At 54.5% G+C, this 57,351-nt stretch overlaps 2 protein-coding genes across 5 annotated transcripts; both read right to left on the minus strand.

Annotated features, from left to right (window-relative positions):
• Positions 1 to 959: 959 nt before the first annotated feature.
• Positions 960 to 17,873, minus strand: SSTR3 (somatostatin receptor 3). Of its 4 annotated transcripts, XM_036237455.1 has the most exons (5): positions 12,399 to 13,654; positions 11,819 to 12,161; positions 9,439 to 11,618; positions 9,091 to 9,253; positions 960 to 4,880 (listed from the first exon to the last, which is right to left on the minus strand). In XM_036237455.1, the coding sequence occupies exon 5, from the start codon at positions 4,842 to 4,844 to the stop codon at positions 3,570 to 3,572; it is 1,275 nt and encodes a 424-aa protein (XP_036093348.1). In that variant the 5' UTR covers positions 4,845 to 4,880; positions 9,091 to 9,253; positions 9,439 to 11,618; positions 11,819 to 12,161; positions 12,399 to 13,654; the 3' UTR covers positions 960 to 3,569. The 4 variants fall into 4 exon arrangements, with proteins under 4 accessions (XP_036093348.1, XP_016017256.1, XP_016017254.1 ...); XM_016161770.2 differs by lacking the exons at positions 11,819 to 12,161; positions 12,399 to 13,654 and adding an exon at positions 15,742 to 17,873 and having other exon boundaries at positions 11,528 to 11,618; XM_016161768.2 differs by having other exon boundaries at positions 11,528 to 11,618; positions 11,819 to 13,654.
• A 128-nt stretch (positions 17,874 to 18,001) lies between these two features.
• RAC2 (Rac family small GTPase 2) lies at positions 18,002 to 32,286 on the minus strand. The gene is made up of 7 exons (XM_016161772.2): positions 32,108 to 32,286; positions 29,930 to 30,001; positions 23,353 to 23,470; positions 22,573 to 22,635; positions 22,036 to 22,195; positions 19,327 to 19,459; positions 18,002 to 18,758 (listed from the first exon to the last, which is right to left on the minus strand). Exons 1-6 carry the CDS (start codon positions 32,140 to 32,142, stop codon positions 19,329 to 19,331), a joined length of 579 nt encoding a protein of 192 aa, XP_016017258.1. The 5' UTR covers positions 32,143 to 32,286; the 3' UTR covers positions 18,002 to 18,758; positions 19,327 to 19,328.
• Positions 32,287 to 57,351: the final 25,065 nt, after the last annotated feature.

Consider the following 57,351-nt stretch of genomic DNA (forward strand, 5'->3'; position numbering starts at 1 on the left):
TGCACGACTCCAGGGAGAGCCCCTCACATTGCAGCCTGGGGTGCTTTTCACCTTTAGGGTGTTTTCTTCTGTATCTGGAGTCCTATGGAGCCCAGGCTGTCACTTCCCCCATGATGGAGGCCTCTTTGTAGATGAGGAGGGCCTCAAGCCCTGGGGCCTTGGCCGCCCCTACCCCAGGCCCTGTGGACTCTTAGTTCCTCTCCTCTGATACTGACACTGATACATGAAGTCCTGGTCTAGAGCCTGGTGGCCCTGGGCTGTTGCTTGGCAACCACCTCTTTGAGATAAGTTCAAGGGAAGGTCTTGAGTCTGAGCAACTTGGACGTCTGGAGAGGAGTCAGGCAGGGAGGGTCATCTCCACCCCTTCCTGCATGCTCTGCCTCACGACCTCAGAGGCTCCCCTCACCCTACAGCCTCTGAGGCTCCCAAAACCCACGGATTCCAGCCCCAAACTCCCGTACAGTTTAAAAATTGCCCCCTGGAGTTGTGAAATGGAATTCTCCTCATTCATTCATTTATTCCAGATACACACATGAAGGGCCCATGTGCTGCCTGGAAACAGAGATGAATCAGACACGGTGCCCGCCTGGAGGCACAAGGCTAGCAGGACACCCACACACACGCGTACACGTGAGCACGCACAGGCAGTGACATATGGTTGCTGAGGGCTGTGGGATCCAGCGAGGTGGGGGAGCCTTGGCCCAGGCGCCACTCGGCCGCCCGCGGTCCTCTGCTCCCACCCCCATGCACACCGGCCACCTGCACAGCAGGCCGTTGGTCTTAACACCACAATGCAAGTGCAGTCGTGGATATGCCCGAGATGTCCTGAGCACCTACTATGCACCCTGCACTAAGTTTACAACCCATTTGCCCCCTGGCTCAACCTGCTGTTGCTGCTGCCTGGCTTGCCTCCCTTTGCAGTTGTAGTCTGACCCCCCCCCCACCCCATTGTTCAGACCAGACTATCCATCACAGTGTCCCACCTTCTCTCTGGCCGGAAGGGTGGTCACATGACCCACACCTGGCCAATCATGGCCATCTATCACCTTGTCTTTGGTGATTGGCCCGAGGAGCCACCATGTGACCTAGTTAGAGCCAATCAGCTTTCTTCCATGAGACAATATTTGGACATGGGAAGAGCGTTTATCTATCACTTTTGGATCAACAGCTGTAAGATCGTAGGCTGAGTCTTGTCAGGGGCATCTTGCCTGTTCCCTGGAATGCCAGGACTCTGGGAAGCCTGGGTGCACAGACCTGAGAGATGGATAGAGGCAGCATCCTGATAGAGATAGACACCTATCCACATGCCCACTCATGCACACTGCCCTGGACACACAGCACCTGGCAAAGGAATTGGCCCAGGCCATGGCTGTTGTCATCTGTCACCACCTTTATTGACAAAAGCTAGGGGTAGAAGCAGCAAAGAATTTTCCTAAGCGGCCTCCCAGCCACCCTCGCAGAACAGGCTCACCTGCTCCAGGAATCAGGAATCAGGGTCAGCCAGAGAATGCTGGGATGCTAGGGGGCCCTCTTCCTTCAGACCTCCAGATCCTTCCCAGAGGAACCCCAGACTGAGCGCCGGCCCTTGCGCCCCCAGCCTCCACACAAAGTCTGATGTTGTGAACTTTCGTCTCTCTGAGGGGGTCTTACATTCTCCTAAGTTCTGCCTCTCTGATCCTTGGCATCTGACCTCCAACTCTCCCTTTGTCATGTCATGAAGTATCTTCGCCCCCAAGGGCTGGATACAGAGCAGTCCCTAGGTAAAGGGGAAGTGGGTAAAGGTCAGGCAGACCACCTCCACTTTACAATCTGACATAACCCACTCCCACTCACTGTAGAGCCTATGGCAGTTTACCCAGCGTGGCCCATTTTCCTTCTCAAGTTCCAGGAGGCAGGCAAGCTGGGACAACCATCTCCATTTTATGATGGGGAAACTGAGGCCCAGAGAGGTCAAGGCTAGCCAGGATGCAGAGGTCAGTTAAAGATGTAGGTTTCCCAAGCTGTGGCTTGTGTGATTTCCCTGAGGACCCTCTGCCCTTAGCAGGGTGGAAGGTTGGAGCACTCAGCCAGAGGTACGACCCTCCCTGGGGCCAGTCTTGCTGTGGCTCTGGGAGGGAGTCCAGGCCTGTCCAGGCCCAGCCTTGGACAATGGCCTCTCTCTAGGGTCCCACTCCAGCCTCCTTTTGTCTTGTCTTCCCTGGGCCTTCTGGATCCTGTAGCCCTGAGGAATTTAGAGGATGGGAGGCCTGCTCCCTACCTGCCAGGCCCTGCTTCTCAGCTCTGCCCTCCAGCTGCCATCAAGGCCCAGCCCTTCCTGCCAGGCTGATAGGCCCTGAGGGCGGCTGGCCCTGCACCTCTCTCAGCTTTTGCTTTTCCACCCTGACGGCATCCTTTCCTTCAGACCGGTTGGGCCATACATCGGCAGCCCAGTTTCATCGATGCAGCATCTGAGCTCAGCCCAGAGGGGCCAAGGAAAGCTCAAGGTCATGGAGCCAATCTGTCCTCCATCCTCCTCCTCTTTGTGCTCCTCCTTCTCCTTCCTCTCCATCTTCTTCCTCCTCTGCTTCTTTCTCCTCTCAGCAAGTCGAGACCCTCTGCTTTTCCGTGCCAGTCTGTCTGGGCAAGTCCCTGCCTTTGTCGCTGGGAGGGGAAGAACAGGGATGGTTTCTTCTCTGAGGAGGCTCCTGGAGCACTCGAAGACCCAGAGACCACCAGCCACAGGACACAAAGTGAGCTGCTCTGGGGGATTGGGCAGCTGCCCTCAGCAGGGGCCGAGCCGGGCTTTGGGCAGCCTAAGCTTACGTAATTTGGAGTCTCCGTTTAAGAAAAGCAATATAAAATTACAGGTACAAAATTAGACTCAGGGCCTTGGAAGGGGCAGTAAGGGACCCCGCAGCTGGACTTAATGAGCTTCCTGGAAAAGCCGCCTCTTCTCCTGTCCGGGAGTGTAGGAGTCCTGGCCTGACTGTCTGGGCCAAGAAAGCCTGGAGGTTATTGGGCTGCTCAGCAGGAGAGGCCTACGGCCCAGAGAAGGAGCTGCTTCGAGGCCTCACAGCAAGTGGGAAAGAGCTGATGAGGGGCCCAAGCAGTCTCACATCCCCTCTCCCCACGGGTAAGACTTTCTTCTGTTTGGGGCCCTGGTCTAGCTCCCCATGAACCTGGGCCCCAGTCCCTCTCCTGGGAACCTGCCCCTGCGGCCAGGATTCCTGGGCCTTGGTTTATCCCTCTGACGGCCGAGATTCAGGACAATTCATCAGGATGCTCTGTCTCTGAAGGGGTTGGCCAATCTGCACCTGTCACCTCAACCTGGTCTTGCTCAAGAAGGTCGGCCCAGCGCTGCTGCCCCTCCAGGCTTCTCATCTGGCAGAGCTTGTCTAGGCCAATTATTCCCACCCGAGTCATGGAGGAGAACATGAGGCCCCAGAGAAGGCAAGCGACTTATTCGAGGTCACACAGCGAGTCTCAGCAGCAGTGGGATCTGAGAGCCCTGTCATGGGCCTCTGGCACTGCGGGCAACATGCCCCACGTGCATCCACAGCCTCTGCCCTGTCCTCGAGTTGCCCTGGCCCCTACAGACAGCTGATGTGCAGTGTGCCTGACTTCTGTCCAGCTGAGGGCTCTTGGGGCAGGAACTGCTTCTCCTTGCCAGCCAGGCGGCGGGGTGGCTGCTCCTGCCTGCTGGTGCCAGGCTGTGTGATCTGGCTGACCCGGCCGTTCGTCCCCTCTCCTTCTCCCTGCTTCCCGTTCCCTTCCTCCACACCCTCCTCCCCATCCTCTTCCTCCTCCTCTTCCTCCTCCGTCTTCTCCGGTGGCCCCGTGGGGGGCTCCTGGCTTCGCACACGGCGGGAAGGCCGCAGCAGGACCCGGCGGAAGCCCTGCTTGAAGCGGTAGGACAGGAAGCCATAGAGGATGGGGTTGGCACAGCTGTTGGCGTAGGGCAGCGCCACCACCAGAAAGTAGAGGCCAAAGAAGGCCGGCTCCTCGGGCAGCGGGCACACCACGTTGATGATGTTGAGCACGTAGAAGGGCATCCAGCAGAGGACGAAGAGCGCCACCACGGCCACCACCATGCGCGTGACCCTGCGCTCGGAGCGCCGCCGCCGCTGGCACGAGGGCGCCCACACCCGCCGCCCCGCCGAGCGCACCTTGACCACGATGAGCAGGTAGCAGAGGCAGATAACCAGCAGCGGCCCGAAGAAACCCAGCGCAGCCGTGTAGATGATGAAGCCGGCTCGCCAGGCCGCCGCCGGCTCGGGCCACTGCATGTGGCAGGTGCTCATGCCCCGGGGCACGCCCGAGAAGACCACCACGGGCAGCACCACGACCGCCGAGGCCACCCAGACAGCCGCGCTGACCACGCGGGCCACGGGCGCCGTGCGCCAGCGGGCGGAGCGGGTGGGATGCACCACCGCCAGGTAGCGGTCCACACTCATGACGGTGAGGCAGAAGATGCTGGTGAACTGGTTGATGCCATCCACGGCCATGACCAGGCGGCACATGAGGGAGCCGAAGGGCCAGTAGGACAGGGCATTCTGGGCAGCCAGGAAGGGCAGCCCCAGCATGAAGAGCTCATCGGCCAGCGCCAGGTTGAGGATATAGACGTTGGTGACCGACGGGCTGGCCGTATGCCGCAGGACCACGTAGATGACCAGCGAGTTGCCCAGCAGGCCCAACACACACACCACCAGGTAGACCAGGGGGATCAGGACACCCCTGACGGCCAGCCCGGCTGCGCTCGGGGCTACGGACACGTTTCCCAGGGCGGCATCCAGGGGCCAGGCTGAGGAGGTGTTCCCGGGTTCCCAGGTTGTGGGCATTGATGAAGGATAGCCAGGGGTGTCCATGGCTGAAGGAAGGGTGGTCAGCAGTCAGCTATTAGCCTGGAGGAGGGAGGACACAGTATCAGAGTATCTCTTTCTCTCTGCGGCTCCCGCCCCCCGACACACTCAGCGTGGAGACCCTTACTGTGCACCCGGCCGGAGTGTGCCACGCACCAGCTCATCCGCTCTGCACAGGCCGGCACGGCAGCCCCATTGCTCGGATGGGGAGGCTGAGCGTCAGAGAGCTGGAGTGACCGCCCTGTGTCACCCAGCTAGGGTGTGGCGTGGGACGCAGGCTCCCCTGTCCCCGAAGGGCGGGGGCTGGCCCTGGCCCGTGCACCACTGTGTCCCTTCGCCTGTGCACGGGCCGAGTGCTCCACAAAGTTCCCATAAGGAGTGAGCGAACCATTCAACCGGCCGATGACGACATAGGCCCTTTCCGCCATACCAGTGCTTTTCAAACATTTTTTGACACCAGCGCATTTCACATGGCAACCCAACAAAGTCATACTGTTTCACAAAACGACACTTGCCCTTTCTGCCTATGATGGGCCCAGCTGGCAGAGCCGCGAGCGGACCGCCCACTGCTGTTGGTTGAATGTGTCCCTCCGCCAAAGTCACTCGTCGAAATCCTAACCCCCAGCCTGATGGCATTAAAGAGGCGCGACCTTTGGGAGGTGATTAGGTCATAAGGGTGGAGCCTTCGTGAATGGGATTAGTGCCCTTATAAAGGAGGCCCTCAGAGAGCTCCCTTGCTCCTTCTGCCACGTGGGGACACAGTGCGAAGATGACCCTCTATGAACCAAGAAGTGGACCCTCACCAGACACCAAATCAGCCAGCACCTTGATCTTGGACTTCCAGCCTCTAGGACTGTGAGAAATAAATCTCTGCTGTTTTTAAATCACCCAGTCTCTGGCGAGCTGGTGTAGCAGCCTGAACGGACTAAGACGCCCACCACGAGGTCTCGTCCCCCACATTGGAAAACACTGCTGCATGTCACACGACCTTAACCTTGAACCTAGATCTCTAGAGGAACGTCAGAGCACCCATGACCCCCTAAAACTCCGGTGAAAGTTGATGTGTTCGTCTCTTTTCTGGGCAGAATCCACAGCTTTCATCAGGTTAAGAACCACAGGCTCAGGGGTACCCCCTCCTCTGGGAGCCAGAGCCTTTGGGGGCCCTCTCAGCCAAGCCCATCCCGCTGCACACTCGCAAAGGCCCTACCCAGGATGACTGGCTGTAAACCTGGGGCGGGAGGTGAGTGGCTGGGGTCCTGTCTCCCCGCAGAGGGAGACTTAACGATGGAGAAACTCACGGCACACTGGAGGCAGGCACGAGAAAGCCACCTCCCCCTGCCCTGGCAGGACAGGCTTCCCTAGGAGGGGACATTTCAGATGGGTCGTGGAGCGCGAGTAAGAGCATGCCCAGGGGCACAGTGGGAACCAGCATCTCCACCGACTCGGTCGGGCGCCTTTCTCGTCACACTTCCTGTGCGTGAGGAGGAGCTGGGCCTCCTTCTGCCCCTCCCCCACCCGCCCCGCTGCTAGACTCGATTCTCCTGGAGTGCGGAGATGCTATTATTCAGCTTTGAACCTTTCTCCGTCTCCCACTTGTCCCTTTCACACAAGCACAAACTCTTCTTCATCAGGGTGTGTGCGGCATCGCGTGAATCAGAGGAACCAGAGTGGACAAATCTTAACGTGAAGGGAGGGTGAATTGCTGATGGTGGAAATTCAGGCCCTGCCGGAAAGGCCCCCTGCCTCAGGATTTACTAGCCTCCCTCAGCAGGACTTCCTGGCTCTCAGGAGGCCCAGGTAGCCCGGGGCCGAAATCCGGGAGACTCATCGGGTTTGGACCTCCCCACTTCTTCCTAATAATCTCCTTAGTATCCAATACCTTCCTGCTGACGCAACCCTGGGCCTGAAATTCCTCCGGTGGGACCTGGGGTATGGCCTGCTCTATCAAGATACCGGTCCTGGAAAGGGGAGGTGCCCCAGTTTGGAACAAATGCCTCCGGGTGGGCGAGTGTGCCTGGGAGTCCCTGCCCGATGACCTGGGCTTCCAAGGGCTCCGAGTGCCAGAAAAGCAATGCCAAGAATGGCAAAGAACCCCTTGGCCGTGGCTCCTCCTAATGACACCGCAGGCTGGCAGGGCTCAGAGTGCCTTGCCCCGCACCAACTCTGCTTCCCCTAGCCCGGGGAGAGACCCCCCCAGCCTGTCCTCAGGCCACCCCTCACCCCAGGCCCCCACCAGCTCTCCTGAGCCTGGGACAATGACAACTAACAGAGGGGCTGTCTTGACAGTGGCGGTCTCATGGGGTCCTAACAGTGCTCCCAGCGCCTGTCACTGGGCCCGACTGCCAGGTTCCAGGCTAAGCTGGTGACGTGCTGCACCTTATGGGGTCTTACGAGGAAGGCACGAATGTCTGTCATTCCCACCGTGCACACGGGCAACAAGGATGAGGCCCCCCTCTGGTCACATGGCAAGGAAGGGGAAGAGCTGGCAGGACCCTCACGACCATCTCCATCCACCTCCATCTCACAGGCGGACAGACTGAGGCCAGGCCTGGGGAAGGTCGAAGCGTCACGATCAGGGCACCCCGCTGGCACCCAGCTCTCCCACAAGCCTACTCAGAGATCTACTTGCTTGAACTATTAGAATCATAGACCCAAATCCCTAGACGCTTGGAGACCTAAAAATAGAATTTGAGATTCTTCTAAGTTGTAGAGCCGTAGATTTTTCAACTCCGTGTCCTTGAATCATAATGTTAGTTTCAGAATGCTGGAGTCAGCCCTTCTTAGACCTGGAATTATGGAATCTGGGGCCTTAGAGTCCTGGCTTCCTTGGCCAGGGAGCCCTAAGTCACCTGTCCACCCACCTCGCCCAACAGTGTGCAGATCCTCTCTATAGCATCCTCACTGGGCGGCCAACCCGAACCAGCGCTGGGGGAGGGAGGGGCATGCTGGGCTCCCAGGAGAGGAGCAGTGAGCCGGGCAAACCTGGCTGCCAGGCTGCAGGGACAGATATCTCCCGGGTAGCCTGGGGGTGAGCTCCGAGGACAGCCCCCCACCCTCCAGAGCACACATGTGTGCACCCCGACATGCACACATACAAGCATGCATGCCAACATGCACAGCCCCGGTGGGAACAGAGCAGACCCAGCAGGCCCTGCCTTCGTACCAGGGAGGAATGAGCCCCTCCTGGATCCCCGGCCCCCACTGCACAAGACACCCTCTGTCTCCATCCTTACCTGGGCCCATCTTCCCTGTGGAAGCTCAAGGTGCCAGGGCACCAAGAGCAGGGAAACCACAGCTTCCCGTGGGAGTTGGCCAGACCCACAATTTAGGAGCCGCCTTTTCTTTAAGGAGCCGGAACCCTGTGCATGATCTAGTTCATCCTGGGGGCGGAGGGACTCTTTCTCCCTGTCTGGTTTATCTTTGGCATAAGCTTGCCTGAAAGCTGGGGGCGGACTCCTCAGAGGACTGTTCGGGAGGACAGAGGCCCAGAGAAGGTGAGTGGCTGCCCTGAGCCCCACAGCAATTCAGGATGGCGCCCAACACCCCAGTGATTCTCCATTTGGCTCTCCTCGACCCCCTGCCCCTCGAGAATGCTGACTCTTGGATGCAGGGACCTTGAGCTCTCTATTTCTCTATTTCTCTAACCCCAGCTCCTAGCTCAGCACCCAGAACATCAGGAAATGTAAATAGACGAAGAAGTTCAGCGACCAGCATGCCAGGGGAGGTGGGGTTTTGTCCCTGGGCAGAGGCCTCACACCCACATTATGAAATCCTTACAGTGCTCATGAGAGAGGGTTTTTAGAGAAGGAAGTTGAGGCTCAGAGAGGTTCAGTAAGTTGTGCAAGGTTGCACAGATGGTCAATGGGAGGTCAGAATTCAAACCCAGTTCTGTCTACTCCTGAACCATAAGTATCTCCTGGCCCTGCTGGCTTCCCTGAAGGCTGAGAGGAATGAGGGGCTGGAACAGCCCTGGACAATGCAGGCCGATGGCCAACTCTGCATTCTGCTTGCCCTCTGCTCCCCTGGCCTTCTCCCAAGAGGCCTAGATTATGCTAATCAGTGCCAACTGACTCACTCCTAACCCAGGCCTGGGTCTGACCCCCATGAACACACCCCACAAGCCCTGGCTAGGTTAGGAGCTTGGGCTCTGCCAAGAGCAATGATGCCACATTGCTATGTGACCTTGGGCAAGTCACTTCCCTCCTCTGGACCTCAGTTTCCTTCCTATTAAAATGAAGACAAGCGTACCCACCTCCCAGGGTTGCTGCGCGGATTCCGTGGGAGTGTGTGGAGCACAGTGCCCGGGGCAGACAGGGAGCTCAGGAAAGCTGGTGCATGGGCCAAGGAGGCCAAGCAACGTGATGCATCTGGCTTCTTCCAGCTCCGACACTCTGCTGTGCTGTGATTCCAAGAGTCTAGAATCGTGGCACGAAATTCCAAGATTAACGTCCTCCCAACCTCTGCAGCCCACCTAGAAGTCACGGGAAGACCTCTCTCCTCTCCCAGTCCCCAGCCCCAACCTACCCAGTTCATCCCGGGCAGAGGAGGGGGCTCCAGGACCCCACTCTGCAGGACCCCACCCTGGCCCCAGCCTCCTTACCTGCCCACTGGGGGAGGGCTCCCCTCCTTGCTGCCAAGCTGGTTATCATTCTGCTGCCCCCTTTCCCCACGCAGTCCCCAGGTACCCCCTAGAACACCCCTTAGCTGGGGTCCCCCACACAGCGCCCACTTCCAGGCTTGCGGCACCTGGCCCCCTCCTAAGCCCGTAGTGACCACGTCTGCCCACAGAGCCTCTCCCATCTGGTCTTCGGCCCTGACTTCCCATCAGCGCCCGGTGCGTCACCCCCCCATCTCTGGGACACGTCCTGGAAGGTAGGGGCACAGATGGGGGGTCTGCAAGCAGGAGCCCGGGGTGGGAGTGGAGGGAGAAGCCTCCCAAGGAAGGAAGACAAATGGGGAACAGGGGACTGTAAGGAGCCAATAGAGATAGAGGGAAAGGGGGGGGGTCGGTCGGAGGTGGGGAGGGAGAGAGAGAGAGAGAGAGAGAGAGAGAGAGAGAGAGAGAGAGAGGACAGTGAGTGGGTGGAAAGCCAGAATGAGGGGGAGTGATGAGAAATGCGTGACAGGGAGAAGAGGAGGAGGAAAGAGAGCGAGAGAAGGGCGAGAGGGAGAGATGCGGAGAGAGGGGCAGGGATGGGGATGGGGAGTGAGGAAGGAGGAAGGAGAAGGAGGGGGTGGCAAGGAGAGTGGCAGAGAAGGATTGTGCCACAGATGGTGACATGGAGAGCCAGCGAAGGAGGGATCCGGAGTGGGGGGTGCGGGAGGGGCTGGGAGGAGGGGCCGAGGGGCTGGAGAGCAGGTGCTGGGGTGAGGGAGGAGGGACAGCAGGGTAGGGGAGGAGGCTGGGGGGGCAGGCCCTGTTACCGGGGAGATTTCAGCCACCCACGCTGGCCTTGGTTCCCGCAGGGGGTTGGAGAGAAGAGTGGGGTGCTCAGAGGAGCTGGGGGCCCAGAGCCAAGGGCCAGACGCCCCTCACCTCCACGGACCACCATGACAGCTAGGTCCAGAGGCCAGGTGGGAGTGGGGTTGAGCAGTGCAACCAGGAGGGCTGGGAACAAGGGGTGAGCACTGGGCTGGGAGTCCAACGTCCTGTTCACTGGTCACAGATTAGACACTAGATGCAGAGGAAGGCCAGGTGGGCATTCCTGAGACTGGACGAGTCCGGAGGACCCCAGCAGCAAGGTTGAGACATGGAAGGACAGGGTAAGGAATAAATACTGCAGGGTCTGAGGCCAAGAGGCAAAATCGCAGATGTGACACAGGAGAATACAAATGTGCACTCTTTGTAAATCGGCAAAATTCGAAATGTAATAATAATAATTGAGAACAATGTTTTGTAATATAGGTCTGCTGCTGAAAGAGTAGGATTCTTTTGTGGGGGGATAACATTTGACTTAACTGGGGTCCAGAGTTAATATTTCCCATCGTCAAATAGGTTGCAAGTGGGCATCTGTAAAATCCATCCTTAGCTGGCAGGCTGTGCATGAGCAGGCGGTGGCAGATTTGGCCCCGGGGTCTACGAGGCTCTGTCTGAGGACCCATGCTCAGGCCTGGCTGGCTGCCCCCGGAAGCTATGCCTCAGCTTGTGCTGACCAGCCATAGGACAGTGGGCGAGTCAGCTCTCCCTGGGCCTCAGTTGCCTGATCTGGATCGTGGGAGGTTGGACTAGATCAGCCCTAAGGTCGTCTTTCATGTGAGCTTTACCAACGCCAAAGGGTCAGTTAGCAACGCTTCGTGGCTCGTGGCATCACGCCCGCCACGGCTCGCAGTGTTGGCGCACCTGGCTCCCGGCTGAGGAGGCGGGGCTCAGCGAGGGGTGGTGGTCTGCTCGGATCTCGCAGCCAGGGAGTGGAGAAGCCCTGCAGCCTGGTGCCAGAGGCGTGCCCTCGAGCACCTTGCCACCGAGTGGCCTGACCCCTTCTCAGGAAGGCAAGGGGTAACTATCAGTGAAGGGCAGGAAGAAGGAAATGAGTCTTTTTTGAGCACCTACTGTGTGTCAAGCACCTTCCAGGCCCCACTCCTCAGGACCAGGGCTAGACCTACTTGGTCACTAGATCCCCAGGGCCGGTGTGTAGTGGGCCCTCAGAGAACCCTGGCTGCAGTGGCGCACAGTAGGACCAGTGACACACCTGCTTGAGCCGGGGGCCCCCGCCTCTTGACGCTGTTCTTCCACTCACTGTGGGCCCAGCAAGGCCCTTCCTCCGGGCTTCAGTCTGCCATCTGCACAAGTTCATGAGGAGCAGGTGGGCTCTGAGCAGCTCCTGGGAGTGAGGGAAGGGCACCCACCCTCACCCCCGCCCCCGGGTACTGCCCCTCCCCCGCCCAAGGCAGGCTTTGGCTTTTCAGCACCCACCAGGCTTTACACAGTCCCTGCCTTGCCACCTGCCCCGTCTCCTCCTCTGCTGACTTCCCTTCTGTACCTGTACTCCAGGTATGCTCAGCCGTGTCCCTTTGTTCACCCATTCATTTAGTCAGCCAGTCTTTCATTCGCTCATTAGACGAGTGAGCTCCCTGAGCTCCCGAGGCCTCTCTGAAGTGGCGAGAGGCTGAGCGAATGTCGGGGGAAGGGTCCCCAGGCAGAGGGAAGGGCTGGGTCTTGGCCCTGAGGTGGGTTTGAGGCAGCGGGAGGAGACAGGTGCAGCTGGGAAGGAGGGTGGCGGGGGAGGCCATCACGTGCCAGACCACGTAGGGCCTTGTACTCCCAGTCTGGCTGCGTCCGGAGCTTCACGGGGTCTCGGGGTCTTGAGCAGAGGAGTTCGTGACCTGATTCATGTTTTTCAAAGTGTCACCAGTCAGGACCTGGTGAGCGCTGGTTCGCTTCGGGGCCTTTGCACAGGCCGTCAGCCCCCACCCAACACTCCCTCGCCACCCACCGCATGTGACAGGAAGTCTTCCTTCAGGTGGCCCCCTCCTGGAGCCTCTCTGCCCTAGGTTAGCTAGACTCCTCCCCTAGACTCCCCATGGCCCCGGGCCTCACAGTGGCCTTTAATGCGAGCTCACCAAGGCTCAGCTCAGGAGGCTGTGTCCTGTGTGCTGAGCTGTGAGCTCCGGAAGGGAAGACGGTGTGGGTCCTCACGCCGTCCCCAGACCTGGCCTTAGCCAGGCAACAGTGGGCGTTCGCTGCGTGTTTAATGAGGAAAAGAGGGTAGATGGATGGTTAGCAGGCAGGGTGGTGGGAGCTGGGGAGACTGTGCTCTGCTGAGCGTCGGCTGGAGGCTGGAGAGGTGGCGAGGGGTCCTGAGCGCCAGGCTGGGGGCAGGGTGACCTGAGTCAGACCCTGTCTCCCGCCCAGGGGACTTGCTCTGGCCAGAGTGAGCCTGATCAGCCCCTCCTGGGGCAGAAAGAGGAAGTGCAACTCTACACCTGTGAGCTTCGGGGAGCAGGGGATGCTGGGTTTCTGGGAACCACGGGGCGGCCCCACTCTGCCTGGTACTGAGGTCCTGGAGCGTGACTGCCTCGAACCTCATGTCCAGACCTGGCACTTCAGTGCTATCATGTCCACCTTGAGGGGTTGCCTGTCTTGTCTCTCCAAGATAGGACAATGCTATGCCTCTCCCATCACACTCCGGCGTACTTAAAACTAGGGCCATGTCTCCACCCTCTGACCGGAGGGCTCCCTGAGTCCATCATGTGTGCCTCCCATCCCTGAGAGCCAGGACAGAGCCTCCTCCTCCCTCCTCTTCCCCACAATGCCCAGGCCGGAGCCAACCACCAACCACAGTGCAGGGTAGGGGCCTTCGCTGTAGATGCTGAGGTCTGTCCTCTCAAATGAGACCCAATGAGCCAAAACACCTTCCTGGCCCCTGGAACTTGGTCACTGGAATCCGCATTCAGGGTGTCCTCTGGTCCATTAGTTCTTGCTGGGTCCTGGTGGGGTTGGATCTCCGCTTGACCATTTACTAGCTGTGTGACCTTGGATATGTGACTTCCCCTCTCTGAACTCCAGTCCCTCACCTTCAGCGCCTACTGCATAGGGTTGCCGCAGTGATAGAATTACCTAATCCGCTACTACAGGAGCAGTTCCCAGGGGTGCTATTTCTCGTGTCCTTTACATTCTCTGAGCCAGAAGGCTTGCCAGGGTGCGTTCTTTTGTCAGCGCAATAGAGCGTGCCCAGGGGCACAGACACACTCAGGTCCCTCCTTGTGATACGTATGCTAACAATCCATTGGCCGAAAGCAAGTCACATGGCCAAGGCCAAGCATCAGTGGATTGCGGAAGTGCGCTCCTCCCCTGGAGGGGTGTGTGTGTGTGTGTGTGTGTGTGTGTGTGTGTGTGTGTGTGTGTGTTGAGGGGAGCGATTGCCTGCTAAGCATCATCGAAGCTCCCACACACCCCATAATCAGTCTGGGGTCTCACCCCCGCCTGCGCGGTAGCCTCGGGCCCAGAGCTCTCTGGCTGAACTTTTCCTGCCCCGGTCAGGGAGAGGTGGTGCTGGCTGCATAGTGCCGAGGGCAAGACCCAGGGTCTCACTGCTTCTTAAACAGCCCCATTTTCGGCATCCTGCCCCGCCATCTGTGGCGTCTGGGTCCCTTACTTGGGAGCCTCCCTGGGGTTCCGCAAGGCCAGTTTTCCATGCGGCCCCGGAACAGCCGGCAGTTGGAGTTGCCTTTCTGGGGCTCTGTTAAATCATTTACCACCCCTCCATCTGCTCTGCTGCACGGGCGCTGTGGTTTGGGGTCACAGATGTCTCCTGGTCTCTTTGAAGAGGAGAGTTTGTGTTTCTGTTTCCCGTTCGCCTTGTGGCGGCTGCTTTTCAGCAAGGTGGGGGGAGCTGGAACTTCTCTATCTCGGCACCTTGAGACTAGAGTCTCTTCCTTTCTTTGTTGAACGCACTTCTGCAGTATGCGGATGAAAGCACAGGGCGGGTGTTGATTGACACGTCTGTCTCTCTCACGGGCCTCTGAGCCCCTGGGGAGCACGCGGCTGGGTCTCAGCCATCTCTCCACCTCCAGCCCCCGCACAGTTGGCACAGAGCACATGGTTAGCACATGCGGACAGACTTGAGCTGCACTTCAGATGACACAGGTGACTGCTCATTATTTCACTTTCCTCGAGGCCCTTGGAAGTCTCCTAGAACCTTCCTAGATCTCTGTCTCCCTCCAGGGAGCCTACTCTGCCTTTCCTCTCACATGCCATGAAGCCTGGCTGGAGTTAAATGTCCCCAGAGGTGAACATTTCTTGGGCAATGGGGGAGTGAAGAGGGTAGGGAAGAGAGGTAAAAGATCAAAGGAAAAGACAGAAGGAACTTGGGCCCCAAAAAGTCAGAAAAAAATTGTTGGAAAAAAATTGAAAATTATTTCAATATACTATTTTATCATCTCTCATGATTCTGTAGGTGGCTGGGCTCAGCTGAGTGGCTCTTCTGCTCCATGTGATGTTGGCTGGGGCTGCAGTTATCTGGAAACTTGACCAGGATAGCATATCCCAGATGACTTATGCCCATAACTTGTACCTTGGTGAGCATGGCTGGAAGGCTGGTCTCAGCAGAGTCACTGGAAGGTTGGGTCTCTCTCTCCATTAAAGTTTATTCTTTCATTTGCTTATTCATTTACATAAACAACAAACATTTATCCAGCATCTACCAGGTTCTAGCTAGTGTCATGGTGAGCTGTTCACTCAGACGGGACATTTCCCTGGGCTCTCTGAAGACTCAGCAGGTCCCAATGGGACTATGAGCTCCTAAGAGAAATCCTGCGCTTGACCCACTCTCAAATCCTGTGTTTGGCACACAGTCTCAGTAACTATTTGCTGAATTATTACATGCTTGAATGACCCAATACTCTTTAAGCGTTTCTGAAGGCTGAGTAGCACAATTATGTTTGTAAATGAGGACGATCCCCCAGGCTGCCCAGTGGAGACAGGGAGGCCAGTGAGGAGGCTGTAAGTACCATCGAGGGAAGAGATGCAAGGCCTAGAGTAGGAAGTAGCAGTGGGCCAGATAAAGGGATGAGTTTAACAGACCTTGGGAGGCAGACTTGTCCAGGTTTGGTGACCAGTGAATGCTGGGGTGAGGGGGTGAGAGGAGCCAGAGGGACCTCCAGGCCTCTGCTTTGGAAGAGGAGCAACCAGGATTTGAGAAGGAGAGCCCCAAATGAAGTAGTCTCACCTGGCCAGTGCTTTCTGGCCTCCAGGCGATGACTGTCTGGCAAAGGGCCAAGTCTGATACATTGGACTGGGCAGGTGGGTACTTGGGCGTGGAAGCTGTCAAATGAGTGAGCATCACCGTATTGTTGGCTCCTGCCCACAACCAACAGTTCTTCCTGTTTCGAAACAGGTTACTCTTTCCTATTGAAAGGGCCTCTGGTCCTCAGCCTATTTGCAGAGCAGAAATAAGTGACTTACCCCGTGTCCAGTGACTGCTGGGAACTATGATATGTTGGAAAGAGTACAGGGCCAGGAGTCCTAAGACCTCAGTTGCAAATGCCATCAGCTAGCAGTAACAGAAGGCCTGACCAACGGCAAGTAAACAAATAGGTGGTTTCATTTTCATTCCGCTCCCATAGTACGACGGCTGTTGGCCTTGGTTCAGCTGTTCGCCAAAGCTGTCAAAGATCCAGGTTCTTTTTATCTCTCTGCTCCTCTGTTCTCAGCACGTTAGCATATATCTTCACATTTCGGGGTTTCGAGTTTGCAAGATGGCTGCTGCAGCTCCAGACATCGCATTGGTATTCAAGGCAGGCCGGGTGACAGGACAAAGGGCAGTGTCAGCTGGGTCTATCATTTTTTACAGAAGAAAACAAACATTTCCACAGATGCCACCTTTGGCTTATGTCTTGTTGGCCGGAACTGTGCGACGTTGGAACTCCAGCTACAAAGCAGGCTAAGCAAACAAGTGTCTTTGTCTGGGGCTAGCTACATCGCTGCTTTGCACAAAATTAGGAGCTTGTTAGCAAGGAGGATGGGCATGGTGGTAGAGGGCGAAAAAGCAGAGTGTTTGCCTTCCTGGGTTGAGCTCTAACTCCTGTGCCCTCCTGTGCCTCCGTTCCCTTCTCCGCGAAAACGAGCTGCTGGTACCTACCTCGGAAGGCTACCAGGAGGGTTACAGGAGATGATATGTGCCAGGTGAGACCCCGCAATGGTGAATGTATTTACTGATGTTATTACGGGAATAAAACAAGGACTGTGTCTGCTGGGTCAGGCTCAGGGGAAGAAGCCCAGCCCGCTTAGTGAGGCTGCCCGGGAAAGGATGGAGGAGCAGAGGAAATGATTAGAGGAAATGATTAGAGGAAAGGGGTCCAGTTCAGCTGTTCAAAGGCCTCAGGGTAAAAGAAGCGTGAATGTGGCTTTGAGGAAATGAGAGTTCAGTCTGACAGTGGAGGTGTGAGGGAGGGAGGAGAGAGGGAGGTGGGGTGCTGCCAGGAAGAGCAGTGAGCAGCTCCGCTCGGGCCTCAAAGGGGGCGCCTCGGGGCTTTTAAACATTGTGTGGATTGGGTGTGGGCTCTGCCCCACCACGTCTGCGTCTGTGTTGTGTGTGATAGTTTTAACGTGGGGCTTTTTGTTTGTCTATTTCATAGGAGAAGTAACTTTAGAAACATAACGAACTTGCCTGAGCTGAAAATAATCAAGGCTGTGGGGTTTCCCCCGACCAGCACCCAGTCCCTTTCAAAAGGGTGAGCCTCCCAGGAGGCCAGAGAGCTGGAGGGTCCTGCCTCGGGACTTTAGGTCTTTGGAGGCCAAAGGGGTGGCTGGATCTCTGGGAGAGAAGAAAATAGAAACCTATTAGCATTTCAGCCGCTGGGAAATGGGAGTCCTCTGAGCTGTCAGGAACAGGATCTTCCATCTTTCTTTTATTCCTTTGTTTTAGCCTCTCTAGAGTGTCAGCCCACTAGATCAGGAACTTGTGTATACCACTGAATCCCTGCCCCTGGATGTCCCCAACCACCACCAACCTAGAACAGTGCCTGGCGCAGAGTGGGTGTTGCACGAATGGATGAAGTTTAGGGAGAGACACGTAACTGTCCTCAGGAGTGGAAAGTCTGGCGTTTGTAAACTGACAGACACTAAGGTGACCAACTCCATACCAGGCACAGTTGTGCTTTATGGATGCTCTTCTCAAACCTTTGTAACGGCCTTATCTCTCTTTTAAAGAAACCTGCCTTTGCTTAGTGCCTGCTGGGCCATCATTGCTCCCTTACACTGCTGGGGACACTTTCCTGTGACCCCCAGTCGTAGAAGTTGGGGATTTCTGGCTGCCCGACGCCCATATTCCTTCTTTCCAGCAAGACTCTGAGTCTCCATTTGGGGACCAACCCCTCCACCCTGTTGTGTGTGATTTGACAGGGTTGCCTCCATTTTTTGCTCTAGCTGGAAAGTGGCCAATCAGGGAACAGAACCTCCCTGCCAAATATGATTGGTTAGAAGGGAGCCCAAGACCTAAGCTAGTCCAATCAGAGTAAACCTTAATTAGAACTTTGCCTAGGGCAAACACTTGGTCTTTTTGCTGAACTTGACCCTGGAAGGATGAAACCCTGAGAGAGTCACCTTCCTGAGAACGCAGCAGACAGAAGAAAGCAGAGCAAAGAGGTACAGAAAAGTGAGCCCCGATGACGTCATTTGCCCCCCCCCTTGATCATGCTGCACCTGAAGTCATGATATTTCCAAACTTGAATCAATACATTTATTTTCTGCTTAAGCAGGTTGAATCGGGTTTTCTGTCTGCGATAGCAAAAGTCTTGACTGGCAGGGTCTGAAAGTTTAAGACTCTCACAGTGAATGCAGCTCTGGATCCTGTGAGTGTAGAAGAAACACTTGGGGGTGGCAGGGGTCCGCCGGGCCCAGGCTTTGGGTTGGCTGGGCAGATGCCCACAGAGGTTTACAAAATCTGGTTTGTTTTATGTCGTCCTAAAAGGAGAACAAAGACCAGAGGGACAAACTTCCGAGACCCTCATTTTAGCTCAGCAGAAGGAGAACTGTCGGACAAGCTAGAATCCTCAATACTGGAGTAGACTGCCTTGGGAGGGAGTGAGAGACCTGTTTCTGAGGGTATGCAAGTGGTGGCCGGCAACCATCTGGCCCAAAGTTTCTGGAGGGGATTCAGGCATCCAGTGGGACTGGAGGACATGGGTCGATGCTACCGCAGGTGGCAGCTGGCACTGACCGCAGTAACGCAGGGGTGGCTTATCAGGTTCCGGGGCTCCCCTCTGGCCCCTTGGAAGGAAGGAGCATGAGGGCATCGGGATGCAGCACCTACAAATTCACACCTTCGGGCCCAAGGGGGCCTCCAGCACAGAGAAGATGATCGACCAAGCTCTACAGCCATCTGCTAAGAAACGCCACAGGGAGGGGACAGTATGGCCAGCCGGGGTGCCATCGGGCTTTAGGAGGGTCAAAGCCATCTGGCTGGGAGAACTGGGTGCAACCTGGAAGGGAGACAGGCAGGAGGTGAGAATTTAGGGAAAACCAGATCTGCACCCCCACTCAACACTTTCCTGGCTCACGGCTCGCCCCTCCCATCGGGACTGCCCATCCTGCTAGCTAGTCCCGCCTCACTGGGTTCTCTCAATCCTTCCTCCGCCCCAGGAGTCTCGAAGTTCAGTCTTGCCCGCCTTCGCCCCTGTATGTGGGTTTCAGGTCTCCCCGGCTTGACTGAGCTCCCCAGGGGCAGGGGCAGAGGCATTCCTTATGTCCCGCGTCCTCCCGGCCCTCCTGCAGGAAGGGCAGAGGGGAAGTGCAGTGCCCGTCACTCCTTGGCTCAGAACACCTGGCATTTTCTCAGACCGTGGACCTTCCTTCTGGGCTCGCTGAGCTGGACTGGCTCAGGCAAATGGGGAAACTGAGGCCACTTTGCTTCTCCCTCCCTGTCCTGGCCTAAATGCCACTCCCAGCGAAACCAAAGGCCACAGAGCAGTGGATGGACGCCACCTCCCAGCTGGACCCTGCTGTGTGGTGGGCACGGGGTGCTTGCAGCAGTCGGGGGTAGGCTCTCACCGCTAGAGGATGCTGCAGGGGCGCTTCTGCGGCCGCGTGGGCTGGGGGCACAGGACGGCCCGGATCGCCTCATCGAAGACGGTTTTGAGGCCTCGCTGGGTGAGGGCAGAGCACTCCAGGTATTTCACGGAGTCTGGGTGAGGCAGCAAGAAGCCAGAGGCCTAGGTCAGGGCTGGGTCCTGGGCGAAACCCCCTCCCAAGCCACACAACCGCACCAGGCTGTGGGGGCCGCCTGGGCTGTGTCAGTCAGAGCAAGGGAATTTTTCTCTCTGTGCCTCAGTTTCCTCATGTCTGAAACGGGGATATTAAATTCAGTGGGAGGGGTTAAAGACCACAAGAGCTGGTCGGTGTCTTTCTTGGACACACAAGCCCTTAATTTGCAGAAGGCAGGCAGGACTTTTTATATTTCCCTGGGAAGAAAAGGGCTCAAGCTAGTGACTGACTCTCCCCATACCTCAGTTTCTTCTAGAAGACAGTGACATACCTGCCTCCATGCCTTCTCTAGGAGGCCCGAAGCACTCACACCCCACCCACTGGGACCTTCCACATGTCATCTGACCATTCCTTAGCACCACCCCATTCTACAGATAAGGAAACCGAAGCTCCTAGAGGTACAATAGCTTGTCCAAGGTCACATGCTGGACGTTTCTCCTCCACCTCTGGGCAGCTGCGGGCCCTCAGCAGGAGGCGTGGGACTTGGAGGGCTCCTCTCTCCCTCAGAAGGAGACTGGCCTCCTCCCACGTGACCACTCAGGGCCGAAGCCCGGGGCACAGACGATGACAAGGACAGACTGAGCTCCCACCCCCACGGCCAGTGTTCCATGACCTTCTAGAGGGAACCTGTGTGAGTTCCACGTCCGCTACAGCCCAGTTTTCCTGAAGCAAGGCACCACAAACCCCTTCTTCGAGAGGCCTGGGGGCCAATTTCAGAAAGGGGAGGAAGGAGGGGGACAGGAAGGGGGAACTTGGCCTCCTTGAGGGGGAGCCCAGTCCTCCGGGGAGCAGGAAGGACACAAGCTGATGGGCACCTGCGCCCCGCCAGCACCCTTTTGAAGACCCTGTGAGGACACATGGGATTCCCCGCGTCTCGAGCGAGGAAACAGGCCCAGAGAGGGGAAGCCATGGGCCCAGAGACACACAGCGGAGGGGCAGGAAGCCAGGAGGATGTCGGGAGAGGCAGCCCTGGGAAAGGGGAAGCCCACCCGTGCCAGGGCTGGGGAGAAAGAGAAAATGGAACGGGGGTGAGGAAACGGAGGCTCGGAGAGAATGTCGCTTATCTGAAGTCACACGCTTGATGCTCCCTCCACGCGGCAGCACCCCAGGGAGCCTGGGCAGTGGCCCCAGAGCCTGGCTGGCGGGAAAGGAGCGCCTAGGAGTCTGGGCGCCGTAACCCTGTGTGCCTAGAAGGGTGTCTCTGGGCACTTGGCCGCAGGACCGTAGCCTGCGACCGCCTCATTCACACCCACCAGCTGTCTCCCTGGCACCTGACACCCTCTGGCTCCTCTTGGCTCAGTGGTGTCCAGAGTGAGGGTCCTGAGCAGGGGGTCCTGGGCTCACTTCAGCTCTGCCTCTGACCAGGCTAGGACTTTGGCCAGTTTCCCTCTCTGCACCTCAGAGACCCCAGGGTGGGGCATGGGACACACGGTTCAAGCAGCAGCCCGAGGCCCCCTGGGGAAGATGGCCATGTCACCGGGCTAGTCATGGAAAGGGGGAGGTGGCGGCTGCGGTTTCTCTTCCTGTGAAGAGATGTGAGTCGCCAGGGCCCTCCCAGTTCCTGCGGAAGGAAGAGCAGCGGTCGGGCCGAGGCAGGGACAGTGGGGGGAGGCCCGACTGATTTGGGGGCCAAACCCTGAGCTGACAATACCCTGGGGTGAGGCAGAGGGTCCTGGGCAGCTGGGCCACTGCTTAAAGCGGCCGAAGCTGCTAGCGGTCCGGGGCCCCTGGGGGAGCATGGCCCCCCAGGCTGCAGGCAGGCTGGGCCCGGCCGGGGACAGCGGGTCCTGACACTGCGGGAGAAGCCTGGCCCATCGGTCATCACCCCCCCCCCCCACCCCCTTGGTCAGGCAGGCCTGAGTCACCACGAGGAGGCCTCCAGCCTTGTCCAAATCCCAGCTCTTCTACCTACTAGCTGCGTGACCTTGAAAAGCCACTTGGCTTCTCCGGTGCAGTGATTAAGAGGCAAATAAGAGTTGGGCTAAGAAGCCGTGAGGGTGGGGAGAGGGCGGTAAAGGGACAGCAGGGAAGGCCTCCCCCTTCAAACCCACGGCAAAAGCACCTCCTCCAGGAAGCCTTCCTTGACAACCCGAACTTGGCCGCTCATCCTCCACGCAGCCAGAGCACAGCCCACTCCACCCCTGCTTCTGTCTGTGCAAAACGCACTCTGTTTCAAGATCCGATTACGGGTTACGCTACTACCAGTGATAACTAACACCGACTGCTCCTCACGTATGGATGCTGCTCTGCGAATTAATTCACTCAATTCTCTCAACCGCCCAGAGCGAGTCCTACTGCCAGGTTTTACCGATGAAGAAACATAGGCACAGAGAGGCCGAGCGATTGGTGCAGGGTCACGCAGCCGGTACACGGCACAGCGGAGGCCCGAACCGCAGAGCCTGGCCCCAGAGCCTGTGCTCGCGGTCACCCCGAGGCTGAGTCGTGGCTCCCCCCGTCCCCGCATCCAGCTCCCCTGCCTGCGCCCCACGCCCGTACCAATCTCCTTGGCCAGTGCCAGGCCCTGCGGGTAGGTGATAGGTGCCAGCTTCTTCTCCTTCAGCTTCTCGATGGTGTCCTTGTCGTCCCGCAGGTCCAGCTTGGTGCCCACCAGGATGATCGGTGTGCTGGGGCAGTGGTGCCGCACCTCAGGGAACCACTGGGCAGGCGGCCGGGATGGCGCGAGAGGTCGTGCGGGCGCGAGAGGGGACGTGAGGTTGGGCAGGGAGCAGAGGGGGCATGGGAGTCGGGGAGGAGACGGGCACCAGGTTGGGAGACGGTGAGAGGCGGGCACGAGGTCGTGCGGGGAGGAGAGAGGACAAGGTCACAGAGGCCCGAGGGTGAAGCTGACGCTCCCAGCCCCCTCTGGGACCCCCTCCGAGTCTCATCCTCTGAGTCGCCCCCGGGGCCTGGTCGTCACTGGGGACCATCTCTGCCCCAGGGAGAGGTTCCAAGCTGCCGGTCCCCCCTCCCGCCCTCCCCCTTCCCAGGGCCACCTGCCCCCCGGCCCACCCCAGGCTGCTCTGCCCGGCTCACCTTGGCACGGACATTCTCATAGGAAGCTGGGCTGACGAGGGAGAAGCAGATGAGGAAGACATCCTGGGGACAGAGCAGGCAACGGGCACCCATGAGGGGAGGCCCGGGGGTGTCCCACCCCTGGCGGCACCGAGCAGGGGGGCGGCCCGGGGGACGCTGCGCGTTTCGGGCCTGGCAGGGCGGGGACGCCTGTCTGCCCCTGCCGCCGGGCCTCTCTTTGTTTGCCCAGCATTTCCCAGGGGCCGGGATGTCCTCAGCGGTTCGCACGGCACCCTGCAGCAGTGCTACCGCGCCCCCATTCCACAGCTGCGGAGAGGGGGGCTCCAAAGGTTAACGGTCGGCTGTCTGGAGCTCCGAGGTCTATACTCCCAATCAAGCACTCACCACTCCAACACCTGGTTGCCAGCACCAGCCCCGGAGGGAGAGTCAAGGACACCAGGGGTGCCCGGCGGCCGCAGAGCCCCCCTCCTTTCCCCTCACCCAGCGCGCCCCGGCTTCGCCGACCTGGGCTTCCCATTAAGGCTCCCGCCCCACACGCAGAGCCAGGGGGTGCCAGAGCCCATGAAGTTGTGGGGGCAAAGCGGGGCTGGGAAGGCAGGCTGAGTGGTAACTGGGGACCGATGGTGAGCTGGGGGCAGGGGGAGGGGTCCCTGGCTGTGCCCGGGGAGGACAAGGCGGAGTCCTCAAGCTGGGCCGTAAGGGAAGGGTCAGGAGGCGCCAGGCCAGCCTGGCCCGAGGGAACAGGCCCACAGGTGGGGTGGGGGTGGGGAGGCAGCTCACCGTCTGCGGGTAGGAGAGTGGCCGGAGGCGGTCGTAGTCCTCCTGGCCTGCAGTATCCCACAGGCCCAGGTTCACGGGCTTGCTGTCCACCATCACGTTGGCTGAATAGTTGTCGAACCTGAGTGGAGCCCACAAGACAGAAGGGTCAGCGTCCGGCCCCAGGGCCCGGGCCCTCCAGTCCAGCCCGCATTGCTTCATGGCGGAGGCTCAGACCCAGAGACGGCCTGCAACGGCCCGAAGTCAGACAGCACTACGCAACTGGCTTTCTTTTCATTACTGATTCACGACATAAAAAATCGTAAACGCAGGTAAGCGTAAAGAGGAAAACATTGCTTCTGCCCTCGCCTGTCCTTTGGGGAGATGACTTTTCGAGGCTGCATAACATTCCCTCCAAGGCTTCATCGGAATAAATTTACCCACCTCCTATGCTCCAGGACACTGAGGCTGGTCACCCGGTATCTACTGAACAAGTGTTTATCCCCACCTCTGAGTTTGGGTCCCCCCAGAAGCACACCGTGTGATGAGGAGGTGATACAAGTGTTTTATTTGGGAAGTGAGCCCAGGTAGCTACGGGAGGGCAGAGGGGAGGAGACCAGGAAGGGACAAGAGCCAGCACAGGGCGGGCTAGTGAGCTCTCACTGCTGTGGGCAGCAGGGCCTGGGGCCTGCTTGGCCCCCTGGGAGACAGCGTGGACCATTCTCAGTGTGCCCCGCCCGAGGGGGCCAGAGGCCGGGGTGTTTATCCACCATCTCCGTCTTCCACTGGCAGAGGGATGTCCTGGGCATCAATTCTCTAGTTTTCCAGCCCCACCAAGAGCACACTGAAAGCCATCGTCATGGGAACCTTTGGGAAATGCCACCAGCAGACACTGGGGACACGTGCAGGAGGGGTAGGGTGGGGACCTGACAGCAACTGCCGAAATCTCCTTGCCAGCACCAAGCAAGGTCTCCGGGCCATCGAATGAGCTTCCGTATCAAAAAAAAATAAATAAATAAAAGTTCAACCCAAATGTATTTCTCACTACACACATCCCTGAGAGCAAGGTGCTTGTTCCTCACGCCGCGGAAGAGAAAACTGGGATCAGAGAGGTATAGTGACTTGCCCAAGGCCACACAGCCAGTGAGTGACGAACCAGGTGAGAAGCCAGTTCCCTCTGATCCCGCTTCCACAGATGCTCCTGCTCCCTGTCCCGGAGAGGTAGGGACACCAGCTCGTCGCTCTTCATTGAGGTCACCCTCACAAGCCCTCATTTCCTGACTGGCCCACTGAGAACTCAGGCTCTCCCAGCTTCTCCTCCTCCTCCTCCTCCTCCTCCTCCATCACACACCAGCCAAGCCGTCTCCGGGCAAGGTTCATGCCGCCCACCTCCCTGCACCTGCTCACGCTGTGCTGCCGCCTGGAACGCCCTTCCCACCTCCCGTGTCCGAATATCCCCACCCGCCCCGGCCTGCGGTCCTCCGCACACTCCAGTCCTGCTCCTGTCGGGGCCTCTCTCTGGAATACCTCTGCACCCCCTCTTCGCCCTGCCTCCTATTCATGCAGCAGACCCCCACCCAGGCAGTTCTTCCTTTGTGGGGAAACCTCCCGGCCACCTCCCTCCCTGTCCCCTACCTGGAAAGCACTCTTCACTCCCTCCCTCAGGCAACTGCTCTGCCTTGACCTTGGGCAGGTGTCTCTGTCCTGCTACGTGTGGGGGGCCTGTGCCCGCTTCGGCTCCACGTGTCGGGCCTGGCAGTGAGTTCAGGTGGGACAGAATTAAACCACACTTAACCGAAGCCCTTGGGGTGTCACCTCCTCCATGAAGCCTTCACAGAACACTGCTCAGTGACGGGTGGCCAAAGCCATAATGCTTCGGAGTAACTCCAAAGACACCTGTCCCGAGAAAGACCCCGCATACTAAAAACCAGAAATTGGAGGCCTGACGCTTTTAACACACTGAGTATGTTCCTGGTCGCCTCTCAGTTCCTCAGATGGCCCTGCTCCTTCCTGCCTGGAATGCTCCGGCAAACCCTCCCCGACTTCCCACTCTTCTTCCTCCCACTGCCTGCTGACTCTTACTCAGTCCCTCCTCCAGCCCCTTCTCAATGTCACCTCCTCAATGTCACTTCCTGAGCCCCAGCCAGGTCGGCTTCCCAACCCAGCAATCTGTGGAGAAGTCAGCACCCCAAAAGGCAGGCACCGAGCCTGGCTTCTTCCTCACTGCACCCTGAGGCCAGCACTGCATTGGGCACATGGCTGGTTCTCAGCGCGCCTACTCTGGACAACACCCACACTGCCATAGGATTTCCGGTCCAGGGAGACACTGCTAGGCATCATGGGAAAAGAAGCATCTATGTCGTGTTTGGCTTTGGCCAGAAACACTCCCTTGGGATGATCTTAGGGTGTTGGGACACTCTCTCCTCCAATGTCCAGTCTGAAACTCTAGCGCCGAAAAGCCTCCCAAATTCCTTAAGCCAAAAGCATCTGTGTTCTCTGGACCACCCCCAGGGTCTCAGGGGCTGTGGTCACGGGGGGAAAGCTGCATCCGGGGACCTGTAGCAGCCCGAGCACCTACTCTGGGGCCAGGCAGAAGACTATGGGTCGTCACACATTACCCACGTGACCCACGACAAAGGGACCTCAAGTTACTGCCATCAGACAGATGAGGAAACCAAGGTGCCCAGAGGTTAAGTAACGTTTCCAAGACCAGCCAGCTCATCGGCACAGGAGCTGGGATTCCAGCGCTGCTTCTTCCGCGGCATCCGTGAATGAGCGAGTGAGTGGACAAACCACCCTGCGGACAGCCGGCCAGAGCTGGGAGGGAGCAGATATCTCCTGCGAAGCCCGGTCCTGGCTGTGTGACTCTGGGTAAGTAACCTAGCTTCTCTGAGAAATTAAAAAAAAAAAAAAGCCCCATCTTTTGGGGCCATTAGGAGGAATCGAAGAGACAGAGGACATTCGAGCCACTCATGGGGAGACGCTGAGAAGCTGAGCAGTCTCATATTGGATGTCCCCACACACCCCTCCACCGACCCCCCCATCCAAAGGGCAGCTGCCGGAGCCTGAGGGCTTCCTGCAGCGACAGTCAGTGATCTGCAGCTCCCAGGAGCGCCCCCTGACCTCAGAGACCCACGGGCAGCCAGGACCGCGGGGCCGTACGCTGCCACTCTGGCCCACCCTCATGCTCTTTTTCCAGGTGAGGAAAGTGAGGCTCACGCACGGGAAGGGACTTGCCCAAGATGTCGCAGTCAGTTGGTGGCAGAGCCAGGAATAGATCCTGTTACCCAATTCGGGGCCCGTGTGGTAAGCCCCGCTGCGATTTCGTGGCCGGGGAGAGTGGAGCCGGGGCGTGGGGGGCGACCCTGAGCCCTGGGGCAGGCAGGTAGCTCACAGGTAGCCGCCGGGCCCACAGGTGCGCCTGCGGCCGTAACAACGCCTTCACGCTTAGACCGTTTCGGTGGGCCCAGCAAGCGGGTCCTACCACTGTTCCCATTTTATACACGAGGAAACCGAGAATCAGAGACCAGAAGTGCCCTGCACAGACGGGGTGTTTTCACCCAGAGTCTGTGCACCTCTTTCTTCACTCCCCGTGACCCTGCAATGGAGTATAGGAGGAAAACGGGGACAGGCGAAAGGGGCGCCCGGGTTCCGGCATCTTCTCAGAGCAGGCCGGAGCGTGTCCTGCCTGCAGTGTTCTCGGCTCTGTTCTAGAAGCTGGCGGGACAGCAGTGAACTAGACACACCAGGGCCCTGTCCTCCCGGAGCGTCCATCGTGGCCGGGGAAGTCAGATGGGGATGGGCTATGAAACATCGGGCAGGGTGGGGGATGGAGGGGACCTGGACGGAGGGGCGGACACTATAGACAGGAGGCCAAGGGGCAGTGGGCGTGGTACCTGAGCTGGAAACTGAATGATGGGAAGGAGGGTGTGCAGAGGCTTGGGGGGAAGCTCGTGCATCTGGGATGATGGGGGAGGAGAAGCATCGTCCAGGGCTTTGAGCGTCAGGATGAAGGGGAGCCATCTCAGACAGCGTAGCTTCATCTAATTTTCACGTTTGAAAGCTCGCCTGGGCCTCCGTTTGAGAACGGCTACAAGGAAGGGTGGCGGAATGGGGGGAACCCCTGCGTCACAGGCACCCGAGAGCACGGTCTTCCTGCCACGTCTTTCTATCTCCAACACCCAGCACAAACCCATCCACGGCGCAGGCTTCGGTCTCCCCATCTGTGAAATGGGGCTCGGCCCTGAGACGTTCACCCCTCGCTGCTGGCAGCGAGCCGAACTTGGCTCTCTGCTTATCTGAGCTCGTGTGGGCAGCATGTGCCACTCTGTCCCAGCAAAGCCTACCATCCCCAGCCTCGGCCTCTCGCGAGATATGCAAGCTGCCCCAACGCCGCTCTCCCCGGCTGCCCCCACCCTCCACTGTCAAGGGCTCAGCGTGGCTTGTTTTCTCTTCCCTGTCACAGAGGCTCGGGGATCCTCCAGAGCTGGGCAACTCGGTACTGGAAGACGAAGGAGGATGGGAGGCACGACTGGCCACGATGTAAAATAAAAACGTAGGGCCCCTTGCTCAAAAATTAAGAATTTCGAGACGGAGAGAGGAGGTGATTAAGCCAAGGGTCCTGTGCAGCTGCACACCCGCGATGGTGCACCCACGAAGCCAGTCCTCGTCTCTGGCCCAACTCCTCAGAGAGCCCTGGGAAGGTGCACCTTGTCTGGGCCATCTGTCTGTCCTTACGCAAGGTTGCCCAGGGCAACCAAGTTCGCCAGATGACTGGCCGCTGGTCCCACCACCCTGTCCTGGAGAACATGTCTTCCGTTCGCTGCCGGGAAAGTGCCATGCATTAAGCTTGGGGTCTCCCAGCCCAGCCCCTGCCTCCTGTAAAAAGGGAAACTGAGGCTCAGAGAGAGGCAGCAACTGGGCTAAGCTAGCTGGTGGGCCCTCCAGCCCAACGAGGACAGGCAGAAGCAGAAACTCAGGCAGTACCAGCACACTCCTGGTGACAGTGGCCTTCCGTAGGAGCTGCCTTACCTGAGTCCACACCTGCCTCGATGCTCAAGTCTAGAGCCAGCCCTCCCTCAGCACTAGGAGGTGCCGATATACATGTGACGATTGATGGTGAATGGGCGGATAAGGGCAGGTGCAAAGGATGGCTTGCACTTGGCACCAAGTTACATGGGGAGTTAGGGACCAAACTGGAGCAGAAGTTGATTTTCCAGGTTTCCTGCCCAGGTTTCTCTGCCTTCTCCTGGCCACCTGACTTTCAGCTGCCTGGGCCAGGTCAGTGTCCCAGGAGAAAGTATCTGTAGAGGAAGCTCAAGGCACCAGTGAGCCTGGGGGTGTGGGGGTCGGGGGGGGTGGGGGTGGGGGCAGGCTCCTTAGTGGCTGTGAGCCTCAGCTCCCCATGGGTGATCTAGTATCATAATACCTATGAGGATCAAATGAGATCACACGTGTGTGACATTTCGTGCAGGAGCCAGCACACAGCAGGCCCTCAAAAGGCAGTAGCTATGATCAGTCCTGTTGGGACCTCCCCAAGAAATGCAATTTAGGTCAACTCAAAACATATCTATTGTGTCTAAGACGACATATAGATTATAGTGTGCACAGATGCTGTGCTAAGACAATGGGGTGACCTAAATAAAACGGAAGGAGGCTCCCTGCCCTCACAGGCTCATGTTTACAAGGAAGATCAGATAACTTACTCTGGGGAGTGAGAGAGCCCTCAGGCCAGGTCAGAACTGGCTTCCTGGAGGAGGGGGCACTGGCGCTGAGCCTGGAGGTCTCAGGGAAGGAAAGGCGGCCAGACAGAGGAAACAGCTTAAGCAAAGGCCCTGAAGGGGTGATGCCCCAGGAGTGTTTGGGGGCCGTGAAGCTAGAAGGGAAGGTTGGGAGAAGACCGCAGACCACCCAGAGCCTTGAATGCTGGGCTGCGGAGTTGGGACGGAGTTGGGACGTTGTCCTGTGCGTGATGGGGGCCAGTGGGGGATGGTGGAGGAGAGGCCGGTGCTTCCCCCCTTATCTTTCCCTCCTGAGTCTGACATCCACACCCTCTTTCGTATGTGTCAGGTGACAACCCTGCCTCCACATTCGACAAGTGGATGGGGCCTCCGATTGGTTTCCAGATGGCACTGCTTTCTCCCCAACACACGCGTGTGTCCTGACGTCTCTGCTCCTCATCATCAAGGCCCTCAATCACTTCCTCCTCCACGCACCCCGCCCCTCCCCTCCCCTTCTCTGACCCGGCCCCTCTTCCCACCCTGCTCCTGCTCAGGCCAGCCCTCTCCATCCCCCTCTTCCTCGAGGTCCTCTGGAAGGCCACCTGCTCCCCTTCAGCACCACCCGACCCTGACCCGGTCTCTCTCCATCCTGGGAGCCCTCAGCCCTCGCCCTGACAGCTCCTCTTGGCCTTGGTGGCTGCCTGCCCGGCCATGTCATCAGGCAGCTCTGCCAGGCAGACCGGCTGGGGCATCTCCCGGTTGCCTGACCCCCCAAATGCCCACACACACCCGGGCACACAGGAAATGCCTAAAAAGGGGGTGGGCTTGGTGAAGCGTGTCTCCCCATCCTCCAAGCGCCCCCACCCACCCACGAGACTCACACGGTGGGGATGTACTCTCCTGGGAAGGCGTTGGTGGTGTAGCTGATGAGAAGGCAGGTCTTGCCCACAGCTCTGAAAGACAGGAAGTTCCAGAGGACAGAGGTCACGGGCCCTGTCCGAGATGTGGGGAAGTTTCTGTGCACCTGCCCGGTCCCCTAGCCCAGCCCTCAGGGAAGACCCAGGCCCACCCCTCTGGCCTCGGTTTCCCCCATGCGAGGATCTCCGTATCTGTGTGTCCAAACCCAAGAGCCACAGAGTCACCAGGAGTGCTTGGTAGAGGGCAGACTTCAGGTCCTCCCCAGGGATTCCGATCCGGGGGAGTGGAGTGGGACTGGGCATTTGTGTTTTGAGAAACCTTTCCCAGGTGACCCCGACGTGGGACAGAGGGTTAAGGGCAGGGGGTGCCCAGGAGACCCGCTGGACTGGACAACGCTGCAGGGCCCTCGGTGCCCGACCAAGCTGCCATCACGCCTGGGCTCCACCTGCCAGTGTCCCAACCTCGGGCAAGTTAGCTACCTTCCCCATGCCTCGGTTTCCCCACCTAGAAAATGGATGAGTCCATCCTCAGAGAAGTGGGCTGAGACGTAAATCAGATGAAGCCCATGAAAGAGCTGAGCTCAGTGCCAGGCACAGCAGAGCCACCGGCAGATCTTAGCGACAACCTGTCTGCCTTCCCTACCCCCTCACCAGAGAGCACAGCGGTTAAGAGCTCCGAGTTCTGCCGGCGGAGAGACCTGGGTTCAAATCCCATAGTGTCTTGGGCAAATTACTTAACTTCTTTGAGCTTAAGTTTTCCCACCTGTAAATGGTCCTAATATTAGGGTTGGTGAGAGAGCGAAACAGAGGCGTGTGACCAAGCCCGGGGCCTGACACAGGTGCTAAGAAAATAGTGGTCATGCCTTATTCACGCTGTCTTCCCCTCAGGCGGCTGGGCTGGGGGGGGGGGGGCACGGGTGAAACCCAAAGGGGCAGCCCTGGGCCCCCCTCCACTGTTTTGTCACTTCCTGTTCTGAGCCGGCCGGCCTCCCCACCTCGCCCTCCCCAGGCCCTGCCAACGAGGCACCTTTGAATGACTGGAACGTTGCCCTTGGCTTCCGCCCTCCCCTCCTCATATCTGATACAAAGCAGAAGTGGGCAGGCGGGCAGATAACGGCCAGCGGAGCACGGGAATCGGGAGCCTGGTCAGCCGGCGCGCCCGCCAGCCCGGCAGAGCCAAGTCAGCGGGGGCCACGGGGGCCCAGGGCAGCAAAGGGCGGAGTCTCTCGAGGCCTCAGGCTGCCCCCCTGTAGGACAGGACAGCTGGACAAGAGGCCCGCCCAGCAGGAACGTGCTGTGCCGAGCCAAGCTGCACCTACGGACACCCCTGGGGTGAACCGGGGGGCTAGACCCTGAGACACTGTTGCTCAGAAGCACGAGAGAGTGGCATTTGGAACTGTCACCTCACAGACGAGGAAACTGAGGATCGCAGGGGGACGTGACAAGCTGAGGTCACAAATCTGATGGCTGAGAAGGTGCCTCAGCCCAGCCTGCCCCATACTGACCCACACAATCACCCCATCTCTTCGTCACCCCCCTTCCCTGTCTCTCATGCCCCTGCTTCTGCTCCTCGCCCACATACCCCACACATCCTCCCCAACCGGGCAGTTGAGGCGGGGTGGGACGAGCACACGCTATGTGCAGGACGACCACTAAAATGCCCGAAGCGACCCCACATGAGCCTCTTTACAGATGCCCAAGGAGGTTCAGAGAGGCACTGAGACTCGCCCAAGGCCAAACAGCAGAATAAGTCAGTGACTGACTACAGCTCAGGTCGGCCTGGGGACAAAGGCCAGATTTTTGGTTCCCTACCCCCCACCTGCATCCACGGAGCTAGAGACTGAGGTCCCATGGGAGACCTGCCCCAGCTCTCAGGGTGCAGACGAGGGGCCCCAGGCACCCCCACCCGCAGTCCTGTACCCTCCACCCAGGAAGCTTCCAGGGTGAGGTGGGTGAGAGCATGAAGCTGTCCTCAGCCTATCCCAGGGGCTCCCTCTAAGAGTTGCTGGGAGGAAAAGGGACGGTCCACATGGCCACCTCTCAGAGACCCGTGCAGAGCAAGGGGCTTCCTCAGGGATGCCAGGGCGGGAGGATCTCAGGGGTCCCATAGGGGGCTGTGAGGAAGTTCAGCCAGGTACCTACCCATCTCCCACCACCACACACTTGATGGCCTGCATCGTGTCCGGGGCCTGGCAGGTGGCGGTGGTGACAGCTCGGGGCGTGGAGTGTTTCTGCGGGCAGGGCACCAGGGGTGCGGAGAACCTAGTGCGGCACCCCGACTGAGCAGCAGCAGTGAGCCGGGAGGCAGGAGGAAGCGGAAGGGGAACTTGCCCAAACTGCGGCCCCCACCACGGCCACTGCAGAAGGCGGAGCGTGCAGTTTAGCGGAGCAGTCGGGGCTGGGGGAGGGGAAACTCAGGTGCTGGGCTGGGCCCTGGCCACCCCCATGGCATCCCTGCTCTGGGGCACTAGCTGGAGTCCTAAGGACCCACTCGGCTGGGGACTCATGTCTGTAGGCAGGGCCAGAGTTGTTCTCCAAGGACTTGAGGTTTCCAAGAGTTCAGTTCACCTCAATTCTAAGTTATAAACTTATAAATTTGATGAACACTGGCTGTGGACCAGGTACAGTACCGGGTACTGGTAGGTCCAGGATGCGAGGTGTATATCCTTCCTTGGGGAAGATGAGAACTCATCATGGTTGTTCATAAAACAAGACAGGAAGTGATGGGGTCACAGGGGATCTACAGAGAGGGGACCCCAAAGTTACACGAAGGTGGAGAGGGGCACTCAGGGTGAGAGGACTGTGTGAGCAAGATTCAGAGACTCCCACAAACGGGGCAGTGTGGGAACCCCGAGCTGTGAAAGAATGAGGGAGGGCGATGAGGCACGAAGCGGGGTGAGGGCCCGCTGATGGAGGAAGGGAAATGGAAGGGCACTGGCAGGCAGCGCCCCGTGCCAGCCAGGCCCTGTGCTGGAGGCAGCCCCGTAGGACCAGACACCCTGGAACTAGGAACTGTGGCCCATTTTAAAGATGTAGAAACAGAGGCTTTGCGAAATCAGGTGACTCCAGACACTCCTGGCACCCAGCTGCTGTCTGGGGGACGAAGGCTGAGTTCTGTGGTTCTCAGAGAGAGCGCTCCCCTTGAGCCAGGGCAGACTGGGTCTGAGCAGCGCGTCTCCCCAATGGGCTCCGAGTTCCCCTAGTCCTCACCCACTATCCATCACCACTGCTCCCCACACACAGCGCCTCTCCAGCTCCGGGAGTGGGGAGGCGCTGGGCAGAGACACTGGTCACCCACCCTGGACTCACTCAGGACAAACCCAAAAACCACAGGAGAGTGTGGAGCTCGGGGTCTGCTGGGCGACCAGCATCCCACTCACTCCCCGGCCTGGGGACAGAGCTGAGGATTCCCCCAGGCACCTGGAAGCTGACTCCTTCTAGAACTGTCTACACAGACTCCAGGGTTGGCACTAGTGGCTTTTGCAGACAAGGAAACACAGCCTCCCCCCAGGGCCTGCTCCCACGCTTGGCCCGTCGGTTATCAAAACCAGCCAATGAACTTCGAGGTCTTTGCTCTGTGTTTTGCACAGGATGAGCTGAGGCTGTTCAAAGCGCTTCAAGGCGCCCAGCCTGGGTCAGGAAGGCCCAGTGTTCCCTGCCCCCGCCCCCTGCTCCGCAGTGTCCCCTCCCAGTCATGACCCAGCCCCGGCTTCCTCCCTCCCAGACCGCCTGAGGACTTTATTCCCCCATATCTACCTTCTTTTCCCAACCACTGCAGGACAAACTCTGTATTAATATAAAAGACAAAAACAAAAATAAACACTCAAAAAACAAAAAAACAGTGTACTAAATGCAATGTAGTATCCTGGATTGGATCCTGGAGCAGAAGAACATTAGTAGAAGAAGCAGTAAAATCCAAAACAGATCAAAATTTAGTTAACGGTACCAAAGTGAATTTCTTAGTTTTGACAAATCCACCGGGGGTATGTAAATAATTTAACTTAAGGGGAAACCGGGCGGAAAATATACATGAACTTTCTTACTATCTTTGCAACTTCTCTATAAATCTAAAGTTATTACAAAAGAAAATGTCTATTTTAAAAAATAAAAGAAGAAGAAGGAAAAAGAAGGATGCGCCTCTTTGGGAAGTCGTAGCCGATGAGTATGGCCATGTGACTTAGAAACGGGAATATGTTTTATCGCCCGTTCACCCTCAGAGCGGGGCTCCCTTAGGCAGTACTTAACCTGCCCAAATACAGCGACCTTAAAGCTGCACCTGTCCTCCATACTGACAAAGCCACTTCTTCGGGACAGCCCAGGCAAAGTCGTCTCCCTGGTTTAGGGCCCTCTGACCCTCTCCTTTGTTCTGCATGCATCAATTAAATGCCTAGCTCTGGGCGTAGGACTGTAGTGGATACAAAATCTGGAAGAATAGAAAAGTGTACAATTCCTTTCATCATGATAGATACACGCACCCACGAAACCTCGACCACAACCAAGATACAGAGCGTCACAGAGCATTTCCATCACCATGGAGAGTTTCCTTGCGCCCCTGGGCAGTCCATGTCCCCCCACCCGCACCACACGCCAAAGCCCGGACTTACTGTTGCTATAGGTTACTTTGCATTTTCTAGAATTTGACATAAATGGAAGTGCACGGTATGAGGCCTCCTGCGTGTGGCTTCTTTCACTTGTGTGTTTTTGAGAGTCATCGGCGTGGTTTCGTGTGCCGGATCCATCCCTCTCATTAGAGAGCAGGGTTCCAGCCGGAGATGTGTCACAGCTTGGTCATTCATTCAGTCCTGTCTGCTTCTAACCGCACTCTGCAAACGCACTGAATCACAGAACCATGGGGCCTCTGGGCATGCAGAGAGGGACACGGAAAGGCCATCTTTAGCCAACCCTGCCCTTGCACCACTGGAATCCAATGCTCGGTTCACGGCCCACACTGCAGCTGCCCAGCCCCTGCTTACATACTTCCAATGACAGGGAACTCATTCCCTTAGGAGACAATTTCTTCCACCCTTGGGGAGCAAGCTTGTTAGAAAACCCTTCTTCATTTCAGCTCAAATTCAGCTCCTCACATTGTCCCCTCAGAGGTCCTACTTCTGTCCTAGGGCCACCCAGCTCCCTCCTCCCTCCTCCAGGCTCTAGGATTCAGGAGGCAAAACATCCACCCAGCAGTGTACTGATAAATGTTTAACTCATACTTCCGGGTTAGTGATTTTTGCTGGGGTATAACATTCCATGATACGAATGTATCAAAGTATATTTCTTTAACCTCCTATTAATGGATGCGGAGGAGGCTTGCCATCTTTGTTTCACAAATAATTCCGCTATGAATATTTGTGGCCTCTTGGAGCTGGCGTTTGAGTTTTTCCCAGAAGGGGGATGGCAGAGCTGTAGGCACACCCCTCATTCTGCATCATCCTCCTGGTCCACACCCTCACCCACAGTCGGTTTTGGAAGTCTTTATATGTTCACCAACCTTGTAAGTATGAACTGGCATCCCACTGTGGTTTTAATTTACTTGAACCGACTTTTGGTGATACTGAGCATCTTTATTGAGCATTTGGGTTTCCTGTTCCATAAAATATCTTTTCATGTCTTTTATCCATTTCTCTATTCTTTTATGTTTATTCGGGAACGTTCTTTGTATATTCTGATTTCCAAACGTAAATTGCTGTATCCGCTGCAAATCTTTTTTCCAGTCTTTAGGATGTCTTTTGATCAGCTGTGACTTTTAATAAACAGAACTTTTATTTAAATGTAGTCCAGTTTACATTTCTTCCCTAATGACTTGTGCTTTTAGAGTGACTCTTGCTTAAGAAGCCCTTCCCTACTCACAATTTCATAAAGATATTCTCCTCCATTTTTCTCTAAAGCTTTGAAAGTTTCGCTTTTTCATATTCAGGTCTTAACGTACTTGGCATGGATTTTAAGTTGTAGTGAGATATGAATTTCTTCAGGTTTCGTGAGATATGGATTTAATTTCATCGTCTCCACAACCAGATACTGTGGCACCATTTATTGAGGCATTCTGCCTGCCTTTTCACCAGTGAGCTGCCCCTATCTGTAACATGGCCGGTGTCTGTCTTTGTCTGTCTATTCCTAGCTTCTCTATTGGTCTAATTGTCCTCTCTGGGGCCAGTACAATACCGCCTTAATTACCAAAATTCTGTGTCAGGTCTTTATATCCGGCAGGGCAAATTCTCTCCTCTTAAATGTTTTTAAAATTATTATAGTTATTGCTGACCATTTGTTCTTTCATATAAATTTTGGAATAAGCTTGTCGAGTCCCAAGAGAAACTATGCCAGGATTCTGATTAGAATTCTGTTCCGTTTATAAAGGAATTTGAGGAGAACTGACATCTTTGTAAACTCAGTCTTCCTATCCATTAACATGTTCTATTTCTTCTTTATGTCTTTCAATAAAGTTTTATAATTTCCCCTGAGGAAGGTTGTTTGTATTTTTTCATTAGATTTGTTGCTTGATACCGTATTACATTCAGTCACTGTAACAAACGCTTTTTTAAATTGCATTTAATGTTTGTTGCTTACATGTAGGAAAAATGTAAACTTTTGTATATCGGACTTTTATATATGGCAACCTGGATAGGAATTCTTATAATTTATCTAGAGATTTTGCTACAAACATGTCTTTGTAGACAGTCTTGGCATTTGTGGAAAATGACAGTTTTATTTCCTCTTTCTTGATTTTTATAACTTTCATTCCTTGGGTTGTCTGGAGCCTTTACTGCCCTTTCAATGGAATCAGTGATGGCGGGCATCTCTGCCTTATTTCCGAATTTAAAAAGAGTTCTTCTGTGATTCACCGCTGAAGATGAAGTAGGTAGATAGTATTATCAGTTAAAAAAAACTTTCCCCACTAGTCTTAGTGACAACTATTTTGTTGTTATCATAAGTGTTGAATGTTATTGATTTTTTTTTCTGTATCTATAGAGATGTCGTGAATAACATTAATACATTTTCTAATGTTCAATGACCCATGCAATCCTGCAGAAACCTAACTTCGTCACTTTGGGTAATGCTGCCGACTGTCCCTCAGTAGACATTCTCAGCTTCTCTTTTAACAACAGAGCTTGTAGCCGGCCAGCTCACCCAGTTGACGACCACATTTCTCGGTCTCTCTTGCCGCGAGGTGTGGCCCCATGATTAAGTTTGGGGGAAAGGGGACGAATGGAAATGATGGGTGCCACTGCTCAGTCATCATCTCCCAGAAGACTAAACCATTTTTCCTGTGCATGTTTTTTCTCTTTACTGGCTAGAAAATAGAGATGCCAGCACAATCGTAGATGTGTGGGAGACGGAAGGTCAGGACCACTCACTTCTGGACGGGGGGAAAAACACACTTTGTCTTCTTGAAGCCACTGTATTAAGCTGCCATCAGAGCTTAAACTCTGCCCTAACAAATGCAGTCATGGTGATTGCCTTTTCTATATCTGTGGCTTAAAGTTTTCAAAATGGAGTGAGAATCGGGGAGCTCCTATGTTCATCAATGAGATTGGCCAGTAATTAATTTGCCTTTCTCATATTTCCCTTTTTTTTTTTTTAGAGGGAGGTTAGGTATCAAGGTTATACTAGTTTCATTAAATGAAGTGGCAATATTATCTCTTTTTCTATTTTTAGAGAAGTTTGGATAATATAAAATTATCTCTTCCTTGAAGGTTTTATAATATTTGTAAAGTCATCTGGATCTGATTTTGGAATTATATGAGAGGAGGAAGAAGTAGATATTAAACTACTAATTCAATTTCTTTAATGGATATAGGACAATTTGAAATTTCTATTACTTCTTAGCCATCTTTTATATATTTTTCTAGAAATATTTTATCTGTTTTTCTATTTTACTTAGGTTTTTAAATTCATTGAAATAAAGCTATTCATAGTATTATTATATATCTTTTAAATCTCTTCTTTTAAATGTCTGTTATATTTCTCTTTTCATCCTGTATTAATTTTTGGCCTCCAACTTTTGCTTTTAATTGCTCTCAAAATTTAATTTTATTAATCTTTTCAAAGAACCTTGTTAATTCTTTATACCATAGATATTTTTTCGATTTATTTAAATTCTGTTTTTATCTTTATAATTTCCTTTTTTTTCTTTTGGGTTTCTTCTGTTGTTCTTACTTTACTTCTCAGTTTTCAATGCTTACTTCATAAATTTTCAACCTTTCTTTGTTCCTAATAGAAGCTCTCAAGGATATCAATTTTCCTCAAATACTACTTTAGCTACAACCTACAGCTTTTTAAAAACTGTGGTAAAATATATGTAACATAAAATTTACCACAACATACAACTTTGATATGTAATATTTTATTATGTTTTAGTTCTAAGTATTTTAAATTTTCATTATGATTTTCTTTTTGATCTATGAGTTATTTGAAAGTGTGTTATTAAATATTTCAAATATTGTGACATGGGACTGTTATCTTTTTACTATTTTTTAATGATATGGTGGTCAAAGAACTTAGCCTGATTCTTTTAAATTTGTTGAGACTTGCTTTTTGTATGACCTAGCATGGGGTTCATTTTTCATGAATGTGTTTATATTCGGTGATCCCTAAATGTCTAATAAATCGAAGTGGTTAATTGTATTGCTCAAATCTTTTACATCATTACAAATGATTTTCATTTCTCTCACTTAATCTATCAGTTACTAAGAAAGGTTTGTTAAGAAAGGTCAGTTACTAAGAAAGGTTTGTTAACTCTCCCACCATGGTGGTAAATTTGTCAGTTCTCCTTGTAATTCAGTCACTTTTTATTTTTCCCTTATAAATCTTTAGGCTCTATCATCAAAAGCATACAACTTTAGATTTCATAAAAATGTTAACCTTTTATTAAAATAGCAGTCAATATTTTCTACGTATTTTCTGTAGTCTAAGAGTCAGCAAAAAGCTGGCACTTAATAAATTATTACAGAAATAAGAGCTTCAAAAAAAAAAAAAAAAAAAAGGAAGCCCTTAGGGGTGGGAGTGCCCTCGGGGTCTCTGGTAGGTCCCCTGGAAGCCGAATTGGGAACCTGTTTGAACAGAGGTCCACTCTCCCTTGGGTCAGTCCCACACTCAGTGTCACAGCCAGGAGAGGTGTCAGAATAGGAGTGGCCAGCTCTGGACACTCCCCAGTGTCTGGAGTCTGCTCCCCATCCTGGCGAGTCCTCGCAGAGTGACTGGGCTCTGGGGTCAGAGTCCTGTGATTCAGATTGTTCCTGATCCTCATTACCCAGCTGGGCTCCATGGCCTGGGACTACCCTTCAGCTCAGTCACATCCTCCTTGCTGCTGGAGTAGACATACTCTTACCTAAAGCTTCATGGTGCAAATTCAGGGCTTGAGGAGAGTATTTTCCCCTAGAGATCCCCACAAAGTCCTGGACGCAGAGTGCTGGCCACCGTCTTAATCAGGGGCTTTCCTTTTGCCCCTGGATCAGGTTCTGTGCCCCAGACACACCCACAGACTGAGCACAGCCAGACTCCTATTGCCCCCACTCTCAGATGCCAGGGAGCCCTCCCTCTGGCATCACAGGCCACCTTCCAATTGATGGATTGATGAGAGCAGCTCCCCCAGGGCCCTGTGCAGCTGTGCCTTCCTATTCCTCTCTTTCAGACACCTGACCGTCAGGACACTGTCTCCGTCTTTCTCTTTACACCCTCGGGGGCCATTTCAGCCACGCCGATGGTGCCCATCAGCAACCCAGAGGCCTGCTAAAGATGCCTTTCATCCCCACCCAAGATGCCCATGACCCCCTCTGTCCCAGTGCGACACAACCATCCCACTTCCCTAAATTGGGAGCTGGACAGCAAACAGTCTTTTTAAGTTTTTTGTTACAGTTTAATATTTTCATATCACCTTTGAATGAGGAATACATCCACATGGTCCAAAATCCAACAGGTGCAGAAGAGCCTATCACGACGAGAGCCCATCAGCCTGCCAGCCCATCTCCCAGCCACCCAGTCCGCTCCTAGGAGGCCACCACCTTTGCCAATTTCTTCTGTGTCCTCCCAGGGATATTCCAGCAGAAGAAAGCGTTTTTTTATTTCCTTTCTCCGACGCTCAAAGGGAGCACATGACGCCAGGTGTCCTGCACATTGCTGGTTTCCGGTTCCTATTTACCTTGAAAGTTCGTTCTGTATTTGTTCCCACAGAGCTTCTTCATTCATTTTTGGCAGTGAGCAGAATTCCATTGTTTGGGCATGCTGGAATTCATCTGACTTGTTCCTACTGAAGAAAAGGTTAGGTTTCTCCCCCAACCTTTGCTACTCTAACTGCGCAGCCATGTTTAACGGGGTGCACGTACTGTTTTGCCCAGGGGCCAGTATCTGAAGGCTGACTCCCTTTGGGAGAGTTCCCGGGTCATAAGGTGCATCATTTGTGCCAAATACCCTCCAAAGAGCTGCACTCATTCATCCATAGTGCATGAAAGCTTGTCTCTCACCTTCTCGTCAACACAGTCTTTTAAACAACTTTCTTATTTTTGATAATCCAATAGGCAGAAAGAAAGAAAAAAAAAAAACAATACGTCAATGGAGTTTTAATTTGCATTTCTTTTAGTATGAGTGAGCATTTTTTTTTTTTTTCCAGAGTTAAAAGTCATCTGTATTTCCCTTTTCTGTGAACTGTGTTTTCATGCCCGTTGCCCATTTTCTTATTTGGTTCTGATCCTTTTCATTGATTTCCATATTAAGAAAATTAGCTTTTTGTCTATCACATGAGCAACAACCACATTTCCCCAGATTGCCACTGGCTTTGGTAAGAGCGGCTTGAGGCATGAGGCCGTCTTCACGTTTACGGTCGGTCGTTTAGTTTGTCAGTCTTTTAATGGCCTCTAGGTTCTTTGTGATTCTTAGGCCTCTGCTACTCTGAAATTAATATTTTTTAAGCATTCTTTTGTGGTTTCTCCTTGTAGTGTTATGGCTTAATTTTTTTATATTTAGTTATGTGATATTTTTCATATGACCTCCTTGTATAGTGCGAGGTACAGATCTTACTTTACTGTTTCCAGATAGCTACCCAGTGACCAACCCCATTTATCCTAATATTGTATTTCCTCCCCTTGGACTGAAAAGTTACCTTATTCTATACTGAATTTGCACATGTACTGAAAGTTACTCTCCGACTGGGCAGCGTTCCTGGCGCTTTCTCTTCTCCACCCTGGCAACCAGGCACCTCTGGGCCCTGTGGTTTCTCCCTCCTGTTAGTTCTTGAATTTACCTCCTTCTCTCACTTGCCACCTCGCAGCTTTGGTTCGGGACTCAGCATTTGTCCCCAGAATGCACCGTATGAAAGTGTCAGTGCCCGGGAGGAGGGCCGTGAGTTTTCCCAGCGTGAACGGGATCCTGTTTTCTCTTGGATGAGGACCCCTGGCGCGCAGGGCTTGTCCCTGCCCGCTCTCCCACTGCATCTCTTGCTTCCTTCTGCCATCTCCAGGCCAGAGCCCTACAAGGTCTTCAAATGTCACACTCAATATATCCTTGCACCTGCTAGTCCCTCAACCTAGAAGTCCCTGTCCCCCCTTCCTGTCTGATCAGATCCTATTTTTCCTCTAGGATTCAGTATTGGGTGCTCCCCCTAGGGCCCCAGCACCCTCTGCTCAACTCCCCACGCCTTATTCCAGCTCCTGTCCTTACCATGGCGGGGTAGGAGCGGAGACTCCACCCCCGGCCTGCCTGTCAGCCTTGGGCACATGTGCGAACTGTACGGACCAAGCCCAGGTGTGGACATGCCTTTGCTCCAGGCTGACAGAGGTGGTTGCTCAGGGCAGTTTCTCTGCCATCCCGTGCACCGCCCACTCCCATCTCCTCCAATGCGCAGGCCTTTGATTTTGACTCTCAGCATCCCCTCCCCCCTCCATGCCCCACCCAGGCCATTTAACCCCTTCACTCTTGCCCGTTTCCTTGAGCCCTGGCCACTGGCTCTGCCCACTCCAGTGGTGGGTGGGCCAGGGGCTTCTGATGCTGAGCAAGGAGGGGAAGATACTTTCAATGGGGTCCGGCCCAGGGGCTGAGGAGGATGGCCTCCTGCCTGCCTTGTCAGGCTGCCAGGCACTATTCATCACTCCACACATATTTAACAAGCTCTTCCTGGGTGCTAGACCCTGGGGCAACAACGGCTGTGGACCAAGCAAAGTCCCTGCCCCCAGAGAGCTCACATCCCAGCAGGGACACAGAAAATAAAGCAGATAATAAATAGAATGATAATATAGGTGTCGAAAGCGCCAGGAAAAAATAGCAAAGGAGGCTGGGGACAGGACAATGGCAGGGAAAGAAAGGGGCAGACTTGGCGAGAAACCAGACCGTGCTCTGCGGACAGGGGCAGAGCACTGCGGGCCGAGGGACCTGCCCAGGACGAAGGTGGAAAGGAGTTGCGAGTGCTTTCAGGGACAGCAAGAAGCCCTGTGGGGCCTGAATGACGTGCGGAGGCAGAGTGGCCCGAGGGCCTGGAGGCACCAGTGAGGCTTGGCATTCGTTCTGCAAGCTGGGAAACGGCGAGACTGGCATCTAGAAGATGCCCTCTAGTGGCCGTATGAGGAATAGACCAGAGTGGGACAAAGGCAGGAGCTGGGAGACCCTGCAGTCACTGAGGTGTCCAGTGAGAGGGGGCAGCGGCTTAGACCTGGAAGGTGATGGTGGAGGGTACGAGAAGTGGCCAGACCCAGGACATACGTTGTACATTCTGCAGGATTTGCTGATGGAGTCAAATATGATGCCAATTTCATTCCTGGCAACCTGGCAAAGCGCCATTTAACCGGGAAAGGGGTGACTGAGGAGGAGGGAGTTCGCACGGTTGGGAATTGAGCTTCTGTTCTGGACATTTCGGTTGAGGAGGCTTTTGGACATGGGGATATCAGGCGTGCTGTTGGATGATGAGTCTGGAGGAGGAGGAAGGATCCGGGACAGAGACGCAAGCGTGGAGTTGTCCAGATATAGATGCGAGATTAAGGGGCACGAGGCCACCAGGGAAGGGGCGCCGCAGGAACTGGGAGGGGGAGGGGCCGCGAAACCCCTTCCTGCTGCACACCCGGGGGCATACCTGTTCTCTCCTCAGGCCCTGCCCTCAGCCAGCCTCCCACTCAGCTGTATTGCACTCACCTTGGCCACGTGCCCAGGCCCCCCATCCCCTCCCTCCCTCTGCACCCCCAGCCAGCAGTCCGTTCTCAGATCACTCTTCCTGCACACTCTTAATTCCTTTCTCCTTTGGGACCTGGGCCTCCAGACCCCCCTGTCCACCCGTGTGAACTCCGCCTTCGGCTCAGCAAGGCGGGCGCTCTCAGCCGTCCCCTCACTGACCCCAGAGGGTCACACGCTTTCCTCCCCCAGCCACCCCCCTTCCGGAGCCAGCAGCCCTATCCTTCAGGAGACGACCTCAGCTTCCATTCCAGCCAAACCCACCTAGAGACGGGCCAGGTCCTCCTCCAACGTCCTCTTCACCCACTCGTGGGCCCCGGAGTCGACTGTGTTCACACCCCGCCTCCTCCACTAGCTGCCCCTGCGGCCTCGGCAGGCAGCGTCACCCCCTCACTGTGAGCACGAGGCGAGTGGTGCGCGTAACTCACCTAGACTGTGCCCGGCGAGCTGCGGACACTCCGTAACGGGGTAGCTGCGGCCGCGCTGGCTTTTCCCCCTTTTCGTCTCCCACCCGCTCCCCCTCGCTAGCACTCTATTTGGCTTTCTTGAGTATCTTCTCTCTCATGTGACAGCTTCCCACATCGGGCCTCCCCCATCTCATACAGAAGCACCCAGCGCTGGTCTCCGGGTTCCCCCAGTACCGACCGCCCGTCCTCCCCTCCCAGCCCACGCGTCTCTGCGCCCTGGCCTCCCAGGAAACCCCTCCCCTGCCGTCATCTGGTGTCCTTTGTGGCAAGACCAGAGCCAGACATTTACACACGAAGATAGGAGATCCAGGGACTAGGCCAAGAAAAGCTGGGACCAGGGACCTCAACAGGCCAAGAGCATGTTTGGGGACTGACTCTGCGTACCCAGGTGTTTCCATGTGCTGTGCTTCTGGGCTCCGCCCACTTCTATGGATTAAGTCATGTTCTTAAAGGGAGCCAATAGGGCTCTAAAACTGATGTCTCCCCACCTTCATCCCGCTGAGACCACTCTCTCAAAAGCCACCAGTGCCTTCTGAATTCCTAAATCCAAAGGCTGTCTGGACCCTGTGTCAGGAGCGCCCCAGCATGGGAACTAACGACCACTTTGGGTACCTTAAGCAGACAGAGATTTAACACTGGGAATTAAGCGCTTACAAAATTTGCATGAGTGGGTCCCCAGAACGCTGCAGAACTGACCAAGGGGAGCTGCTGCCAAGGCCATAAGCGGACCAGGGAAGAGTCGGAGACCACCCCCAAACCCACCACTGCGACTGCCACCAGGTCTGAGGAAGCTACGGCCACCGCTGCACCTGCCTCTCGCCCCCACACCCCCCACCCCCAAGAAGCAGGTGCCTGGACATTATGACACAGAGAACAGCCACTGTCTCCTCTGCTGCAGCTGCTCTGTAACACCCACGCCCTCCAGGGGCAGTGAGAGGACCGGCGGCCACCTTCCGCACCGCTCCGGAGCAGGTCTCACTGGCAGAGTCCGGTTCACACCCAGATCCGCAGCTGCAAAGGATCCAGGAGAAACGGCAAGGTTCGTTTTCCAGGCTCCAGGACAAAGCAGCAAAGGAGCGCGAGGCGAACAAGCTGAGCGGAGCCACCCCGAGGCTCCACCGCGGGCCCCTCCTCCCAGCCGCTCTGCATCCCTCACCTGGCGGCCACTTCCTCCTGCTTTAAGCACTTTTTAAACACGCCACTTGCATTGGTTTGGGCTCCTTCGTCCGGCTTTCCGCGTTGGCAGACTCCACTCCGCTGCAAGTAAGAGAAACCCAGCGGAACCCGCACGGGTCTGTTGCCTCGCTTGGCAAGGTTCTGGGGGGAGGCAGCCCAGGCTGGACCTCACTCAACCCAGAGCAGGGCAGCGACATGACAGATGGACAGAGCCAGCCTGCGATTCGGACTCGGCAGGTCTCACATCCCTGTCACTCCTACACCGCGGGGCCCTGGACAAGACGTTTCACTCTCTGGGCCTCGGTTCCTCGTATCTATTTTACTGAATGTGTGGAGATTGGAGATCAATAAATATTTGTTAAACAAGTATTACGTGAATATGTTTTAAATGTGAAAATATATCAAAAAGAATGTAAATGCTGAATGGACGTCATAGGTCACCCAGGATGGGCTGCCAGGAGACAAACTCAGGCCATTTAATGCAGGACGCAAGTTCTTAAGACTATGGGCAGATGGACAGATGGACAGGTGTGGAGGGGTGGGTGGAAGAATGGATGGAGTCAGGAGGATTCCATGAGAATCCTGTACCCCAGCTGCTCCCTACCTGCTCCCCAAACAGGGCTGGGCTAAGGTGAGGCAACTGAGGCGCTCGCCTCGGGCGCAGAATCGAAGGGGAAGCCAGGAATTCACTGATCGAGACAAATACTACTTTATGTGATATCTTTATAAATCGAAACTGATACAAAATTATGACGAAAAATACCAAAAAATAAAGTTTAATTTATTTATTTAAATTCAAATGAAGATCGACTTTAACCCAGCATTTGCACAACCTCGTCCACTTCACTTCGGTCCAGGCTCTACCTACGACCCCGGCATCTCCCGACCCCACCGGCCACCATCACCCTCAACCTACCTCTATGTTATCACTGCCCCCACCGGGCCGGCAACGGACAGTCAGAGAGGATGAGATGGAGGACGAAAGAGAAGACGGAGCAGCCATGCTCTTCCCAGCCCCTCGCCCTGGTCCGGGCTTCAATCACCACCCACAGATCCCTGGGTATCTGGGTGAAGGGCCCTCTGAGGTCCCAGACGCACAAGGGAGCCCCAGGCTGTGGCTTCTTTAAGTGGTGTCCCAGTGGCCACCACAGGGCGGAGCCCGCGAGCTGTTTCAGTCTCGGGAAACCCAGGAAGAGGGCGAGGGAAGGGGCCAGAGCCTCCTGGGCCTCCCTGTCTGACCCAGACCAAGCCCTCCTACTCGGCGGGCCAGAGGGGTTCTGGGCCCTGACTGTGGTCCAGCTCCGTGCCAGCTGCTTTACATGGATCTGTCAGGAAATCCCTCACGCCTCCCCTCATGGGAGGTGCCATAACTATCCCGTTCTTGCAGAAAAGGAAACCAAGCCCCAGAGAGGGAAAGTCCCTGCAGGCAACAGCTTGTGGTGAGAGGGAGTCCTCTCTAAAGGCCTACGCCAACGCCCCGGGGATGCCCAGAGCTTCTGCATCGGTCTCCGTGGCCCCAGGCCTTGCAGGGAGCATTCTGGGCCGGTCTCAGGAATAAATGAGCCAGCAGTTCCATTTTGCAGAGTCGGAGGCCAAGGTCCAGAAGCAGCAAGAGAGGCCTGGAGTCTACCTGAGCACAAGCCCCATCCATGCTCTCTGTACCATCTGTGCCCTTAGCCCACCCAGCATGACGCCTGCCTGAGGCCCCACGCCTGGCCTGCAGACTCAGTTGGGCCCAGGTAGGAAACTAGCAGGCGGCAGCCCTGAGCCCGCTGTCCCCCCCTCCTTGGTGCTGACTTCAGGCAAGTTGCACCCCTGTCTGTGTCGGGGTTATCTTAGGACCCCGCAGGCCCAAGATGAGGCAGAGGACCAGACGTGGCCTCCTCCCCTGCACGCTGACAGCCTGGTCTGAGCAGAATGGCTGGGTCTGAGGGGATAGAAAGGACCGTAGGAAAGACAGTGAAAACCAGAACTCAGGGCACTTGGGAACACCTCCCCACTGCCCACCCGCCGAGGTTTTCTCCTCTGTAACTGTAAGGGTTGAGATCTCAGACTCAGTAAGAGCCCTTCCGTTCAGTTCAGGGCAGGGGGAGGAGAGATCAAGGACTGTGAGTTCATCGCAGTTACAAGCTGGTCTATTTCACCGTCCCTGGCCAGGACCCCACGGCCCAGCCTGGCCAAGGGATCTGGCTTCCAGATAACCGAAGGTTCTGGTTAACAGAGTTGCCACTCTAGTAGAGGATGCCCAGGCTCAGAGTGGGAGGGAGGAGGCCAAGCTTAACATCGGGAAATGGGTGGGAATGGCCGATGGACTCAGCTCTTGCTTTATCCCAGGCCATGTTGGGAGTAAGTGTTACCATCTCTGCGGCTGGGGTTACTGGGCAAGTAAGAGACGCCATCTTCTGAACCTGCTGGTCTTCTGCCTTTTGGTTGGACAGAACTTTACTGTTGCAGAGAATAGAAAGTCAGGGGTCAACAGGCCTCCAGAGCCACATTGGTCAAACCCTGTCCCCCACCCCAGCCATTTATTCATTCAGCAAATACTTAGCATCACCATGTGCCACAGGCTGACGAGATAGACCCGGCTCCGTCTTTCACAGAGTTTAGGATGCAAATAATGAAAATGAATATTGAGCAAGTAATTACAGAGTCGGGTCCTAGGACGCCGGCAGGGCGTGCTGGGAGCCCGGAGCACCTGGGTTGGAAATGACTGCCCAGAGAAGACAGATTACGACCAGATCCGAAGCATGAGCAGGATTTGGCCAGAGAAGGAGGAGAGAGAGCACTACTAGTGGAAGGAGTGGCATGTACAAAGGCCCTGGGGCATGAGTGAACATGGCCTGATCAAGGCTAAATGAAGACGGCCCCTAATGCTGTAGCATAGAGTGGGAGGGCGAAGAGGGCCAGAGCGGCAGGCGGGAGTCGGGCTCCAGAGGGCCTCGTGGCTCCCGTCGTAGAATCTCAATGCCATTCTCCTGAAGGCAGTGGGGAGGCCCTGAAGGTTTTTAAGGAGGAGAATAACGTGATCAGAGTCATGTCTTAGAAAAATCGGTCTTGCTCTGGGAGGGGGAAGAGGGTGAAAATAAAAAGGAAAGAAAAATCTGTCTGGATACTATGAAGGGAAAGACTCTGGGTGGAAATGGGGTGAGGCTGGAGGCCAAAGGCTATCAGCAGAGGCTGTCGCAAGAAGAAAAATGATGGCGACCCAAATAGGGAGGTGGCAGCAAGGGTACCCGGGGCATGCATGGCTTGGAAAGTCATTTGAAACGTCAGATTCCAGGGGACGGTGATTCTCGAGGTAGAAAGGAGGGAGAAGAGGAGATTTCCAGGGTCCCGCCTGGGCGGGACAGTGGTGCGTTCGCTAAGCTGGAGAACGCAGGAGAGGAATGAGAGGCCGTTGGGGACCCACTGAGCTGAGAGCCCCTCAGCCAGATGTTTCCAGTAGGAAACTGGAAATGTAGGTCAGAGGTAGAGGAGAGCATGGGGCTGAAGGCGAGACTGTGGGGGTGTCAGATACAGAAAAAGGTGCTGTGACAGGCCCTGGGGGAGCCCCAGCACCCCACACGCCACTGTACCCGTGTCCCCCGGCCCTGGCACATTACTCAGCATGAGAAACAGTGGCAGGCAGCATTTTCAAAAGATGGCAGCGCCAACGTGTCCCACCTCACATGGCCCCGTGATGTGCACCTTGGCTTCCAAGGCCAGCGCCTACTCTGGAGCCACCATGCTGGAGGGACCACAAGGTGAGGCCACAGAGAGCAAGAGGGAGCTACCTGAGGAGTTCTGGATGTTTGAGCCCCAGCTGTTAGGGTCCTCCCAGACCTGCCATCAAACGTGAGAGAGCGAGCCCGAAGATATTCCAGGCCCAGCCTCGAGCTATCCCAGCAGATACCAAGGAGAGCAGAAAGCAGCTGTCCCTACTGAGCCCTACCTAGACTGCAGACCCCTGAGCAAAACAAATCGATTAAGAAGTTTGGGGATGGTTTCTTACACAGCAGAACAGGTAGGCACTTCATAAACATGAACATTTCAGGACAGGAGGAAAAAGGAGTTTGCAGAGAAGACTGAGAGTGGTCAGAAGGTCGGAGGGAATCAGGGAGTGTGTGTGAGCGGTCCAAGGGCATTCAGCAGGCTGGTGGCCAAAACTTTAAGTCTGGTCTCCCCTGACTGCTGCACTTGCATTTTGTCTCTGATTTCCTTCCTTCCTCTCTCCCTTCCTCCCTTCCTTTCTTCTCTCCTTCCTTTTATATTGAGAATTTGCATCTCCCAGATCAGCACACAGACACACCAAAAACGAGGAATGTGAAAGAAGAAAATCAAGACCAAGGAGAAAAGAAAGTAAATGTGCCAAATGACGAGTTGCCGCAGCTGGGCTTCAAATTCGCGTGCGTTTCCTGGCAGCCAGAGTAAAGAGGGAAACAAAGTAAGTTATTCAGTTCTCCTTACTAGAAAAGAGGAAGCCTGCCGATTCCATGGTGAGCAGGATTTTCCTGACACCAAGCTCGAAGCAAGCTCTTGATGTAAGAGGTGCTGGGTGACGTCACACCTCCAATAGCGAGCACAGATGCGGGTTCCTTGTTTTCTTCCCTAGATCCCAGAACTCTGAAGCCCAGACTGTCTCCCGACATTTTTACAGAAAGGAGAGGACAACATTTCCCTCCGGGGTCACAAGCATCTGAGAATATGTTGAAAGTAATGATTTCGGGCCCCTCCACCAGAGGATGAACTCAGGAGTCAGGGGCCTGGCAGTTTGTCCCTTAAGTCACCCCAGGTGACATGGGTGCACATTCAGGTTTGAGGTCCCCTGCCTGAGACTATCTTTCCTGAATCTCACATAAAGCAAGGCCCTACTGTCCCCGTGGAGCACTACGAAAACCAGACAAGCGGCCGCAGGGCTGGCGAGGAGGGAGCAGCTGTCCCCACCGCGGCCTCGCCAAGCCAGATGCACTTCCACAACGCCGTACCCCTATTTCACTTACGTTTTGACTCAAGTAACCTCGCTCTCTTCTTTGAAACATCCTCCTCAGTCTGCCCCGCCACTCAGGCGTACCCCACCTCTACCTTCTTCTTACTGCGGCCCCTTCAGGGCCACCACTTACCAGCTCCCGCTGCCCGAAGCCCCTGCCTCACCAACTCCTGCCCCCAGCTAGCTGCCCATGTGCTAACGCCCTGGATGCTTGGAGACCTTCGCCTCCCCCACAACAAGGACATGCTGGTCACTTCTTGAAGGACCATCGCCTTGGGCCTCTGACTCCTCCTGAGTTTCTTCCTGTATCTCCGGCTGCTCTCCTTCGGCCCCGTGGTGGCATCTTCCTTCACGGCCCCTCCATTCCACCTCCCCAGTTGGGAGGGTCCCACCTCCCACCTGGATGCTAGAAACGCCAGGTGCATCATTTCCCAGGATCCCTTGCATCCAAGTGTACGTGGACAAGTAGGTATGAAACTCCTGAGGCTACACAGATATCTGGTGGCCATGAGGGAGACGTGACACAGGGAGACGTTGCCTCTGGCTTGTCTCAGACCTCAGCCCCTTCCCGCCCCACGACCCAGCCACTTGAGCCCACTGGAGACCCTCTGCTTCCCCCGGGCTCTTAGTCTGGCGAGCTTGGGAGAGGGGTAGAATCTGGGTCACCTCCTGCATGCATGTGAGGTGCTCACATGCACTTTACCTGCAAGTGCGTATTCCTGTCACCAGAAGAAAACTGCTGCCCTAAAACTGCTGCCACCAGGGTTAGAAAGGGGAAGTGGGAGTGAGGGAGCCGCTCTGTGCAGGGTGGAGACCCAGGAAGAGGAGGAGGGGCGGGGGAGGGGGAGCTAGGTCAAGGCCTGGAGTCGCCCCAAGTCCCATCCTCCACTCCATCTCAAGCCTCTGAGTCTTCTTGCTCATGCTGGTCCCTGAACCCCGAACCCCCTCCCCTTCCCCTTTTCCAAAGCACAAACTCCTATTTGACTTCCAATAGGCTTCCTTCCTTCCTCATACCAAGACCCAAGACTCCAGACAGTCACCCTGCTCTGTGGAGCCCTGTTGAATGGATTAAGGGCCCCTTCAACCCGCCCCTCCCCCCACCAGGGGTTTATCACTGAATGTCGTTGGTGGCTGTTAAGTTTTCTGTCCCCAGCACCCAATACTCGGCTTGGCACAAAGTTTGCACTCAGGAACTCCTGGCTGCCTGGTCGGCCGCCCCGTGAAGTGACAGCTCTCACCTAAAATCTCGTCTTGCCTTCAAATCTCACCCCGCGAGAGTCCCACGCTCGGGGAAAAGCACTTGAGCATCCACAGAGCACATGCCTCTCCAGCACGGAGGGCCACGTCCTCAGAGGCCGAAACCGGACGGCACACCTGTGATCCTGCGTCCTGGGCTACGTACTCACACGTTTGCTTTTGTAACCTCCTCACCCACAGAGAAAAGAAGTAGATGTTTTTACTTTTTCAGGTAAGGGAGCAGACTCACAGGGTCAAGTCACATGCCTCAGGCCACACAGATAGAGCTGAGATTTGAGCCCAAGCCCAGGGCTCCTCAGGCAAGAGAGGAGATCACTGGCCTGGGCCACTACTGAGAATGCGGCTTTGGCCCCAGCCTGCTCAGCCCCCGCTCAGGGTGAAGGCCAGTCCCCATTAGCAGGCGGGACTGACTTGCTGGGCTGTTACCCTCTCTGCTTCCTCCTGCCACGTGCTCTCCACCCAGCTGCACGCGACCCCTGCAGTCTCGGCTATTGTTGATGTTGTTGAATAAAACATTCAAATATATAGAAAATACAAAGAGAGTCAATTCATCCTAAATTGCACAACATAATGACAATGTCTGTTGACATTCGGGTGACTATTCTTCCGTCATGTGTTTATATCCCAGGCCTCAAACCAGTGAGCCAGAAGCCAGATCCACCCATTCTGCTAGCTTTCACCTTGTTCTCCAGCTCGGCATTTTGCAATTTTTAAAAACCTCATTGAGAAACTAGACTGCTATCTATCGACACACGCCAAAATTAACTCAAAATGAATCAAAGACCTGAATATAAGGCCTGAAACAATAAACTGCCTAGAAGAAAACAGGTACTAATCGTAGGGAGGATTTTATGAATTTAACTTCAAAGGCAGAGGAAGTAAAAGCGAAAATAAATAAATGAGACTATATCAAACTAAAAAGCTTCTGCTCAGCAAAAGAAACCGTCAACACAACACAGAGGCAACCAACTGAATGGGAGAAAATATTTGCAAATGACGCCTCCGATAAGGGCCCAAGATCCAAAATACATGAAGAACTCACACAACTCAAAAATAATATTTTAAAAATCCAATTAAAAAATGGACAGAGGATCTGAACAGACATTTCTCCCAAGAAGACATACAAATGGCTAACAGACATATGAAAAGATTCTCAACTTCACTACTATAGGGAAATAAAAATCAAAACCGCAATGAGATATCACCTCACATCTGTTAGAATGGCCGTCACCAACCGGACAAGTAATAACAAGTGTTGGAGAGGCTGTTGGGAAAAAGGAACCCTCATACCCTGCTGGTGAGAATGTAAATTGATGTAGCCACTATGGAAAACAGTATGGAGGTTCCTCAAAACATTAAGAATAGAATTACCATATGACCCGGCAATCTCTTTTCTGGATATTCACCCAAAAAACTAGACAACATTTATCCTCAAAGATATATGCACCCTGATGTTCATAGCAGCATTATCCACAGTGGCTAAGACATGGAAACAACCGAAGTGTTCATCGACAGATGATTGGATAAAGAAGATGGGTACATGTATACAGTAGAATATTACTCGGCCATAAAAAAAGATGAAACATTGCCATTTGCAACACCATGAATAGATCCTGAGATTATCATGCTAAGCAAAGTAAATCTGACTGAAAAAGCTGAGAACCATATGATTTCACTCATATGTCGGATATAAAACTGAAAGCAACAAACATGACAAATGAACAGAGATTCATGGACACGAACGGTGGATCCATGGTTACCGGAGGGAAGGGGTGGAGCAAGTGTCAAGAAGATCAAATATTTGGTGACAGAAGGAAATGTAACTTTGGGTGGCGAATACACAATGCAATATACATATGATGTATTATTGAATTGTACACTTGAAACCTATTTGATTTTATTAACCAATGTCGCCCTAATCATTTTAATAAAAAAGGAAAAAGCTAATTGATTATTAATATCACACAAAAATTTATAAATCCACCTAACCTTAGAAAACAGAGATCTGGTCATCCCGGGCCCCTGCGTCTTCATGGCAACAGCTGGCTAGAGCTGAGGACGAGCTGCCCACTTCGTGTGGGACAAGCCTCTCTGTTTTGCCACAGTTCCCACCATTCCCTGTTTGTCCCCAAGTAGGTCCACTTTCCTCGTTTACTTACCTGCCTGACCTCTGTGAGAATTTGGGTTGACAACCCTTACTCTAGGCATCTATAATAGCTGACATCTACTCCGCTCCATGCCAAACACCATTCAGACATGCTTAAAGTGGTTAACTTGTTTAATTCTCACAGCAATAGTATGAGGGAGGCACTATTATTACGCTCATTTTACAGATGAGGAAACTGAGGCTCAATTGCTCGAGATCACAATGAGCAAGTGGCAATGTTGAGATTCGAACCCAAGCAGTCTAGCCCTAGAGTTTGCCTTTGACCTCCATGCTATGGACACATAGACTCAGTTCTATGTTAAGAATAATTTTTCATATCAATCAATATAGTCTAGGGTCATCTGTATAATAAAAACAAAAGAAACAGAAAAGACAAAAACTTACCCCAAAATAATAAGAATGGGTATTTTTTTGTTTTTATCTGCCTAGCTTTCCTTCCTTTAAGGAACTGCTTTTCTCCTGGTGGTTCTACTGGGGCTGTCCATCCCCTCGCCTTCATTAAGCTGGGCATGTGACCCGGGCTTACCAATCATGGTGTCCCTCCCATGCTGCTTTTCAGTGATTGGTCCAGAGATGGGCACGTGACCCAGATCTAGCCAATCAAAATCTTTCCCTGAGAATCTTTTTGGTAGGCCCTCTTTCTGAAGTCAAAGGTGGTCTGATGTGAGCCTAGAGCTCTCTGTGGTCAGGTTGGCTGCACTATGGAGAAAACCCACCTAAATTCAGATAAGGAAATAACTAAGACAGACTGAGAGAATGGGAGGGAGGGAGGGAGAGAGAGAGAGAGAGAGAGAGAGAGATCAAGGACATTTGAACCTCTGGTATCATATTTCCAAGGCTAACTCCATCTGTGACTCTCCAGGAGCTGAGCCAGTAAATTTCAGTTTAAGCTAGACTGAGTTATGTTTACTTAAAACCAAAAGACTTGAATTCTATATCATCATTATTCTCTTTAATGACTCATGCTGGCCCGTAGCCTGCATGCAGCATAATTTATTAAACATTCAGCCCCTGATGAGCATTTAAATTCTTTCTCAATTCTCCAGTTGTCAGTGATGCTGGGAGGAGCCTCCGTGTGCTCACCCCTTTCCACATATGTGCATTTCTAGATGTGAACTCGAACATCAAAGTGTACTCTACTGCACTTGACCCCCGATCCTTCTGCCTTTGGCTTCTTGAAGGGTGGACTCTCCTGGGTCCAACTTCCTTCTTTCCTGTGCTATAGGCTCCCAGGAAGTCTTGTGGCCAGATCTGGACAAGGAATGACAGGCGTAGGGGAAATCAGGCACATTTGGAGGGCCCCTGGGCTTCTGGAGCCCCACCTACAGCTCAGGTCTCACAGGCTAACCCTTCAGCAGTCCCAAAATGCAGGGATGTTCCATCTGCCAGGCAGTGGCTGTTTTCAGTTCCAATTCATGAGAAAAAAAAAGAGAGAAATCAGAGAAAATCATGAAGGGGAGAGACCTCAGAGATAAATCATTCCAGACACGCATCCTGCCCACCACAAACCATGTCCCACACAGCTCATCCGGCTTAACTATGTGTCCCATGAGCACTGGAATTTTTATCTGTCTTGTGCCAATGCCAAAAAGAGTGCATGGCACATAATAGGCCTTCAATAATCATCAACTGAACAAACAAATGGATGGATAAATGGATGGATAAATGGATGGATGGATGGATGGATGGATGGATGGATGGATGGATGGGTGGATGGATGGGTGGATGGATGGGTGGATAGATGGGTGGATGGATGGAGTACTCTAACTGTGGGTTCAGGTTTTTCCCCTTACATACTCTAAGTCTTCTCTCTCTCCAAATCTCCTTTCCCCCATGAATAGAACAAAGTCATTGAATTAAACCAACTCTAAGCTCCATCCAGCTGTCTTGCTCTTGAGCTCCCTATGTCCAGGTGAGGAATTCTGAGCCTTGGGAAAAGTAGAAAGCACCACCCATGTGGTTTGGCAAGATTAGGTTTAAGTGCTGGGCCTTTCTTATCTCTCCCCTGGGGGTCAGCAGGCTGATGAATTTCTTCTAAATGTTTGAAGTGGTGTTTGCACTAGTTCAGAGTGGGAACGAAGTCAGACAGTGCAGGGCTCGAATCTAACTTTTACCCCTTCCTGGCTGTGCGAGCTGGGATAAGTGATTTAACCTCTCCGAACTCAGTTTCCACATCTATAAAACAAGGATTATAACGCACTTCATTGGGTGTGGAAACGATGAAATAAGATGACGTACGAGCACTTAACACAGTGCCTGGCATAGAGCGAGCACTCTCTAAGTGGTAGTGGTGTTTATCTGGGGACCTCCCAGACCCCACGTCTAGAGACTGCTGTATGTTGTCCCATCACAAGCTCTGGGCCTCCACTTAGTGCACAGGGAGGAAGCAGAGCCATATTTTGAGAAAGGCTGACTGCAAGCCAGAAAGAGCCTCAGGAAGATCCCCTTAAGGGGACCCCTTCCCATCTTCATCCTTCTTCCTACCTGAAACTCAGGTACAATGGCTGGACCATGAGGAGACCTTGAGGACAGAAGCGGAAAGTTAGAAGAAGCCAGGATCCCTGATTACCAGGTTTCTATGAAGGCAGTCCTATATTACATACCTAGAGCTTCTTTTTCATAAGAGATAAATTTACCTGTAATTTCTTTAAATCACTGTTATTTGGGTTTTATGTTTCATGTAAGCAAACATGATTTTATCTGTCCCCATTTTGCAGATGATGAAAAACAAGGCTCAGTGGAGAAAAGTTTACGTAATTAGCAAATGCTGAATCTGGATTTGAACCCAGGTCTCTATGGCTCCTCTGCCATAGATTCTACCAAATCCTTTCCCACCCACAGCGAGATAGTCCCTCTCTCCCAGGCTACCTACATACAAGCTGTTAGCGATGACCAGGGCTGTAGGGGAAGAGGAGGGAAGATATAATCAGAGAAGGCTTTCACAGAGGAGGTGGTATTTAAATCGGGTCCTAGAGAATGAGATAGTAAGAAAAACTGAACCATTCAATCAGCCCTTCAGACCAAAAAGGAAATTCCACATGCCAAACCATGGCCCTGGGCAAGGTGCACCCATCGGGGCTGGCTGCAGCATTAGAACATGTGCTGGGGTCCCAAGACCATCCCCAGGTTCCATGACTTACCGAGAGGGACCACAGAACTCAGTATACAGTCTTCCCCGCAGCTAGGATCTGCTACAGCCAAAGGATGCAAAGCAAAATCAGCAAATTGCCAGGCATGAGCTTGGTCCTCTCCCTGGAGTCACACAGGAGGCGCTTCATTCCTCCAGCAACGAAATGGGAAAACACATGCGAGGTGTCAACCGGGCAGCTCAGCAGAGACTCAGCGCCCACGGCTTCACTGGGGGTGGTCACGTAGGCTCCCTCTGCCCGGCACGTACCAAAATTCCGGATCCCCAAAAGGAAAGCAGATGTTCAGCATAAACCACATCGTTTGCACAAACAGTTGAGGCGCAGGGAGCTACTCTTATCAGAGGATGGCAGGGACACCCCCAAAACCCAAGTTCCCAGACGCCAGCCAAGGGCCAAACTTGCAAACAAGCCTTTCTAAGGATAGCAGCCTCAGACCTGCCAGGCTCACACTTTTCTGCACAAGGAATTACACCTCTTTCCCTATTTCTCCTTTTAAAGTGACCCAGGAAATGTTTGTGTGTGTGTGAGTGTGTGTGTGTGTGTGTGCGCGCGCGCGCGCCACAGGTTCAGATTTGTTGTGAAAACTTTAGTTTGCCGTGGAGATAATTTTGACAAATTTCCTAGAAAATAATCTTGAGTTATGCAAAAAACTGGTGTGCAGGGGTGAGGAGGTGATGGTGGAGAGCAGAGGCAGCTGGTTCAAAGCTTCCTGAGAGCCCTAGACTGGCAGTCGGCAGGCCTGGCTTCTGCCCGAGCTGGCCACTAACTCAAATTCCAATGTGGCCAGGCGTGTCCCAGAAACGAACTCCTGTTTCCTCTTCAATGAAATGAAGGCACTGGATTTTATCTGTATCAGTGAGCTTTTGCTGAGTGACAAACCACCCCCAAAGTTGGTGGTGTTCATTATGTCTCACTGTTCTATGTGACAGTGACCTGGGTCAGACTCAGCCTAGTGGCTTTTCTTCTTGGGCTGCCTGGGCTCACCCGTAAGGCTGTCACCGGGGGCCAGTCGGGACAGCTGGGCCTTCCTCCATGTGGTCTCCCAACCTCTAGCAGGCTCG

This window comes from Rousettus aegyptiacus, unplaced genomic scaffold, assembly GCF_014176215.1.
Source record: "Rousettus aegyptiacus isolate mRouAeg1 unplaced genomic scaffold, mRouAeg1.p scaffold_m13_p_2, whole genome shotgun sequence".
NCBI lineage: Eukaryota > Metazoa > Chordata > Mammalia > Chiroptera > Pteropodidae > Rousettus > Rousettus aegyptiacus.

Excerpts from the sequence above, each read along its gene's own strand:
- SSTR3 (XM_016161770.2), bottom strand. The coding sequence starts at position 4,844 with ATGGACACCCCTGGCTATCCTTCATCAATGCCCACAACCTGGGAACCC.
- RAC2 (XM_016161772.2), bottom strand. The coding sequence starts at position 32,142 with ATGCAGGCCATCAAGTGTGTGGTGGTGGGAGATGG. Across the intron at positions 23,471-29,929 it reads GGAGAGTACATCCCCACCGT|GTTCGACAACTATTCAGCCA; the intron begins GTGAGTCTCGTG and ends GGCTCCACTCAG. Across the intron at positions 22,636-23,352 it reads CACTCTCCTACCCGCAGACG|GATGTCTTCCTCATCTGCTT; the intron begins GTGAGCTGCCTC and ends CTCTGTCCCCAG.